Raw genomic sequence first — 72,089 nt, 5'->3', positions numbered from 1 at the left:
AGGGGGAAAAAAACGTCTCAGGTTACGTATGTAACCCTGGTTCCCTGAGAGGGAACGAGACGCTGCGTTGAGACGCGGTGGGAACGCTCTGCGTGATTGCGTCGTGAAGCACGTGTATAATCAGTCCAATGGAAGAGCGAGACGTCATAGGCGGTGACGTCATAGACCAGGAAGCTATAAAGCACACCAGAAAACAGACCGCGACAGCTTCTGAAAAAGCCTGAAGCAAGTCGATCAGGGCATGCAGGAAGTATGGCGGGAGAACGCAGCGTCTCGTTCCCTCTCAGGGAACCAGGGTTACATACGTAACCTGAGACGTTCCCTTTCAAGGGAACTCGAGCTGCGTTGAGACGCGGTGGGAACCCCATACCCACTACGCCATAAGACAAATGCCCGTTCTGTGTGAAGTCCTTGCGCACACTAGAAGCAAGCAACCTAGCCCCGGGAGTGGAGAGGTGTAGGTCATAAAATCTGACAAATGTATGAGGTGAGGACCAGCCTGCCGCATTACAAATATCCTGAAGGGAAACACCCGAAATGAAAGCCTAGAGGCAGCCATACTCCTAGTAGAATGGGCCTGAACAGCCACAGGTGAACGCTGTCTGGCCGCTTCATAAGCAAGTGAGATAGCCTCAACTACCCACTTGCTCATTATCTGTTTAGATGCAGGGCAACCTATCTTAGGTTACCCGAAGCAGACAAATAATTGTTCTGATAAACGCCACTGAGCAGCTCTGTGGACCTAAGCATCCAAAGCCCGGACAGGGCTTAACAGATTTAAGATTTTCCTGATCTGGGGTATTAAAGGTGGAGGACAGAAGGCCTGGAGCACAAATTGACCGCACATTTAGTAGGGACCTAGAAATACAACCCGATCTGGGGTGAAGAAATACTACCACCAACGAGGTGCAAATCCAAGTACGTGCAGGCCTCATCCTCATGTACCACGGAGAAGACGAAATTAGCGATCTCTCCTCAGAGATAGCCCAGCAAAGAAACATTCATTACAGAAATCAAGTACTGTACCAAAAAGGGCAGAAACGAGATTCAGAAGGCGTTCTCTGCACCAGGCAGAGAACAGCATATTAGTCTTCTCGTGGAGGGAGCTCTAGACTGGAGTATGGTCTCCACGACCTCGGTCGAGAAACCTGAATCTATGAGCTGGGCCCCCTCAGAGGCCGAGCCCACAGTATCCACAACTCCAGAGCTCCCAGGAGCAAAGATATCAGGAAAAGCGTATAGGTGTAGTGGCAACCACACCTATTACATTACATCCAGTCCAAGCGGAGCTGGATGCGTGAGGGAGAAACACAAGGGCAATGCATTGTACAAGCGATGCGAAAGGTCGACTTGTAGTTTGACCGAAGTTCTCCCTAAGAAGCTCCACCACCTCGGGGTGAAGTCTCCATTCCCCGGGCCACAGCCCCTGCCTCAACAGGATATCTGCTCTGATATACGAGACCATCAGTGTGTTGTCCGGACCCTTCGCCGACCAACCACTCATGATTGTCCCCGACTTGTGAGGGAAACATCCGTCGATAGCATTATGCGTCGACAAGAAGCCCTCAACACTGGGCCTGGGCGAGGAACCAAGGTTCTTCCACATGACCGAGGCACGAAGGCATAGCCGCGTGACCTTGATCATGCGAAAACGGATTTCCCCTCGGAGAAAACCCCTTGTTCCCGAGCCACCACTGCAGGGGTCTCATGTACAGAAGGCCAAAAGTAACTACGTTGGACGCAACTGCCATGAGCCCCAGCCAAAGACCGTTCACCGAGCGGCCACTCATGACCGCCCCCCATCCTGTGAGGGAAGCATCCGTCGATAGCGTGACGCGTCGACAAGAAGCACCCAGCCCTGGGCCCTGGGCGAGGAACCAAGGTTTCTTCCACATGACCGAGGCACGAAGGCATAGCCGCGTGACCTTGATCATGCGAAAAACGGATTTCCCCTCGGAGAAAACCCCTTGGTCCCGAGCCACCACTACAGGGGTCTCATGTACAGAAGGCCAAAAGTAACTACGTTAGACGCAACTACCATGAGCCCCAACAGTCTCAGAGACTGTTTGCAGTGAGTGACTGACCTAGTTTTACATTCTTTACGGCTGTGAGAATCGCAGAAATACGTGCAGGAGACAGACGTGCTTGCATTGTTGTCGAATCCCATAATACACCTAGAAAGTGTTCCTCAAGCTGGGAGGAGTACACTCTTTTTGGTGTTGAGCCGCAACCCCAACCTCCTTATGTGGGACAGAACGACATCTCGATGTTGAACTGCCAAAAGCTCGGACTGAGCTAAAAATCAACCAATCGTCGATTGAATTTAATACGCGAATGCCCTGGAATCTCAGAGGAGCCAGAGCTGCATCCACGCATATTGTAAAAGGTGTGGGGTGATAACCTAGGCCGAATGGAAGAACCCGATACTGGTATGCTTCGCCCCTGAAAGCAAACCTCAGGAACCTCCTGTGATGAGGATGGATAGATAGGTAAGCGTCCTTTAACTCTATTGTGACAAACCAGTCCTCGGACTGAATCTGTGACACAATCATATTTAGCGTAAGCATAATATGCTGTTTAATTGACGCAGGTCTAGAGTAGGACGCAACCCCTCATCCTCTTTCGGAACAATGAAGTAATGGCAGTAAAACCCTGACTGTCTGCCGGGAGGAGGAACCCCTTCTACAGCTCCTTTTGCAGAAGTGTCAGTACTTCCTGCTCCATAACCAAAGCCTGCTCGGGGTCCACCACAGTGTCGAGGACCCCTAGAAATCTGGGCGGACAAGAACCGAATTCTTAACCCTTTTCTATAGTGTGCAGGACCCACCGAGAAATATGTGGCAGTAGTTTCCACGCTGCCAGAAATTCTACTAGGGGAACCAGTCTCTCAAGACTGGCCTCTGGATTTGGTTGAACAGTCAGTACGGTGCCCTGAAGCGGCGAACCGGCAGGGAACAACCGAACTGACCGTTCTACGACCCTCCTCGGAGGATCGTATGGGGACGCTGACACCTCGGTGCCCTGAACGGCGAACCGGCAGGGAACAACCGAACTGGCAGCGCTGCGACCCTCCTCAGAGAGTCGCACCCCAGAGGGCGCCGAGGAGAAACGATTTCTCAAAAACCATCCCTACCCCGGAGGGGACCACCCTTTAGAAGCCTGATAGCCTCGGCATCAGGGCTTCCTATTGTCCAAGCTTTTTTAGAGATAAAATAGTCCTCAGATCTTGCATATCTCTAACTGGCTAGACTGCTACCGCCACCCAAGTCCCCTTTGATTGTGGAGGAGCCCAAATGGCGATGCTCGCTGTGCTGCGAGGAGCTTAGTAGACTGAGACTGCTCCGCCCAGCAGTCTCAGGAACATAGATTGGTGAGGAAGAAACCTCTGGAACGCCGCTGAACGATTTATTCTTAGTTTCTTGAAAGCGGAGCATCCAGAAGAACAGACATAATTTTATCTTATTTTTCTTTACTTTTAAATCAGAAAAACGTATATATATATATATATATATATATATATATATATATATATATATATATATATATATCAGTCCGTGGCCACCAGCAGGAAAACAACCGAACTGGCCGTGTGCGACCCTCCTCAGAGAGTCGCCACCCAGAGGACGCAGAGGAGAAACGATTTCTCGAAACCGTCCCTCCCCAATATAGTTTATCTGTTTTTGCACGACGCAATTCTCGAATAGCGTCAGTGCTGACAACCTCACATTCATCCATGTCTTTATAATTTACCCACCAGCGTTGCCTAAAAAATTTTTTTTTTTTTTTTAGATGGCTGGTGGGTAACGTCGGGGTTAAAAATTATGACGCCGACTCGGGAGAGAGAAAGCTAGCAAGCGTCTCTTTAACCCGAGGCACTGTCATACCATGATACTTAATACCCATAGCATTACTATAGTTAGACGTAGGGCATTAAACACATAAAATAGAAACCGACTTATTCCACGATCTTGACACCTCAGTGTGGTGTGGAGATAGGGAAAAACGGCAGTCCCCGACGAGGAGGCTGAGATACAGAGTTTTTCTGTTTTTAGATTTATTTCATCTAATAAACTCCTTATTTTCACTCTCATAAAGTTCAGCTGGCCAGAAAATATTTAACTAGCAACAACACTAGATAAACCTCCTTTTAAAGCTCCACTTTATTCAACAGAGTTATGAGCTGACTTATTTATTCATTTATTTAAAACTCAAACATCTGCCTTTTCTTAATATCTTTATTTGTTTTGTTCTCTTTTTCTAAACAAAACACTAACGATACCAATTCCTCGGAACTGGAAATCGCCAGCACTGGATCTGGCAGGTGAAAGCTGAGATAGGGCAGAGCCCGTCCCAACCCCCGCTTTCAGATCCGTTTGCGAACCCCAAAATGCGAGTCGCCGCCGTGCATCGGCAACAGCGGGACCCGCGCGGGGAGCGCGAAACGAACCATCCTCCTCGAAGAACGCCCGGCGGGAGCGGAGCGTCCAAACGGACAGTTTCTCGCAATGCTCACAGTCAGCCCCCTCGAGAACTGACTGTGGCATGCTCCACTCCCAAATAGTAACAAAAAGCTGATGTGTGTGTCCCCACCCGTGATATAACGTGGGCAGGGAACAACACAAAAGCTGCTTGCTCTCTTTTGCCATAATATATATATATTGCAACTTGACAGACAACAATAAATATGACAAGGACAGAATACACAGATCGCTTGCTGAAGGCAACAGAAGCTGTCGCGGTCTGTTTTCTGGTGTGCTTTATAGCTTCCTGGTCTATGACGTCACCGCCTATGACGTCTCGCTCTTCCATTGGACAGATTATACACGTGCTTCACGACGCAATCACGCAGAGCGTTCCCACCGCGTCTCAACGCAGCTCGAGTTCCCTTGAAAGGGAACCCAACCTTGCAAAGACAAAAAGACAATCAAAAAAAGAAAAATAACAATTAATCACAATTAATTCTCTTTACACACATTAACACTTCAAATGATGATTTTTATCACAACAAATCCTTCAAAATGAATATATACACATTTACCAGAGCTTGTTACCCTTGTTAACCCTAATAGAAACAACTATGGGCTAAAAATTTAAGAAAATGACGTGCACTCAATCAGTTTATAGCTCATATCACATGGCTAGCAAAACTCCACGTGAGCTTAAAACGTGCATAAACACTTTTAAGCAGTAAATAAATTCTTAATTTACCACTTCAATCACATTTTCTAAATATATTTCTCAAAAATTATACAGCACAGTATCATTCAAGACCATAGAACACTGAACAATACACAACTATAACTGATTAAGATAGTTTATGAACTCACTCACCAAGAACACAGTGCTACCGATCAGAAATAATCCCAGATGAACCAGGAAAATCTGTTTGAACGTGGTCCTCGTCGGGCGAATCAGCTCGACTTCTCATTTATTCCTTTGTTAGCTTTTTACTGCAATTGACGTGCGTCACTGCTCCAGCGGCCATTTCACTATTTTTTCCGTGACAAGTGACTCTCACTTCAACCCACTAAGGGCGGAGCTAATCCGAATTGTTCAACTTATTTATTTTTTTTAGTTTGTTACATTTACTGTTATTTCTTCAGCAATATTTAATATCTTAAACATTACAATAAAGTAATAAAATATTCATTTGTAAATCTTAATTTTTTTTCTTTTTTTTTTCTTCATAGGTTTAATATGAGCATTTGTAACCTGGCGTTGGTCTGAGAGCTGGTCTGAGGTCCTGAAACACTGCGTTCTGTGGACAAAGCAGTGCCAAGGCTGGGTCTGCCTCCTCAAGGGGCAGCACTTGCAGGTTCACCACCTGATCTCGAAAGGGAGTGGTAGGAACCTTGGGCACATATCCAGGCCGGGGTCTCAGGATCACGTGAGACTAGGCCGGCCCGAATTCCAGGCACGCTTCGTCAATGGAAAATGCTAACAGGTCCCCTACCCTCTTAATGGAGTCCAATGCAACCAGGAGCACTGTCTTAATTGACAGAAACTTAAGCTCCACTGATTGCAGAGGCTCAAAGGGAGCACTCTGCAGGGCAGTTAGAACTACTGAGAGGTCCCAAGAGGGAACAAGAGGAAGGCGAGGAGGATTGAGTCTCCTCGCTCCTCTCAGGAACCCAATGATCAGGTCATGACTTCCCATGGACTTACCTTCGACTGCGTCGTGCTGTGCGGCGATATCGGCAACATACACTTTCAGGGTGGAGGGAGATGGCCTTCACTCCAACCCATCTTGCAGGAAGGAAAGCACAACACTGATCGGGCATTTTCTGGGGTCTTCTCGGTGAGAAGAGCGTCAGTTGATGAAGATGTTGCTCGGGGCTCTGCACGGGGCAAAGTTTCCTCTTCTCACAGTCGGGCTAGGTTCCGGAGCACAAGATCCCTGTGTTCGCAAACCTGGTCTCGAGTAGTGATCGACCGATGTATCGGTTTACCAATATTTTTCCCGATATTTAAGCATTTTCCCATAATCGGGAATCGGTTTTGTAATATCGGATTTTCCGATAAACGGCGCCATCTTGTGGCCGTTTTGAGAATTCCACCATTGCAGCCCGCGTCTGAGGAGATCAGTCAATAACAACTCTGTGCACAGGTAAAGTATATGTTCTACTTGCTTTGCTTTAATTATTCAACTTTATTTAACATAACAGACATGCATGCAGAAATGAGATTTGAGACATAAATGCCTGATATAGTTTATTTATGCAGCTTGGTTCTAAAACATTGAGACGAACTCATTGAGCCACGTAGCGTAATCCGTCATGTCCTTCCCCAATAAAGACGTTACTTTACATGAATTAAATAAAACAGACATGAATGACTGCATGTTGAAAATAAAAGCGCTGAATTTAATTCTCTATCTGTTGTATTTGCTCACCATTAGTTTTGAAAAAAAAGTTCGTTCATATTGCTGAGCACTCACTGGGTTGATGATCAGGAATGCTCAAGCACGGCCACTGAATGAAACTTTTGACAAGATTATCTTGTTTAAACACCCTAGATTATATTATCATTTACTACATAGCAATTATTTCGCTAATACACATCTAAATATACCGCTTTGTGGAAATTAATTATTTATTATCTGCACTCGCGATCGCGGTTGAGTAACGTATAGCCTAATGTTATAGTTATGTGTAAATGCATAGATAAACAGCACTTTGTCATAAAGCATTTCATGATCTAGACCGACAAAAATATTAATAATAATTAATAACATACTAGTTGGAAAATGCAATGATGTATATGCTGTTTTGTTTGTTACTTTCCTGATGTTATAGGCTATTCCAGCTAATATTATGCAGTGAATTAATATTACCCAGTGAATTATTCCTCACTCTTAGTTTAAACCTATTAAACGGCACATAAACCTTCTAAAACGGTTTAAAATGAATTACATTTCTGCAAAGGTGATATGACTCCCCTGTCAATTATTTTTTCCATATGAAAACATTAGACTTTTAACATTTATTTTGCCTATTGTTAACATTGTTGCTGCTGATGCTTATAAATGATATGTATAATTTAGATATAAATTATATAATGTAATAATATAAATGTTTTTATTGTAATTTGATTAGTTTACCATTTATGAAAACAAATAAACATATCCAAATATGTTAGAATAGTTTTTGTGCTTTATTTTTTACCTCATCAAAGCTTTTATTTTTAAACAAAGACACTTAGTAACAGTGCACTTTATTTTTTAGACTCAGACCCCTCTATTTATTTGTCTATAAATATAAAGGTTTTTTTTTTGAATGCAAGGAGGGAGTGATTGTTATAAATAAAATGGTTTGTTCAGTTCATTTGTGTTGTAATAATTGTGCCAAAAACAGAAGTATAACAGTAAATAAATATCGGTTCTGCATATCGGTTATCGGGCACATACACATGCAAATAATCGGTATCGGTTATAAAAAATCAAAATCGGTCGATCACTAGTCTCGAGAGTGAGCTTGGATCAGCCAGTCGTCGAGATAGTTCAGGATGTGAACCCTGTTTTGCCATAACGGAACAAGGGCTGCATCAACGACCTAGCCGGACCTCATTTTGGCTGAAGGGACAATCACGATCGCACCTTTCGCCAGTAAGGTAGCCACCTCCGCATGCATGACAGTGGCATTGCCACCGACCATAGTGTAACGGACTCCACGGAAGTGGGGAGGAGATTGCGCAAACTGAATAGCCTGATGGTTCTCGTGACCCAGTGGGTTAGGTTGGGAAGCTCTTGCCAGGCTCCCAAGGACTGTGCCAGCAGGGTCATGCGAACCACAGATGTACCGCTGGTGAGGCAGCGAGGCAGAATGACCAGCTCGTACAGGGGAGGCGTAGCGTCCCAGAGTGGGGGCACAGTCATTAGCCGCGTCCTGACAGAGGAGGCCAGGGAAGGACCAGCGATCCAAGGGGGCCTGCTCTGCCAGGGGTCTGGTGACAGAGGGGGACGAGAGTGGCGAGGCTCACTGTGCACACTGTCATCCGTGCACACTGTCACACTGTCATCCGAGACATCTGATGGCTCAGAGATGGGTGTGTCAGTTTGCTCAGCGTCAAGTATTTTGGTCAGGTTCAGCCAGAGGTGTCTCTCCTGGACCACATTAGTGGACATCATCTGGCCCAGGGAGCATGCAGTCACTTTCGTCACCCGGAGAGCGAGGCCGGTGGCGGCACGCAGCTCATCAAAGTGCCCTGGATCAGTCCTGCCCTAGTGCATGTCCCTGAGCATCCGTGCCTGATATACTTGCAAGATGGCCATGGCATGGAAAGAGGTGACAGCCTGCCCCGCAGCTCTATAGGACTTTGCGACAAGGGTCGACGAAAACCTACAGGCTTTGGAGGGGTTGCTTTGGGTCACCACGGGAGGAAGCAGTCTGAGGACACAGGTGGATTACAACAGAACGCTCCACCAGGGGAACCCCAGTGTACCCATTGGCTGCGGCCTCATCAAGAGGAGGAAAAGCGGAGAAGGTCGCCGAATGATCACAGGAAGACAATGGTGTCTTCCAGGACCTTGTGACCTCCTCATGCACCTCGGGAAAGAAAGGTATTGGGGGCGGACGATGATGGGAAGCAGCGCCCGCAACGCCCACAGCACCCACAGCACCAAAAACCAATCGTCCAACCGCGAGCGCTCGGGACAGGGCGGAGGGTTCCACTCTATCCCAATGCGCACGGCTGACCGAGAGAGCATGGCTGTCATCTGACTCGGCCAATGCTGGCACGCCCGAAGGCTGCAGCACAGCCGAATCATCATCTCCCGATGACTCGAGCTCGCCTTGTGATGCTGCAACGGACATGGCATCGTCATCTGGAGCGCCGAAATACACACGGAAGTCCATCTTCGGAGGTCCCGCGGGCGTCTTCAGAATGCTCAAGGGTTGCAACACTGGAGAGGGGGGTGTGGGCCGAGGACGAATCGCTTGATTCCACACCGTCACCCTCAGGTCACCCTGGCCACTAGCCGAAGTACCACCTCTTGTGGAAGGGTGTAGATAGGGGTGTGGATGAGGGGACTCTCACTCTAGTGAGTTCATGTGTGTTCCTGTATTGAGAACATGAACCATCCACAAAAGCTGCTTTTTTGTGATCAATGCCCAAACACACAAAGTAGCTATTGTGCCCATCAGATTGGGAAACCATCCGACCGCAACCAGAAGTGCATGGGTGAGACATCTTTCACTGTTGTATAGGAAAGACGTGCTGCGCACGCAAACTATAGTGAGAGGAAAAAAGACTCCGCAGATGCTGAAGCGACCAGGGAGAGACACACGTCTGGCAATAACTGCACAGATTAGCAGGCAATATGAATCTCGCTGAAATTCGCCATCACACCAACACCTGGAGAGTTAACTCGTCTCGAAGAGTGAAGAGAAGATCTCAGAATGGCTTGTGGATTGAAGAATACTCTTGGCTCTGAAGCAAACACATAACTGCATGTTGCCAACGTCCTTCCTTTTATACCCACGAGGTGGGGCGGAGTTACGCTATGCAAATTCTGCAGACCCATGGCATTTTCTTGCCATTGGCTCGTTTTATATTCTCGAAGTTTATAGGCTTTCTAAGCGAAACCCCATTCGTCATCATGACGTAACTCGTAGTGACTACGAAAGGAAACCACAGTTAAAAAAGCAACCGATCATAGCGATATGAGCATCTGATCAGAGCATATGTTTGCACCAGCTCCGCAGTTCAGCACTCCAGTCAAGTAACATCAAGTTTATTTATATATTATTTATAATATATACAGACCCGGACGTGCAACTCCTGAGGAGCTCGACTACAGGTCTGCTGATCGAGGATGTGGTTTTTGGCGATGCCGGCACCACGCTCCTGTGTGACATCTCCACAGGTAGTCCTCGGCAAGTCGTTCCCTCGTGATGGAGACGACAAGTTTTTGACGCAATCTATGGTCTCTCCCACCCAGGTTCGAAAGGGTCACAGAGATTGGTTTGTGAGTTTGTTTGGCACGGCCTCAAGAATGATGTTAGGGATTGGGCTAACATCTGTGTTGAGTGCCAACGGGCCAAAGTCCACCGCCACACTAAAGCGCCGTTAGGTTTGTTCCCGGTTCCGGAGAGACGTTTTGACCATGTAAACGTGGACCTGGTCGGTCCTCTGCCCTCCTCTCACGGTTCCACATATCTGTTCACCATGGTTGACAGGACCATCCGCTGGCCCGAGGTTGTGCCTTTGACGTCAATTGCGTCTGTCGAGATGACACAGGTATTTATTGGCACCTGGGTTGCCCTTTTCGGCACTCCTTCGGACATATCCTCTGACCGAGGCGCGCAGTCCACGTCTGATCTGTGGTACGCTGTCGCACAGAGCCTCGGAGTGAAACTGCAGAGCTTGTTTATGGACAGCCACTGCGGGTACCGGGGGAGTTTGTCTCTAGTGCCACGGTTCCCTGGTCTGCTACTTTCCAGCGGTCTACTCTACTGAACAATGCAAGGCTTTTCGCACCTGTCCCTACTTCACATCATGGCCTCCCTCAGTCACACATCCCCGCTTGACTTCGGACGGCTGACTACGTTTTTATTCGCCACGATGCCCACAGGGGACCGCTACGTCCGCCCTATGAGGGCCCATTCCGGGTTCTGGAGACGGGGGACAAACATTTTGTGGTGGACAGAGGCGGAAAACCGGAGCGACTTTCTATCGACCGCCTCAAACCGGCTCATTTGGATGTGGCCCGGCCCATCGACCCCACGCCGCGGACGGCCTCCTGCTCTGCCTCCACCCCTTACTCCTAAACCTCCTAAACTCCATGCCCCACACCCGGGTCATGACGGGACACCGGCTGCAGTGAGGTCTCCTCAACCTCCAGTACAGCGCAGCCATTGTGGTCGGTTGATATACCCACCTCCCCGTTGACAGTTTGGTTCTTCGGATACGGTGAATTCTGGAGGGACGTGTGTAGTGACTGTGACATACATAATTCACCTTTGTGTTAAATGTAGTTCTATACATTGTTGGTGATAAATGCAGTATTTTGTTCTTAGCGTTTTTCTGCAATTTCCACAATGTTTCCAATACTACCCAGATCAGCCACGATGCTAGCGGCACTTTCACGTGCGTTTCACATGACAAACTAATGTAAATAAAGATCGCGAAACACCCGCGGTTTACAGGCTTAATGTCAGAGATAATCTCAACAGTACACAAACATTCAATATTACAAATATAAATTCAGGAATTGAACTCACTTCATAATGAACTTTCCCTGCACTCATAGATGCTGCACGGGTGGAAAAATGCGTGATACTCTGACCGCTCTGTATGCGCAACTTAAATGCATCACTTTCACTCAAACAGCATCCAACTAAATTGCGTACTATCTACTTCCCACATAATACACCCTTTTAAAATATAACATACAATACTAGATAATACTTACAAAACAAAACATGTAAAGAATTCACAACAAGGCCTGTATCATGCATTTTCCTCACTCTTTCCCTTTCCTGACTATCTCAACAAACTCCTCCTGAATGTGGTCCTGCATAAGAATACAGAGTCAGAAACCACCAAGCTTTCACCGAACATCCTGGGATATTAAAATCAGCAATCCTGCTGTTTTTACCATCTAAACCTGGTATTTAAAGCCTTACAATTATTACATTACTGCTTGTCAGGGATCACAGTTCAGAAGCCACCTCATACAATGCATAATTATTTACAATGTTTACAGAAAAACAAATGCACAAAAATGAGTAAAACCAAGGTCTTGGATGTTGATTGGTTATTGTGTCAGTTGAAATGCATTACTTGAATAAATCACTTCTGATTCCTGACATGCTGGCTGTGCTGAGACAGAGGGTTCAGATAAATGATAATCTCATAAACTCTGTGAGCATTTCTAGCAAATGTCAGTGTGATGGGGTTGGCTGATGTTGATGTAAGAGCACTACAAACAATTCATCAGAAACGTCTCAGGTTACGACTGTAACCATAGTTCCCTGAGAAAGGGAACTCGCGATGCGTCAACGACGCTTTGGGAACGCTCCCAGTGTGAATGCGTCTGAAGCATCTATGTCAACTAGTCCAATGGAAGGAATGAATGTCACGGGCGGGTGACGTCATGACCAGGAAGTGATAAAAGAGCATCCAGTGCAAACCGGCATTAGCTTCAAAAATTGCCGAAGCAAGCCGATCACAGGGATGCAGGAAGTATGGCAGGGTGACGCATCGTCTCGTTCCCTTTCTCAGGGAACTATGGTTACAGTCGTAACCTGAGACGTTCCCTTTCGAGGGAACTCGCGATGCGTCAACGACGCTTTGGGAACGAGAATACCCAAAACGCCAGACTTTCAAATGCCTGAGTGTCAGCCTGTTGTCACACTGCACCAAGCACCTGGGATCCTGGGGCAGCATCCAGGTCCAAGCTGTAAAACCTCATGAATGTGAGCGGTGAGGACCAGCCCGCCGCATCACAAACGTCTTGGAGAGAACTCCAGATAATACGCTTAGAAGCCATACTCCTAGTGGAATGAGCCCTGACCACCAAATGGTTGGCCAGAAGACTCACAAGCAAGAAGAATAGTCTCGACTATCTATATGCTCAATAGGTTGGATTTTCTCGACAGAGAAGTCCGATGAACATAAGTGTCCAGTGCTCGCACTGGCACAAGAGGTTCAGCTTTTCCTGGTCCGAAAAATGGGGGAGGACAGAAACCTGCAGCACAATAGGCCTCGGAATAATGGTAGGCACCTTTGGAACATATCCATGTTTCGGGTAAGATTGCCTTGGCCATCCCGGTGCACTCAAGGCAGGTGGGGACCGAAAGGGCCTGAAGGTCTGACTCTTATAGGGACGAAATAGCTAGCAGAAAATAGTCTTAAAAGAAAGGAACTTCTCTGAGACCAAATCTAAGGGCTCGAAGGGAGCCCCAGATAGGCCTTCTAGAACTATTGCAAGGTCCCAAGCCAGCACCTTAGTGCAAGTTGCATGCCTCAGCCTCAAAGTGCCACGAAGGAAACGAGTGATCAGGGGGTCTCGACCCAAAAATGTACTACCCACCAGGGCGTGGAAAGCCGCAATGGCCGCCACACATATTATACCTTAAGCGTGGAAGGACATAGACCTGATACAAAGCGTTCTTGCAGAAACTCGAATACTGTGTTTACTGAACAGTTAACCGGATCCCACTGACGCTGGTAACACCAAGAAGTGAAAAACTCTCGAAATAGTGAATATAGTTTCCTCGTAGCGGGAGCTCTGGAGCTTAGAATGGTCTAAACAACCTCGGTTGAGAGACCACTCTCTATGAGTTGGGCCCCCTCAGAGGCCAAACCCACAGTTCCCAAATCCCCTGCCGCGGGTGCAATATTGCATCCCCTGCCTGAGACAGAAGGTCTCTCCTGATCGGGACGTCCAAGGGAGGTCCGTCGAGGAGAAAAATTAGGTCCGCAAACCAAATTCAGCTCGGCCAGGGTGGTGCTACTAAATAGGCTTATTCCATCCTGGCGGATTCACTCCAGAACTCCTGGGAGCAGAGCAACGGAGGGAAATGCGTACAGACGTAGCCTCGGCCACGTCTGCACCATAGCATCCAGCCCGAGGGGACTGGTTGAGTGAGGGATAACCAGAGTGGACAGTGCGTCGTATGCTGAGACGAGAACAAATCCACTTCTGCCTGGCCGTAAAACTCCCATATTTGCTCCACCGCCTCGGGGTGGAGTCCCCTGGCCTCAGCCCCTGCCTCGACAGGGTGTCTGCTCCAATATTCTGGCCCCCCCCGGAATATACACTGCCCTCAGACAGCGTAATTTCTTGAGGGACCAAAATAAGAGGCCACCAACGTGTTGTCTGTGGGTCAAGAACCAGAGTTTCCTCCATATAACCAAGGCGCGGGGATACTGCCGCGTGATCTTGATCGTAAGGAGTGGGTTTCCCCTCAGGGAGAACCCTCTGGTCCTGAGCCACCTCTGTAAAGGTCTCACGTACAGCAGGTCAAAGGGTATCACATTGGACGCTGCTGCCCTGAGGCCTAACAGTCACTGTTCCAGAACAACACATGATGGCCCCTCAGGTCTGGGAGGAGATGTCTCAACGCATTGAAGACGACCATCATCTCTAGGCAATTCATGTGCCAAGAGAGATGATGACTCCTCCACAAGTCCTGAGCTGAGCGGCCTTCCAATACCGCTCCCCAGCCGGTGAGGGAAGCATCTGTTGAGATCACAACTCGATGGCAAAGAGCTCCCAACACCGGACCCTGGGTTAAGAACCAGTGTTTCCTCCATTTAACCAAGGTGCGGAGACACCGCCGCGTTATCTTGATCATACGAAGTGGGTTTCCCCTCGGGGAGAACCCTCTGGTCCTGAGCCACCACTGTAAAGGTCTCATGTACAGCAGGCCAAAAGTTATCCCGTTGGACGCTGCTGTCACAAGACCCAACAGTCTCTCTAACTGTTTTACAGTGCGTGACTGGCCTAGCCTCAGCTCTTTTGTGGCTGTTAGGATAGCAGCTACACGAACGGGCGACAGAGTGGCCCGCATCGTCACTGAATCCCATACCACACCAAGGAAAGTGGTTCTCTGTACTGGAGAAAGCACACTCTTCTTGGCATTGAGCCTCAACCCCAACATCTGCATAGGAGCGAGAACGACACCTCGGTGCCGAACCGCTAACTGTTCTGATTCCGCTAGAATCAGCCAGTCATCTATGCAATTCAGAATGCATATGCACTGCAGCCTGGCGGGGCCAGAGCTGCGTCTACACGCTTCGTGAATGTGCGGGGTGATAGAGCTAGACCGAAAGGAAGTGCCTGATACTGGTGTTCTTTGCCCCAAAGAAAACCTCAGGAACCTCCTGTGCTGAGGGAGGATGGAGATATGGAAGTATGCGTCTTTTAGATCTATCGTGACAAACCAGTCCTCGGATCTGATTTGAGTCACGATCTGCTTGAGTGTCAGGTTTTTGGACTTGAGTTCCAGCACCAAACACTCCAACAGACGAAGATCTAGTATGTGACGCAGCTCTCCATCCTTTTTTGGAACAATGAGATAACGACTGTAAAGACCCGACGCAATGTCGGGTGAGTACACCTGCTCTATAGCTTTCTTTGCTAACAGGGCCTTTACCTCTTGCTCCATTACCAGAGCCTGCTCGGAATGCACTAACGTGAGCAACACCCCGTTGTAGCCTGGAGGACGAGAACCAAATCTGCCTCTTACTACTAACTGCAGGACCCATAGAGATATATTTGGCAGTAGCTTCCGCGCTGCCAGAAAATCTACCAAGGGAACCAGCCCCTCGAGGCTGGCCTCTGGTGTAATAAAGACAGCCAGTTCGGGGACCTGAAGCATACTGGCAGGAACCACCCGAACTGACTGTTTTCGAACCCCCCTCAGAGGGCGCATTCCGACGCAATGTCGAGTTGACGCTGCGCCAGAAGCTCGCTGGAGACCGCTGCGCCCCGAAGCACCAAGGGTGGCGGGGTTGGCAGAACGGTCCCCTGAGGGCACCGAGATGGAAAGGGCACCGTATAATGAGGTGTACACCATTCCACCCCGGTTGGGGCTGCCCTCACCGGTCTGACGCCGGTGGCGCCAGACCTTTTCTTTTGAGCCGCAGCCTTCTCAGCGTGAAGAACGGTCCTCGGATCCGGCTTCTGCTTTGAAGGCTTTGGCTGCTGTGTTGTGTATGAGAAACTAGACGGCTGGAGCTGCTCACGCCCAGCAGCCCCAGGGGGTTGGACATAGCGAGGGAGAGATTATCTTGTATCTTTCTCTTTGATTCCCATCAAATTGAGCCAGAGGTGTCTCTCAGTGACCACAAGGGCTGCCATCCCTGAGAGATAAATCTGTGGCCCGACGGAGTTCTCAAACCCCATCGGGCCAAACTCCCTCACTTCTGTCCAAATACCGCAGCAGGTCAGCCTGATATGCTTGTAGCACTGCTATGGTGTGCAAGCAGGCCCATGCTAGACCCACTGCCATATATGCTTTTCCCACTAGATTAAAAAATAGTTTTCTTTAATGGTTTAGTGAGAGAAGCCAACGCCTTCAGGTACGATACTGAACCGGGAGACAGATAGCTCGCAAGCGTCTGTTCTACCCGGGGTATTGCCCCATAGCCATACCCTCTTAACCCCCAAATATCTGAATATACATGAATGTGGGGGCTAAAAGACAAGAGGAGTAAGGCTTTTTCCATGATCTAGACAGCTCGCTGTGCAGATCGGGAAAAATGGAAGGCCCCGTGATGGAGGTGGAAAAATAGAGGGAAGGAAACTCGTTTAATTTATTTTATTTTTAGGACGAGTGCCCCCTTATTTCTGCTGGTCATAAATATTTAATTTATCTACAGCCTTAGTAAACACTTCCACCAGCTTATTATTTTTTATATATATTCACTTTATTTTATATATAATATATAAACTATCATATATATATATATAGGCTATATATATTTCTCATACGCTGGGGAAAGAGATGGCAAATTCACTTCCCCCATGATTGTGTCACTTTCAATGCCCAGCACATCTACCTCCTCGGAGGTAGAGCACTGAAGCATTGATTTCTCTCTCTCCCCGGGCGGAAGAGACCGCAGCGCGGGCTTCCGAGACCGGCGAGAGAGCACTGGATCCCTCGTGGAAAGGGAGGAGATAAGATCCGCGGACCCGTCTCCAACCCCGTAAAGAGATCCTATTCGCGATCCACAGGAATGCATTCTCCGCGCTGCCTCGGCAGACGCGGGACCTGTCACCCTGAGAATTGCGAGCCCGGCCACTTTCCTCGAAAAGTGACAGGCGGGAGCGGAGCATGCGAAGCGAAAGCTTCTCACAATGTTGGCAATCAGCCCCCTCGGAGGCTGATACCGCATGCTCTACTCCCAAACACATCACACAAAGCTCGTGTGTGTCCCTACTCGTTAAATAGCGCGAGCAGGGAGAACACAGAGTTTGTGCAATTGTTTAGTTTCCATAAATATATATATCAGACAGACAACAGTAAATATAACAGACAGTTTGACACAGATCGCTTGCTGAGGCAACAGAAGCTAATGCCGGTTTGCACCGGATGCTCTTTTATCACTTCCTGGTCATGACGTCACCCGCCCTTGACATTCATTCCTTCCATTGGACTAGTTGACATAGATGCTTCAGACGCATTCACGCTGGGAGCGTTCCCAAAGCGTCGTTGACGCATCGCGAGTTCCCTCGAAAGGGAACTCTCATTCTTTTTAACAATTTTACCATTTAGCATAAACTAATTTGTAGTAGACAAATATGAAACATGAAAAGTTTAAAGGTTTTGCAGAACAACGAACAAAAACAAAAACCTCCAGTTTGACAGCATTGTTCTCTGCAATCCCAGACTGGAAGTACGCAAAATATTTATTGAGGAATATGACTACACCACCAGAGATCATAAAATGGTGTTATCAAAAGTAACACATGATTTGATGTCATGCTTAAAGCATTTTAAAATAGAGCTATTAGATGCATGACACGTTTCCATGAATCACATTTTCACACTGCGGTCCTTGTCTAGCCAACATGACCCAGCCTAAGCGGAGCAGACTAGAGGTCTTCACGGGTCCAAAAAATCATGCCCGATCCGGAAGAGACCCGTAATGTGCTACACCGAACCGACCTGGACCCGTCTATTATTTCAAAATTTGGACCCGGACCCGTGCAGATCCGAGAAATGCCATAAATGTACTGCCCGGACCCGACCTGGACCCGTCTATTATTTGAAAACTGGACCCGAACCCGGCGAGAAGACACAAACCCGACTGGACCCGATTGTCACATATTATTTCACACAAGTTGCGAAAAATAAAACTTTTTGTCTTACCTAATTTTATTAGCCGTCGTCTCACTTCCTTAATAGCACAATTCTATTTGATGTGATATTTACATCTGGAAGACGTATTTTTAAGAGTGTTTGCTCATCTGCAATACGTCTATAGGACGTTTCCTGTCAGATGTCAAATAGACGTTTAGAAGATGTCTTTAAGATGTAATGATTTAGAATGCATGTTAAACTGACATCTCCCAAACGTCTATTTGACATCTGACAGGAAACGACTGTGATGCATTACAATCCACCGACAAGAAAGTTCTATCCATGTTATTTCTCTCGTTATTCCAAGCTTAATCCACTCATTATTGCAGCTTTAAAAGTCCGTTTGATGCCACAGTGATGGATGACAAATGCAACTTTGCACATGTACATTTTGACTCGAGTTAACACGTTATTTATTTGCTATCATATCTGTGCTCTGCATTGAGTCTGAATCTGACCACCAAAACTTTAAGATTAAACAAGACGGTTCATTTATATTATTATAAAAATGTGAGAAAATGTAAAGCACGGTTTGGCGGAAGCTCTGGTTGCCATAGAAACATGACACGCGCTTGAGACTGCACATGCGCACTAGCTGGATGGATCAACCTAAAATATGTTTTTTAACGCAATTTGAGCGTCATAGAAAACATTTATGTGACAGTTCACCTCAGATTTTTTTGCTGATTTGAATATTATCAATGTATTACACATGTTAAACAGACCCGGGACCCGAAGTAATAGATTCGGACCCGACCCCGACCCGGCTGATCATTTAAAATATAGACCCGAACCCATACGGGTCCCGGGTCGACGGGTCTTGGGTGCACTGTGAAGACCTCTAGAGCAGACATGTAGCTACTTTGACCTCCTGAGACCCTGCGACCTCATTTGAGGACATCACATTTTTGGTTGTGTGCAGCATAATACTTAATTCTGTGTAACTGAAACAATTTTTTCACAAACGAGGACACTTACACTGCCATCTGGTGGGGTCAGAAGAGAAAAAAAATTAACATAAATAATTTAAAGATGGCGGAGAACACAGGTCACATGTCACGCAGCCACTCCAGACCAAAACGTCCACAAGATAAAAAATCTAAAAACATTTCATTGTTGATTCTTGTTAAGTTATGCCTAGAAGTGTTGTATGATTAAAATGGCATGCACATTTGACAAACTTTTGTAACAATAAAGATTTACTATGCTGCTAAAGTTGATGTCCACATAGGAGGACAATGGGACTTAGCTTTGTTGAAATTGTATAAGAAAAACAATAAAAAAATTGTAGTTGCATTGAGCTTCGTGACGCACACTGGCTCACTCACTCGAGCGCGCGCACACAAACACACACACACTCAACAGGGCTTCAGTTCACTCACGATCGCACACACAGACACACACATACATACACACACACACACACACACACACACACACACACACACACACACACACACTCTGTCTCTCTCTCTCTCTTGCTCGTCGCTCGCTCGCGACACACACACACACACACACACTTTGCTCACTCACTCGCACACACACACACACACACACACTCTCTCTCTCTCTCTCTTGCTCACTCACTCGCGATCGTGCGCGCACACACACTCTCTCTTGCTCGATCGCGATCACACACACACACACACACACACACAGGATATGAATTGTTGATATCAACAATTCAATTGTTGATATCAACAATTACATTTTTGATATCAGCAATTTAATTATTGAAATCAACAATAGAATTCTTGATATCAACAATGAATTATTGATATCAATAATTGAATTGTTGATAACAAGAATTGATTTCTTACTAGTAGAAATATAATTTTTGTTATCAATAATTACATTGTTAGGCTACTAGTAAAAATGCGAATTCCTGATTTCAATAATTCAATTGTCACTAGTTGAAATGTCTATTCTTGATATCAACAATTAAATGCTACTAGTAAAAATGTTCATTTTTGATATCTGAAAATGTATTTCTGATATCAATATTATTTCAGATATGTAAAATGGCTTTCTTACTAGTAACAATTACATTCATGATATCAGAAATGAACATTGTCACTAGTGAAAATGGAATTATTGATATAATAAATGAACATTATTACTAGTAGCAATTCAATTGTTGATATCAAGAATAGACATTTCAACTAGTGACAATTGAATTCTTGATATCAAAAATAAAGGTTTTACTATAAGAATTGTATTTCTGATGTGTGAAATTGGAATTTCAACTAGTAAAAAATCAATTCTTGATATCAACAATTGATTTTGAATGGCAGTCTATGGAGACTTTTCACAAGTGAAAATACAATTACAGATATCAAGAATTATAGTTTTTACTAGTTGAAATTCAGTTGCTGATATCAAGAATTATAATTTTAACTAGTGAAAATTTAATTGTGGATATCAAGAATTAGCATTGTTACTAGTGGAAATGTAATTTCTGATATCAAAAATTGCCATTGTTACTAGTAGAAATCTAATTCCTGATATCAATAACTATTATTTTAACTAGTGAAAATTGAATTGTTGATATCAAGAATTCATAACCTGAAAATGAATAAAAGTTAAAACGGCTTGCCATAAACCACAAAAAGCTAGAATAAATCTAAAATGTATGCCAAACCAAAACTCAGGTCTCAGGAGGATAAAGTTAAGATAGACCCACTGTCCTTGCATGAGGACATCATTTTATGCAAAAACGTCTCAGGTTACGTATGTAACCCTGGTTCCCTGAGAGGGAACGAGACGCTGCGTTGAGATGCGGTGGGAACGCTCTGCGTGATTGCGTCGTGAAGCACGTGTATAATCAGTCCAATGGAAGAGCTAGACGTCATAGGCGGTGACGTCATAGACCAGGAAGCTATAAAGCACACCAGAAAACAGACCGCGACAGCTTCTGAAAAAGCCTGAAGCAAGTCGATCAGGGCATGCAGGAAGTATGGCAGGAGAACGCAGCGTCTCGTTCCCTCTCAGGGAACCATGGTTACATACGTAACCTGAGACGTTCCCTTTCAAGGGAACTCGAGCTGAGTTTAGACGCGGTGGGAACCCCATTCCCACTACGCCATAAGACAAATGCCCGTTCTGTGTGAAGTCCTTGCGCACACTAGAAGCAAGCAACCTAGCCCCGGGAGTGGAGAGGTCTAGGTCATAAAATCTGACAAATGTATGAGGTGAGGACCAGCCTGCCGCATTACAAATATCCTGAAGGGAAACACCCGAAATTAAAGCCTAGAGGCAGCCATACTCCTTGTAGAATGGGCCTGAACAGCCACAGGTGAACGCTGTCCGGCCGCTTCATAAGCAAGTGAGATAGCCTCAACTACCCACTTGCTCATTATCTGTTTAGATGCAGGGCAACCTATCTTAGGTTACCCGAAGCAGACAAATAATTGTTCTGATAAACGCCACTGAGCAGCTCTGTGGACCTAAGCATCCAAAGCCCGGACAGGGCATAACAGATTTAAGATTTTCCTGATCTGGGGTATTAAAAGTGGAGGACAGAAGGCCTGGAGCACAAATGACCCGCACATTTAGTAGGGACCTAGAAATACAACCCGATCTGGGGTGAAGAAATACTACCACCAACCAGGTGCAAATCCAAGTACGTGCAGGCCTCAGCCTCATGTACCACGGAGAAGACGAAATTAAGGATCTCTCCTCAGAGATAGCCCAGCAAAGAAATATTCATTACAGAAATCAAGTACTGTACCAACAGGGCAGAAACGAGATTCAGAAGGTGTTCTCTGCACCAGGCAGAGAACAGCATATTAGTCTTCTCGTGGAGGGAGCTCTAGACTGGAGTATGGTCTCCACGACCTCGGTCGAGAAACCTGAATCTATGAGCTGGGCCCCCTCAGAGGCCGAGCCCACAGTATCCACAACTCCAGAGCTCCCAGGAGCAAAGATATCGGGAAAAGCGTATAGGTGTAGCGGCAACCACACCTATTACATTACATCCAGTCCAAGCGGAGCTGGATGCGTGAGGGAGAACCACAAGGGCAATGCATTGTACAAGCGATGCGAAAGGTCGACTTGTAGTTTGACCGAAGTTCTCCCTAAGAAGCTCCACCACCTCGGGGTGAAGTCTCCATTCCCCGGGCCACAGCCCCTGCCTCAACAGGATATCTGCTCTTATATACGAGACCATCAGTGTGTTGTCCGGACCCTTCGCCAACCAACCACTCATGATTGTCCCCGACTTGTGAGGGAAACATCCGTCGATAGCATTATGCGTCGACAAGAAGCCCCCAACACTGGGCCTGGGCGAGGAACCAAGGTTCTTCCACATGACCGAAGCACGAAGGCATAGCCGCGTGACCTTGATCATGCGAAAACGGATTTCCCCTCGGAGAAAACCCCTTGGTCCCGAGCCACCACTGCAGGGGTCTCATGTACAGAAGGCCAAAAGTAACTACGTTGGACGCAACTGCCATGAGCCCCAGCCAAAGACCTTTCACCGAGCGGCCACTCATGACCGCCCCCCATCCTGTGAGGGAAGCATCCGTCGATAGCGTGACGCGTCGACAAGAAGCACCCAGCACTGGGCACTGGGCGAGGAACCAAGGTTTCTTCCACATGACCGAGGCACGAAGGCATAGCCGCGTGACCTTGATCATGCGAAAACGGATTTCCCCTCGGAGAAAACCCCTTGGTCCCGAGCCACCACTGCAGGGGTCTCATGTACAGAAGGCCAAAAGTAACTACGTTAGACGCAACTACCATGAGCCCCAACAGTCTCAGAGACTGTTTGCAGTGAGTGACTGACCTAGTTTTACATTCTTTACGGCTGTGAGAAATCGCAGAAATACGTGCAGGAGACAGACGTGCTTGCATTGTTGTTGAATCCCATAATACACCTAGAAAGTGGTCCTCTGAGCTGGGAGGAGTACACTCTTTTTGGTGTTGAGCCGCAACCCCAACCTCCTTATGTGGGACAGAACGACATCTCGATGTTGAACTGCCAAAAGCTCGGACTGAGCTAAAATCAACCAATCGTCGATATAATTTAATACGCGAATGCCCTGGAATCTCAGAGGAGCCAGAGCTGCATCCACGCATATTGTAAAAGGTGTGGGGTGATAACCTAGGCCGAATGGAAGAACCCGATACTGGTATGCTTCGCCCCTGAAAGCAAACCTCAGGAACCTCCTGTGATAAGGATGGATAGATAAGTAAGCGTCCTTTAAGTCTATTGTGACAAACCAGTCCTCGGACTGAATCTGTGACACAATCATATTTAGCGTAAGCATACTTTGAACTTAAGATTCTGAAACCTGCTGTTTAATTGAAGCAGGTCTAGAGTAGGACGCAACCCCTCATCCTCTTTCGGAACAATGAAGCAATGGCAGTAAAACCCTGACTGTCTGCCGGGAGGAGGAACCCCTTCTACAGCTCCTTTTGCAGAAGTGTCAGTACTTCCTGCTCCATAACCAAAGCCTGCTCGGGGTCCTCCACAGTGGGGAGGACCCCTAGAAATCTGGGCGGACAAGAACTGAATTCTGAACCCTTTTCTATAGTGTGCAGGACCCACCGAGAAATATGTGGCAGTAGTTTCCACGCTGCCAGAAATTCTACTAGGGGAACCAGTCTCTCAAGACTGGCCTCTGGATTTGGTTGAACAGTCATTACGGTGCCCTGAAGCGGCGAACCGGCAGGGAACAACCGAACTGACCGTTCTACGACCTTCCTCGGAGGATCGTAGGGGGACGCTGACACCTCGGTGCCCTGAACGGCGAACCGGCAGGGAACAACCGAACTGGCAGCGCTGCGACCCTCCTCAGAGAGTCGCACCCCAGAGGGCGCCGAGGAGAAACGATTTCTCAAAACCGTCCCTGCCCCGGAGGAGCCCTTAGAAGCTTTATTAGAGATGACGACAGTCCTCAGATCTTGCCTCCCTTTAAATAACTTAGTTCCAACGACCCTCCTCGGAGGATCATTGGAAAAAGCAGGCACCTCGGCATCCTGAAACGGCGAACCGGCAGGGAAACCAAACTGACTGCTCTACAACCCCCCTTGGAGGATCGTTTGGGGACACTGACACCTTGGTGTCCTGAACGGCAAACCGTCAGGAAAACCGAACTGGCAGCGCTGCGACCCTCCTCAGAGAATTGCACCCCAGAGGGCGCTGAGGAGAAACGATTTTCTCAAAACCATCCCTACCCCGGAGGGGACCATCCTTTAGAAGCCTGATAGCCTTGGCGTCAGGGCTTCCTATTGTCCAAGCTTTTTTAGAGATAAAATAGTCCTCAGATCTTGCATATCTCTAACTGGCTAGACTGCTACCGCCACCCAAGTCCCTTTCGATTGTGGAGGAGCCCAAATGGCGATGCTCGTTCTTGCACTCTGTGCTGCGAGGAGCTTAGTAGACTGAGACTGCTCCGCCCAGCAGTCTCAGGAACATTAGATTGGTGAGGAAGAAACCTCTGGAACGCCGCTGAACGGTTTATTCTTAGTTTTTTTTTTTTTTTGAAAGCGGAGCGTCGAGAAGAACAGACATAATTTTATCTTATTTTTCTTTATTTTTAAATCAGAAAAACGTATATATATATATATATATAAATATATCACTCCGTGGCCACCAGCAGGAAAACAACCGAACTGGCCGTGCTGCGACCCTCCTCAGAGAGTCGCCACCCAGAGGACGCAGAGGAGAAATGATTTCTCGAAACCGTCCCTCCCCAGTATAGTTTATCTGTTTTTGCACGACGCAATTCTCGAATAGCGTCAGTGCTGACAACCTCACATTCATCCATGTCTTTATAATTTACCCACCAGCGTTGCCTAATAATTTTTTTTATTTAGATGGCTGGTGGGTAACGTCGGGGTTAAAAATGATGACGCCGACTCGGGAGAGAGAAAGCTAGCAAGCGTCTCTTTAACCCGAGGCACTGTCATACCATGATACTTAATACCCATAGCATTACTATAGTTAGTCGTTGGGTATTAAACACATAAAATAGAAACCGACTTATTCCATGATCTCGACACCTCAGTGTGGTGTGGAGATAGGGAAAAAACGGCAGTCCCCGACGAGGAGGCTGAGATAAAGAGTTTTTCTGTTTTTTATTTAATCTAATAAACTCTTTTTATTTTCACTCTCATAATGTTCAGCTGGCCAGAAAATATTTAACTAGCAACAGCACTAGATAAACCTCCTTTTAAAGCTCCTCTTTATTCAACAGAGTTATGAGCTGACTTATTTATTCATTTATTGAAAACTCAAACATCTGCCTTTTCTTAATATCTTTATTTGTTTTGTTCTCTTTTTCTAAACAAAACACTAACGATACCAATTCCTCGGAACTGAAAATCGCCAGCACTGGATCTGGCAGGTGAAAGCTGAGATAGGGCGGGGCCCGTCCCAACCCCCGCTGACAGATCCGTTTGCGAACCCCAAAATGCGAGTCGCCGCCGTCGAACCGAACCGTCCTCCTCGAAGAACGCCCGGCGGGAGCGGAGCGTCCTCACGGACAGCTTCTCGCATTGCTCACAGTCAGCCCCCTCGAGAACTGACTGTGGCATGCTCCACTCCCAAATAGTAACAAAAAGCTGATGTGTGTGTCCCCACCCGTGATATAACGTGGGCAGGGAACAACACAAAAGCTGCTTGCTCTCTTTTGCCATAATATATATATATATATATATATATATATATATTGCAACTTGACAGACAACAATAAATATGACAAGGACAGAATACACAGATCGCTTGCTGAAGGCAACAGAAGCTGTCGCGGTCTGTTTTCTGGTGTGCTTTATAGCTTCCTGGTCTATGACGTCACCGCCTATGACGTCTAGCTCTTCCATTGGACTGATTATACACGTGCTTCACGACGCAATCACGCAGAGCGTTCCCACCGCGTCTCAACGCAGCTCGAGTTCCCTTGAAAGGGAACTACTTCCTGTACAAAAACAAATTTTAGTTATTATACTTATTAGGTCCTACTTATACCAAATAGCAAGAAAAATTATAAAATGCACAGCAGGCAAACTCTCGGGTCTCAGGAGGTTAAATGGCAAGAAATTACCTCAGGTGGAAATATTTCCCTCTTCCACTCCATTCATGTTTTAGGTAAAAATCAGAGGAGCTAAAAAAAAACAAGGATGATTAGTGTTCAGGTAATGCCATTAATTCAAGTAACTGAAAGTAGTAATCATATCACCTGAATGGGGTTCAAAAGTTGACATAGAGCATCTGTGATTCAAAATTCAATTTAAACCAGTAAAAAAAAAAATATTTAAAAAAAATATTTAAACAAGTACGAATATTTTATGATATGATGTAAAATAATAAATAATTTAAATACATTGTAATCATAAGAAAATACATATTATTTATTTTAAAATAAATACTACTTTTTTTTTCCACTTAAAAATTACATGCAAGATGTCAAGCGTCAGGGATCTCTGAGACCCTCCCTCCTCTGTTAGACTGTTTAAGTTTTGAATGTCAGGGTTATGTCTTGCTTTATCTGTGTTTGAGTTTTACCATGAGCTGTTTTTTGGTCTTTTCTGTTTCCTTTGTTCATTTATGCTTTAGTTAGTTTCCTAGGTTACTCATTGTTTGATTATCGTTTGCACCTTATGTTCATTTAGTTCATTGGTTTGATCAGTTTATTTAAGCTCTGTTTCATTCTGTTCATTGTCAGTTCTTGTCGTGTTTATGTTGGTTGTTCATTTCATGTTCTTAGTTCTTGAGTTAATTGTGAATAAGCCAGTTAACTGCTTGCGATTAGATCCTGCACTCATCTTTATTTCACCCAACTCTGACAAAAATATAATTCCTAGTAATAAAAATGTGGATCCTAAAGGCCTGTTGGTTAGATATAATCCATCAATTGAGATTATAGAAGGGAGTGTGAAAATGCTCACTGGTATGCAACAAAAATGTATTAAATATGTGGCTTGAGCATGACTTCATTAGATATTTAATTTCTGTGTCTCAGCCTTGAAAGTGAATGGCACAATTCACTATTCATAAAATATTCCAATTGTGAGTGTTTAACATGTTTTGAATACCAAAGGCTGGTTTGCCATCAAATGTCACATCACTGCAAGCTCATTTGGATCGTTTGTTCATCAAGCCATAGGGAGCCATATTTACTGTTTATCACTGTTAAATATGGATTTTTTTGATGACTGAAGTGAAGAGTTATCAGTGTTATTTCATAAATTACTGAACCATGCATTTCACACGGTTTGATAAAAAACAGTAAAATAATTGTATATAATCTCCTTGTGAAAATAAAGTAAATTTAAAATATTTTTTTTAGATGCACATAATATTAATCAATATTAAATATATGATGTTAATGAAATAAAAGGCGACTTAAGTGGACTTGAAGACAGTACACTTTCATGACTATGTTAAAAGTGCACTTTGTAATGTCAAATTAAAAGTTTTAATTATAAAAGTACATTTTAAAAGAAAAATTCCATTTTTTTCTTTGTTTTGTTTTTTAGTTAAAAAAGTATATTTTAGTTGAGCATATATTTAGTTTATGCTTGTCAGTGTATTCGGCTGTACATTTTAATGTTTAAAAAAACAATAGAAGTAATTATGAAATTACATATAAAAAATACACAAGTCCTACTGTGATATTGTTATGATATTGGTCCACAAAGAATGACCAAGAGGAAGGTTTAGAGTAAATAGTAGCAATAGCTTTTAATTCAACACTACAATGGAAATAAAGTAGCAGTGTGTACTCAAACACATTTAACACAAGATAAAGAACAGAATGAAGTACAGAAAATACATAGAACATATTATAAAACAAAAGAAAAACATTCTAAATGTTGAAAACAAAACGAAAATGTGACATAACTGACATAAGAGAAACCCAGAGCACACTCAGGACGATGGCCCACGGCAAAGTTGAGGGAGGTACGAGCCATGGTGGACTCTTGGTCGATGAAACCAGGATGAAGATAGACGGAGACCTCGGCAATGAAGGTTGATACCCAGGCAGGGACGGAGAGTCGATGAGACCCCACGACACTGATGGTTCAGGTGACTAAGGCGGAGCTGCAGCGATGAGCATCCGAGGTGGAGCCAGGGTAGCCTGGCTCCGCCCTCCTACGTACTTCCGCTCAATTTTCATTTTCCTTCAGTACTAGGTCTGGGATTGTGCTGTAGTCTTTGGTTTTCTCTGACCAATTTTTTACCGGGCCAGTCAGCGAACAGAGGGAGTGACTGAGAATGATGACGTTGATGTTGTGTGTTATTTTGAGTTGTAATTCAGTAATGGCAGCGGAGAAAGATGCGAGCGAAGCCATTCAGTCCGTTGTGACAACGCTGCGAAATACCAAGAAGTTAAACCCGGAGCAAGAACAATCTTTGCTTAGTTTTGTTGATGACAATGATGTTGTATGCGCATCGTATGCGCATGACATACGTCACGACCAAATGTTAGCGATTGGTTAAGGCAGATCCAGAGTGACTCTGGGCAGGATCCAATAGTTTTAGACTTCAATAGAGTACCCGCCTACAAGGAAGTTCAATTCAATTCAATTCAAATTTATTTGTATAGCGCTTTTCACAATACACATTGTCTCAAAGCAGCTTTACAGAAATTGCATTTCGGAAATGTACATAGAAAAATACAGTTAGTTAATCAAGTATTAATTTATGGCATAACATATCGCCGGCTTTGAGTCGTCTCTTCACAGGCGTCGAGTCGTCTCTTCACAGGCGTTGGGGCATCTGAAGTCTCCGTGAGAGGCTGGATACAAACTGGAGCTGACGAACGCTATTTACCTCGGGACTAGCGTCCCGAGATAACAGCAGAAAGGCAGATGGGAAATAATTAGCATAGCTGATGTTCATAATGTTAATGCATTCGAACCGATTCAGCAGTATCAAAGGTTAAGCATTAAGTGAATGCTTGGTTAAAGAGATGCGTCTTTAATCTAGTTTTAAACTGGGACAGCGAGTCTGAGGCTCGTACAATATCAGGAAGGCTATTCCAGAGTTTAGGAGCTAAATGCGAGAACGCCCTCCCTCCTTTAGTGGACTTAGATATCCTAGGAATGACCAGAAGCCTCGAATTTAGTGATCTTAAAGAGCGCGATGGATTGTATGGCGATAGAAGGTCTGTTAAATACACAGGAGCTAAACCATTTAGGGCTTTATAGGTCAGTAGGAATACTTTGTAATTGATACGTAACTTAATAGGTAACCAGTGTAGAGATGATAAAATAGGTGTTATATGATCATATTTTCTTGATCTAGTAAGAACTCTAGCAGCTGCATTTTGCACTAACTGTAGCTTGTTAATTGAGGATGTAGGACAGCCAGCTAATAAAGCATTACAGTAATCTAGTCTCGAGGTCATGAAAGTATGAACTAACTTTTCTGCATCAGAAACAGATAGCATGTTGCGTAGCTTAGCAATGTTTCTAAGGTGGAAAAAGGCTGTTCTTGTAATATATGAAATATGATTTTCGAAAGTCAAGTTGCGGTCTAGTATAACACCCAGGTCTTTTACTGTAGTGGACAAAGTAACAGGACATCCTTCTAAATTAAAGTTGTATTGTAAGGGATTTTGTGGGTAGTTTTTTGGACCAATAAGTAGTACCTCCGTTTTATCTGAATTTAATAGCAGGAAATTACACGTCATCCAGCATTTTATATCATTTAGACACTCTGTCAATTTAGATAAGTTAGTGTTTTCATCTGGTCGTGATGAGATATATAATTGAGTGTCATCAGCATAACAGTGGAAATTAATTCCATGTTTTCTTATAATATTACCAAGTGGCAGCATATATATTGAGAATAGCAGAGGGCCTAACACCGATCCTTGCGGCACTCCATAGTCTACTGACGTTATCTTTGATTTTTCCCCATTTAGACAGACAAAATGGTAACGGTCTGATAAGTAAGATCTAAACCAGCTTAATGCCTGTCCCTGAACACCAGTGTAGTTTTGTAGTCGATCCAGGAGTATTTTATGATCGATAGTGTCGAACGCAGCGCTTAGATCGAGTAGAACTAGTATTGAGATACAGCCTTGGTCAGAAGCTAAAAGTAAATCATTTGTAATTTTAACTAGCGCAGTTTCTGTGCTATGATGCGGTCTGAATCCCGACTGGAATTTTTCATAGATATCATTTTCTTGTAAGAAAGAGCACAATTGAGCGGACACAATTTTTTCTAGTATTTTAGACATAAATGGAAGATTTGAGATGGGTCTGTAATTTGCTAAGTTATTTGGATCTAATTGCGGTTTCTTAATGAGAGGTTTTATTACTGCCAGCTTGAATATTTTTGGAACATGACCTAAAAATAAAGACGAGTTAATAATATTAAGAAGAGGCTCTTCGACTACAGGTAACACTTCTTTCAGTAGTTTAGTGGGTATTGGATCTAATAAACATGTTGTTGGTTTCGATGCAATGATAAGTTTATTTAGCTCTTCCTGTCCTATAGTTGTAAAGCGGTGTAGTTGTTCTAGAGGGGCCATAATTGAGGCTGAATCATAAGACATCATAGAGGATTGTATATTTACAATTGTGTTTCGGATGCTTTCTATTTTCTCATTGAAGTAATTCATAAAATCATTACTACTATATTGTAATGGAATATTTTGCTCTGGTGATGTTTGTTTATTTGTTAGTCTAGCCACGGTGTTGAATAAAAACCTTGGATTATTTTGGTTATTTTCTATTAGTTTGCGGAGATGCTCAGCCCTTGCTGCTTTTAGAGCCTTTTTATAACGTGACATACTGTCTTTCCACGCGATTCTAAAGACCTCTAAATTAGTTTGTTTCCATTTACGCTCTAAGTTACGAGTTTCTCTCTTGATTGCATGCGTAGCACTGTTGTACCATGGTGCTTTAGTTTTCTCTCTTACCTTTTTTAATCTAATTGGTGCAACAATATCTAGTGTACTAGAGAACATGGTGCTCAAACTGCTAGTCATTTCCTCTAGTTCATCTGTTTGTTTGGGTGCACTGCGCAGCTGAGATAGATCAGGTAAGCTATTTGAGAATCTATCTATAGTGGTTGGAAGGATTGTTCTGCCTGGTCGATAACGTTGCGCAACGTGACAAATTTCAGCAGTACGTATTATACAAGTTACCATGTAATGATCAGTGAGATCATCACTTTGCGGTATAATATTTATATCAGTTGGATTGGTTCCATATGATATAATTAAATCTAGTGTATGATTTAGACGATGAGTGGGACCGCTGACGTTTTGCGTGACCCCAAAGGAGTTTAATAAATCTGTAAACGCAGTCCCTAACGCATCATTTGTATTATCTACGTGTATGTTAAAGTCTCCAACAATTATTGCTTTATCGACATTGACCAATAGATCTGAGAGAAAGTATGCAAACTCTTTTAGGAAATCAGCATAGGGCCCTGGAGGTCTATATAGGGTAGCCAAGGCTAGAGATAATATGGATTTGTTTCTTGCATCTAAGAGCGTAACATTTAGCACAAGTACTTCAAACGAATTAAACCTGTGACCTGTTTTCTGAGTAACATTAAGAATATCTCTATAGATTGTTGCAACCCCGCCGCCACGACCGATCAGACGGGGCTCATGCTTATAACAGTATCCTGGTGGAGTGGACTCATTTAGACCGAAATAATCATTTGGTTTAAGCCAGGTTTCAGTAAGGCAAAGTACATCGAAACTATTATCTGTGACCATTTCATTTACAATAACCGCCTTAGGTGTGAGCGATCTAATGTTTAGAAGACCTAGCTTTAGAAATTGTTTTTGTTCACTGATATTTAGATTTTCTGGTTTAATTACAATAAGATTTTTGCTAGATCCTACACTAGATTTATTGTTTGGCCTCACTAAGCGAGGAATAGACACAGTTTCTATATAATGTTCTACACTACTTATATCAATTAAGTTGGGACAGCAAAGACTGTGATTTGGACTTTGACTTACTAGTCATATGGTGTGTAACGTCTTGGAGATGTTGTCGGACAGAACAGCCGCTCCGATTCTGCTGGGGTGCAGGCCATCAGCACGGTAGAGCCTAGGTCGCTCCCAGAACAGATTCCAATTATTTACAAAGAGCAGTTTCTGTTCATTACACCATGACATTAACCATTCATTTAGAGCAAATAATCTACTGAACCTTTCTTGTCCTAGTCGGTACGTGGGAAGCGGTCCAGACACGATGATAGTTGCTTCAGGCGATGTGCTGCGAACCGTCTCGATCAGGCTTCTGTAGTCCTTCTTCAGAACCTCCGTCTGCCGCAGCCTGATGTCGTTCGTCCCGGCGTGTAGGACCACAGCTCCGACGCGCTCGTCACCGTTCAGGATCTCGGGAATCTGTGCGGCGACATCAAGAACACGAGCACCAGGAAAACAGTGAGTGCGCACCTTACGCTTACCTGAGGTAGCACGGACATGACGGACCATGGAAGTGCCGATGATCACGGCGGCGTCACGTTCCGGCTCGCGAAGAGGGGAGAAGCGGTTCCGGGTGGAGATCTCGAAGACCGGGAGGGGGGGGGAAGTCCTTGGTCTGGTCCTGGCTCGTGTCTTCCGCTGTGGGATCACCCAGGGTCCGTGGTGTTGCCTCGGTGCCGGAGTGAATGAAGGCAGAGATGATCGCGTCCTCCTGGGCAGAGAAACGCACGGAGTAGACGAAGTCGGAGTCAAAAAGTTACTAACCACTGACTTGTGAGCATCGGCGCGTGATGTTTCGAGCGTTGATCGCCGATCTCGCAGCTCGGCTTGCTTCACCAGCAGAACGCGGATCTGTTTCTCCACCGACTCCAGCTCCAATCGTACCGAAACCAGCTCGAATGTGTCCTCACCTGCACTCAGAGGTAACGTTAGACACACATCCGATATGTTCGCCATTATAACAGATGAACAGTAAATTAGTAGTGATACTACCAATATCACTACTAATTTAGGACTGAAATGATGGATATAACACGTATCCTTTCAGTCAAACGGGTGTAAAATGAGAGGGTCGATAGGCGCGAGGCCACGCGTGAAATGCTAGCGGGCTAAAGGCTAGTAGCCGAGATTCGGAAAGTTGGATCTAAGTAGCGATATCAAAGCAATCCGATTGTTTTTTATAAGGAATAGTGTCGAGGATAAGTTCACATGATATAAAAATAGAAAGTGCTTGTTTATAAATGAGTGGTAAAGAAGAAAATCAGCGATTAATGAATCAATTCGACGGAGCTCCAAACACAAACACAGATCGCACGCGCATGCGCATATAATGATAGACAAGGTTGTGGGTGATTCTAACAAGTTAACACTTGTTAATGGAGCGGTGCCAGACTCTATGTTCGAATGAAATGTACGAGAGTCTGGTGGGACCAGGCTAGAGCCAGGGTGCCAGAGGTGGAGACTGTGGGACTGACGACCAAGGCGGATCCAGAGGGAACAGCGGAGCCAGATGGAGGGACGAAGTGCAGCTGATGGCCCAGAAGTCTGTGGCACAGGCAGGGTGACGATTGACCAAGGTGCAGCCGGAGGGACGAGGGAGCCCCGTGGAGACGTAAGGACGATGGTGGAGCTGGAATGGTGAGGGAGGAAAAAAGTGGAGCTGAGGGAGGGAGGAGCCAAGGTGGAACCGACTGGTTGTCAAGCCCAGGTGGAGTGATGGGCTCTGTGGCTGGAGGCAGATATAGGTAATCCTCTAGCCAAGGCCAAGGCGGAGCTTGTTAGTGAAAGATCTGAGGCGGATCCATGCAGCATAGTGGAGTAGCTAAATAAAGGAGGAGCTGAAGGGAACCAGCAGAGGTGGAGCTGAAGGGCTGGCTAGCTTGGGCAGAAGAGGTGAGAGAGGGTGGCTGGGCGGGAGTTTCATCAATGACATAGACTTTGTGCATAGCGATGAAACAGACTTGATGCTGGGCAAAACCAGTGGCGATAAGGAAGACATTTGAGCAGGACCAACAGAGACAGGAGATTCAGGGAAATGTCTATTTCCAAATCATCATACATATTAGTAGAGGCAAGCTGCAGCTCACCCTCAGCGGTGGGAGTGTGGGCAGGGTTTTCCGCCATACTCACGTACTCCACTAGCAATCCCACTGTTATCCACAAATTTGGCAGCTAACATACCTGGTCAAATAATTGTGGGATTCGAGCTCCGGGGCAGGGGTGGGCTCAGTCCTTTGCTCTGGCTACTGTCAATGTGGATCCATCCACCCACAAAGCAAAGTTCATTTACTGTTCTAATGTCAAGCAGGTATCCCCCCTTGGCATCAGGAAATGCAAAACAGAACAGAAAGGAAGACCTCCAGTGATTCAGCTGTAATTATGAATAAAGAGCTGAAAATAAGGCTCTTATTTTGCAGAGTGTAGAGTGTTCTGCATTTCGACAAGAAAGTCAAAGTCCTTATAAATCACTACTTTTGTTCTCCTTTTAGTGTATTTCTAAAAGGGGGTTAGCATGCCTTTTTTTCTTTCTATAAGCGCTAACGTGCTTACATGACAAAAACAGAATTGGGGGACTTAGAGAATACACATATGACCCAGAGGGATGCATATGGAGAACACTGGGGTGTCCAGCTGCAGGTGGAATATTTCAACCCCAGGGGTGGCTTGCCAAGGGAAAGACACATGCTCAGAGAGGCTTACAGTGGAAATACACATGTGGGGGTCGCTCAGAGGAGGGACCATGCACACAGGAGGCACCTAGCCGACGCGCAGGCACTAGACACTGGCGCCGACGTCAGGAGTCCTGGAGAAACTCAGGGCTTTCGGAGAAGCTCACCTGAGGAGATATCGCACGTATCCAGTCCGTGGAGTGGAATGGCGAGCAAGCGAAGACACCTGAGCGGGTCCAGTACTAGCTGGTTGAAGCGAGTACGTGAGAGGACACTGGCTCCACTCGGAGATTGTAGAATCTGGCGAATGTGTTCGGTGTCGCCCAGCCTGCAGCTCTGCAGATGTCTGTTAGCGAGGCGCCATGCGCTAGAGCCCAAGAGGACGCCACACTCCGGGTGGATTGGGCAGTCACACCAAGGGGGCACGGTCGACCTTGCTGCTGGTATGCCAAAGCAATGGCGTCCACTATCCAGTGAGACAACCTTTGCTTGGAGAGAGCCGTTCCCTTCAGCTTCCCACCACAACAGACAAAGAGCTGGTCAGAGGTCCTGAAACACTGCGTCCTGTCTACATAGGCGCGGAGAGCGCGTACTGGACAGAGCAGTGCCAAGGCTGGGTCTGCCTCCTCCAAGGGCAGCGCTTGCAGGTACACCACCTGGTCCCGGAAGGGAGTGGTAGGTACCTTGGACCCATATCCGAGCCGGGGTCTCAGGATCACGTGAGAGTAGGCCGGCCCGAATTCCAGGCATGCTTCGTCAATGGAGAATGTGTGCAGGTCCCCTACCCTCTTGATGGAGGCCAATGCAACCAGGAACGCTGTCTTCATTGACAGGAGCTTAAGCTCCACTGATTGCAAAGGTTCAAAGGGAGCACTCTGCAGGGCAGTTAAAACCACTGAGAGGTCCCAAGAGGTAACGAGAGGAGGGCGAGGAGGATTCAGTCTCCTCGCTCCTCTCAGGAACCTGACGATCAGGTCGTGCCTTCCAACAGACTTACCTTCGACCGGGTCATGGTGTGTGGCAACTGCGGCAACATAGACTTTCAGGGTGGAGGGAGACAGAGGTGCTGTCGCGAGGAGTACGATATAGGAGAACCAGGTCCGGGCTGCCAGTACGGCGCGACCAGAATGACCTGCTCCTCGTCCTCCCTGACCTTCACTGGGGGAAACGCATATTTGCGGCCCCGCTGCCAGCTGTGCGCCAGTGCATCCGTGCCGAGCGTGCCCTCGGTCAGGGAATAAAACAGGGCACAATGGGTCGAGTCGTGAGAGGCAAACAGATCTATCCGTGCGTCCCCGAACTGGTCCCAAATCAGCTGAACCGACTGGGGATGGAGACGCCAATCTCCCGGGAGGGGTTGAGGCAATGTGAGCTCGTCGGCTGCACAGTTCAGGGCTCCGGGGATATAAATGACCTCCGAGCCGGAGGTGGCGCACCGTGTCGTCCGAGAACCTTGTGTGCTCAGGGATGAACATGTCACTTATAGCTTTAACTAAATTAGGGTGCTGCCCACGCGGGGGTGAGCAGCGGGGAGTGGAAACCAAAGGATTCTCCCCCGGCCCTCCACTGGGGAAAGGAGTGGTCCTGCTACCATCTCCTGAGAAGTGACCATCATCCCTGAGCAGCCCGTCTCAGAAGCGCCGCTTGGCCCGGCGTTTAGAGGGGGGCAGGGCAGGAGAGGGCTGTGGTGTCCCCCTGCGGCCTCCAGAGCCAGCCCGGGTGAAGTGGGCAGACTGAGGGATCTGAGCGGACGGCGGGGCCGTCGGGGCCGTCGGGGCAGAAAATGCCTCAGTCTGTTCATGGGCAGTTGAGAACTGTTGTACAGCCCTGAACCGCACCGCCGAAGGGCTGACCGGGGATATGAGGGTGTCAGGCAGACGGGACCGCCGGACATCCTGCACATCGGACAGGTTAAGCCACAGGCTTGATTGGTGTACATCACCTGACCCAGGGAGCGTGCGTCCACTTTCGTCGCTCAGGGAGCAAGGTCAGTGGTGGCGCGCAGCTCAATGAAAAGCCCTGGGTCAGTCCTGCCCTCCTGCATGACCATGAACACCTGGGCCAGGAAGACCAGCAGAATGGCCATGGCATGCAGTGAGGCAGCTGCCGGTCCTGGGCGCTATAGGATTTCGCCACAAGTGTAGACGAAAAACTACAGGATTCGGACGGGTGCTTAGGATCGCGCCGAGAAGAAGCACTCTGAGGACACAGTTATTTTAGTATCACAACAGAGCGTTCAACCGGGGGACCCCAGTGTACACATGGGCAGCGGCCATGGGAAGGAAGGGCGGAGGAGATCAACGAGGGATCGCTGGAAGACATGGGGGTCTTCGAGGATTTCATGATCTCCTGATGCACATCCGGGAAGAAAGGTATTGGGGTTAGACGGCGACGATAGTCAGCAGCCACGCCAAAACCAAACGTACAGCAGCGAGCGCTCAGGACAGGATGGAGGGTTCCACCCTAGTCCGATGCTCGCATCGGCCCGGGAAAGCATGGCCGTCAACTCAGGATCTGAGTCGACAAATGCCATATGCACACCCGAAAGTGGCAGCACTGTCAAATCTTCACTTCCTGAAGATTCTTGCCCGCCCTGTGATGCTGCAATGGACAACAGAATCCGATTCTGGAACGTCAAAGGAAACTCGTGGGGGGTCCGAAGACGGGCCCGCGGGCGACACGTGATCGTTCACGGGTTGCGTCAATAAAGAGGGGGGCGTGGGGCACGGACGGATAGTCGGTGCCTTGTTCCACACCAACACCCTCAGGTCAACCTGGCCACCAGCCGAAGTAGCACCTCACGCGGAGAGTGTTAGATCGGGGTGTGGATGAGGGGACTCTCTCTCAAACGAGATCATTGAGTCTCGACCGTAATGACGTGATGGTCACGTACCCACTGGGAGAACGTGAGTCATCCACAAACGCTGCTCTAGCATGATCAAGCCCAAGCACGCAGAGCAGAGAATGTGCCCATCAACATCGGAAATGAGTCAACCGCCACCAGAAATGCACGGGCGAGCCGTCTTTAAAAAGACGTGCCGCGTGCGAGCTCTTTTTTTTGAGAGAAAAGAAACTCTGAAAGTGTTGAAGCGCCCGGGGAGAAACACACTCACTGGCAAACCACTGCACAGATAAGCAAGAATCGCGCACTCGCCGGGAGATCGCCGTCACACCAACACCAGAGAATCCTTTTATCCAGCGTCTTCCTTTTATACCCACGAGGTAGGGCGGAGATATGCTATGCAAATTCCGCAGACCCATGGCATTTCTTTGCCATTGGCTCGTTTTGTATTACTCGAAGTTGATAGGTTTTCTACGTGAAACCCCCATTCGTCGTCATCCGATGTAACTCGGAGTGACAACGAAAGGGAACTGCAGTTTTCAGACACATTTAATGTCTTGATTGATGTCTTGACTTCACAGAGTGACTATTGATTGCTAACAGTTTCATACACTGCCATATCTCCTGAGGTAAATATTGTTCTTTTTGACAACTAATCAAATCGTTCTTGGCATTTAAACATTCATCAAGTCTTGACTTCCACTTCCACAAATACTTTTAGGTTTAAATGTCCTTGAAATGTGGGAAGAGAAAAACATGTTGTTTTTCTGACAGGCTGATAGAGAGGGTGCCCCAGCATCACCTACATTTTAAGACATATTCTGTTGACATCTTGACAGGACACGGTGGCATTTTCACGCGTGTGTTCCCGTTGCATGATGTAGCTCTTAATAAGAGTATCCCAGGCTACTCACCTCAAAGAGTGCACTTGTCACAGCCCTCGGACTCTTTAAAGTAGCAGTGGGAAAATGAGGAGCAATTTAAACCACTGGGGTTGTTTTTGCAGCGCTAATTTAGTCTCTCTCTCTCTCGTTCTACCTTTCAGTAACATTTTACACATATGCTGGGTGGTTTAAGTTTTTATAAGTTAATCTACTTTGTAAAGTGTAACCATAACCACATTGTCATTAAACCCTTTCAATTACAAATGATGTGCTAACTAGTTTTGATCTGGTATCGACTTTGAAGTGCTAGCTACTGCAATACAATACCATCACACTATAGCAATCCTCTCCTACATATTTAGCTATTGTTACTGCGCTTATTTCTGTCATTGGTATAAGTAACAGTGGGTGGTATTAGATACAAAATGTACAGTTTTCTACCATCTTGCTGATAACGTTTCTTTAGTAATTCAGCAGTCCTGCAGCCTAAACCCCTAGGAGATCCACCCTTACAAAATTAAAAATAAAATTTTTAATAAATAAACCAGTGAGTAAACAAATAAATATTGGAAAGAGAGAGAGAGAGAGAGAGAGAGAGAGAGAGAGAGAGAGAGAGAGAGAGAGAGGGAGAGAGAGAGAGAGAGAGAGAGAGAGAGATTTGATTTTTCAACTTACTTTTATTACAATAAAAAATATTAACCATTAAAACATTTTTTCACAGTTAAATAATTTTTACAAACTTAAAACTAAACACAAATCTCCATTTACAACTGAACATAAGGCTTCTCTGTAACACCATATAGATTCAAACTTCAATAAGTTATTCATTAATTTATAAAATCGAAAAACAACAATTCCAGACTTCACCATTACTTTAAACACCCGTACCAGATCACTATCATTCCTTTGTTCTATATGATTTCTCCTACTAATGTATATGGCCATTTTTGCTTTTCCAAGTACAAAGTTCAACAGCTGACATTCACCACTTCTACTTCTCACATATTTGAAACCACATATTAAAGTCTGCACAGAAAGCACTTAATTAAAACAATTAAAATTTGTTTTTAACATGTCAAACAACGGCTTTAGCCTATAAACAATAAGCAAAACAGTGGAAAACAGTCTCTCTTTTTTAAAAAAAAGGGCAATCATGACTTGATTCAGAATTTAAAATAGAGACGAAAGTATTTAGTGGAATTGTTCCATGTAAAACCCTCCAATGAATGTCAGCTGTTTTTTTTGTTAATAGTGAGTTATATAATGCTCTCCACTCTGGTCTAACACTTTCATCCAAACTCAAAACATCACGCCAAGGTGTGTCGATTTTTTGATGTAAACCTTTTTTTTTTGTTAAAAAACATATATAGCTCATATAGCTGTTTTCCATTAACATCATTAAAAACTAAACACATACTCTTCAGTTGTAGGAAGATTCCAACATGATCATTTAAACTGGGGGATATAACAATTTTAGGAAAGGGATCCAACTCATTATTACATAAGTCCTTCATAATAGTCTTTGAGTGTATTTGATTCCTTTGATTTAAGAACAGATCGCAACCTCTGTAATATTTGAATCATTGTTTGAACAGATTTCATTTTCAAACAAGCAGTCACTTCCTCAGCATTTGCAAATTCAGCCCCCACCAAAGTTACAAGTTTTTTTAAAGTTGTAATTTCAGCCTGAATAAGAAGTTCAATAAAATGTGCTGCTTGTGCTCATTACTATGGAAGCTTATGTGTAGCAATATTCAATTTGAAATGTAATATGCAAAATGATAATGCAATATGTAAAATGACAATGCAATATGTAAAATGGCAATGCATTTCTGTATTTAAATTTACATTTTCCATTACATCTGTGCAACGTTTGGTGCAAAATGAAAATGATAATTCAATTATATAATTTACATTTGCCATTTCATACATATGTTTTAATATGTAAATTGAATACATATTTTAACGCTTTATAAGTTGCAAAATTAAAATGAAAATGTATTCAAGAAATTATTAGATCTGTTTAAAATGTTCAAGCAAAAACTGTAGCAAAATGATATTTTAAATGTTATTTTTCTTAATTGCATTTACACTCACAGTTCAGACACTTGCGATTGCATTTTCATTAAATGTCCTTCAATGAATGTAGCAAAATTCAATGTGCAATTTGAAAATGCATTCCGAGCCGATCACGCCCCTGCCCCGCCCCCTCCCTCCCGCTCTTGTCAATCACTGCGTGAAGTTGGCCCCGCCCCCACCCAATGCAAAACGTCGGCAAAATAGGCTCAATCGTTTTTACTTCATTTGTGCTGTTACTTTGCTTTATTGTTTGTGCTGCTTCAATTTTTTAGATATTTAAAGAATATTTACAGGTCATTCTGAGGTCACCCAGCCCCCCACATCCTCCAAATAAAATAGTCTCGTTCGTTTGTGCCTGTTAAAGTTTTGTTTGTGCAGCTTCGGTCTTTTAAAATATTTAGACCAATTATAGAGGATGGCATCGAAACCCATCTGATTCCGTGATGGCCCTATATATTTATAAATATCTGATCAATATGCTTTATAAAATTGAAAAGGGAGATGGTTAAACATCAAATGAGTCACTTTATTGAAGATTACATTCAGATATGGTGAAATAAAGAGCGGCCACATTTTCCGGTATGAATATGACCCGTCAGATTCCGCGACACATCTAGTATATTTATCAATATATCTAATCAATATGCTTAATAAAATATAAATGGGAGATGGTCGTACATCACATGAGTCACTTTATTGAACATTACAGTCAGTTATGAAGAAATAAAGAGTGGTCAAATTTTTTGGTAACGGTAGCTATGAATTTGACCCATCATATTCTGTGATCTCAGAGTATTAGGCCAATGCATGTGTAAAGAAAACCTGTAGGATCTCCAACATTATTTGGTAATTATAGTTAATAGTAATAAGAATAAAGTTAAGCATATGTATCAGACAATGAGGATATTTAATTCAAAACGAAACAATCATTAACAGAGTCCTGCATCACACAACAACAGCGCAGCATAATGTTGACATCAAACGGGTGATGAGGCAGAACATTCTCCCAGACGGTCCAACAACGCACTGGTTCTATCACCTGCAGACGCGGCGTAATAATCTTCGGAAACACTACAATTTCTCTGTTCACGATCCCCTTCATCTGCCAGTAAATGTACGCTCGTATCAGCTCTGCCGCCGCCATGTTTCCTTCCAACACCTCAAAATGTTGCCGAGCCCCGCCCTGATGCAGTGATTGACAAGAGCGGGAGGGAGGGGGCGGGGCAGGGGCGTGATCGGCTCGGAATGCATTTTCAAATTGCACATTGAATTTTGCTACATTCATTGCGGGACATTTAATGAAAATGCAATCGCAAGTGTCTTAACTGTGAGTGTAAATGCAATTAAGAAAAATAACATTTAAATTATCATTTTGCTACAGTTTTTGCTTGAACATTTTAAACAGATCTAATAATTTCTTGAATACATTTTCATTTTAATTTTGCAACTTATAAAGCGTTAAAATATGTATTCAATTTACATATTTTAAACATATGTATGAAATGGCAAATGTAAATTATATAATTGAATTATCATTTTCATTTTGCACCAAACATTGCACAAATGTAATGGAAAATGTATATTTAAATAGAGAAATGCATTGCCATTTTACATATTGCATTGTCATTTTACATATTGCATCATCATTTTGCATATTACATTTCAAATTGAATATTGCTACACATAAGCTTCCATACATTACATCCAGTCTCGCACCATTTAGCAGGGGTTCTTCCAACAACCAAAATAAGGAGTTTGTTTTTTCAGATTTCTTTACATTAAAACAACTCCAAACTTTAAAAAGATCTTTATAGAAAACGTCTCGGGTTACGACTGTAACCCTCGTTCCCTGAGAAGGGAACGAGACGCTGCGTCGAGAATCGACACATTGGGGAACGCCTTCAGAGTGACGCGTCTGAAGCCTGTATGGAACTAGTCCAATCTTGATTGGTGTTGCGTCATGACGTCAGCCGTGACGTCGCATGTGACGGTGAGCGGAAGCTATAAAAGGGAACCGGATCATAACAATGACAGCTTTTGATTGGTCGAAGCAAGCCTTACTCAGGAGCGCTAGAAGTGTGGCCGAGGGACGCAGCGTCTCGTTCCCTTCTCAGGGAACGAGGGTTACAGTCGTAACCCGAGATGTTCCCTTTCGAGGGAACTCACGCTGCGTCGAGAATCGACACATTGGGGAACGAAATGCCCACTGCGCCACACTGAGAGAATACGCCCTGGTGTGAAGCAAACTGGCACACTCAAGACGAGAGAACCCGTGAGCCCGGTGTAGAGGGCAGATCCAAACTGTAGTGTTTTATAAAAGTGTGAGGGGAAGCCCAGCCTGCAGCATCGCAGACCTCTTGGAGGGAAACTCCTGCTAGCAGAGCCTTAGAGGAAGCCACTCCCCTAGTGGAGTGGGCTTTAAGCACCAGAGGTGAAGGCAAATTACGCACCTCGTAAGCTAAAGAGATTGTTTCCACTATCCATCTGCTAATAGTTTGTCTTGAAGCAGGTGACCCCTTCCTAGGGGACCCAAAGCACACAAGTAGCTGGTCTGATTTCCTCCATCCCAAGGTTTGCATATAGATCTCTAGGGCTCGGATCGGGCACAGTAGATGTAACTTCGCTTGCTCATCCGACACATGCGGTGGAGGATGGAAGGCCTGGAGAATTAAAGACCGTGCCACATTTGACGGCACCTTAGGCACATAGCCAGGTCCGGGGTGGAGAATAGCCTTTACCTTGCCGGGGGCAAACTCGAGGCAAGAAGGAGCGACAGATAGAGCCTGAAGGTCCCCGACTCTCTTTAGGGATGTGATGGCGAGCAGGAACGCTACCTTGAAAGACATACATTTCTCAGTCACCTCATCCAAAGGTTCGAAGGGTGCCAGGGATAACCCCTCAAGAACCACTGCCAGGTCCCACGTGGGGACCCTGGACTGGATGACAGGCCTCATCCTCTTAACTCCACGAAGGAAACGAACTATAAGTGGGTGTCTCCCCAAGGTGCCCACCCCTAAAGGCGTGTGGAAGGCAGCTAAGGCCGCCACATAGACCTTGAGCGTGGACGGGGAGAGCCCGTCAGAGAAACGACTCTGGAGGAACTCCAGCACTGAAGCCACAGGGCAGTGAACTGGGTCCACCTGATGTTCTCTGCACCATAAAGTGAATACATTCCATTTTAATGCATAAAGTTTCCTCGTGGAGGGGGCTCTAGAGTTTAGAATGGTCTCGACAACCTCAGTTGAGAGACCGGCATTCAAGAATTGGTCCCCCTCAGGGGCCAAACCCACAGTTTCCACAGCTCTGGTCGAGGGTGAAATATTGTGCCCTCGGCCTGAGACAGAAGATCCCTCCTGATTGGAATTTGCCACGGAGGGCCTGCTAGAAGAACCATAATGTCCAAAAACCACACTTGGGCCGGCCAGTACGGGGCAACCAGGAGTAATCTGATCCCGTACCACCGAACTCTCTCTAGAACCCCTGGGAGCAGAGCGATCGGGGGAAATGCGTACAGACGTTGCCTCGGCCACGTCTGTACCATAGCATCCAGTCCGAGAGGAGCTGGATGCGTAAGGGAGTACCAGAGAGGACAATGGGTGTTCTCTTGAGAGGCAAACAGGTCCACTTCCGCCAGACTGAACTCCCTCCAAATCGACTCCATCACCTCGGGGTGGAGTCTCCATTCCCCGGGCCTCAGCCCCTGCCTCGACAGGATGTCTGCTCCCACATTGCGGTGCCCAGGGATATACATAGCTCTGAGTGAAAGAAGTTTTCCCTGGGACCACAGGAGAACCTGATGCGCCAGTCTGCACAGAGGGCGCGATCTCAGGCCCCCCTGTCGATTTATATATGAAACCACCGACGTATTGTCTGTTCGCACTAGAACATGATGGCCTCTGAGGCCCGGAAGGAAATGTCTGAGGGCCAGAAATACTGCCATCATCTCCAGGCAATTGATGTGCCATGAGAGGTGATGGTCCCTCCAAGTACCCCTGGTGTAACGGCCTTCCATAACCGCACCCCAGCCCGTGAGGGATGCATCCGTGGTCAGAATTCTTCTCTGACACCGTGCTCCCAACACAGGGTCTAGGGACAGGAACTCTGGTTTCTTCCACATGACCAAGGAACGAAGGCATCTGCGCGTTACCTTGATCGTGCGAAAATGGTTGCCCCTCGGGGAAAACCCTCTGGTCCTGAGCCACCACTGCAGGGCCCTCATGTACAGCAGACCAAAAGGAATTACGTTGGATGCCGCTGCGATAAGGCCCAGCACCCTCTGGAAGTGTTTCACAGTGATGGTGTGGCCTAATTTGAGACTCGTGACTGTGTTCAAGATGGTGTCTACACGAGCAGGAGACATCCGTGCCCGCATCGTGACAGAATCCCACACTACCCCCAGGAAAGTGGTTCTCTGTAGAGGAATTAAAGAACTTTTCTTGACATTGAGTCTTAACCCTAAGCACCTTAGATGGCTTAGAACAACATCTCGATGTTGAACCGCCGTCTCCCTTGACTGTGCCAGAATGAGCCAGTCGTCGATATAATTGAGGATGCGAATGCCTTGAAGCCTCAGAGGGGCAAGGGCAGCATCCATGCATTTTGTGAAGGTGCGAGGTGACAGTGCTAGGCCAAATGGAAGAACTCTGTATTGATACGCTTTTCCCCCGAAAGCGAATCTTTGGAACTTCCTGTGTTGGGGAAGGATGGAAACGTGGAAGTAAGCATCTTTCAGATCTATTGTGACAAACCAGTCCTCCGACCTGATCTGACTCACGATAAGAGGTATTGTCAGCATTTTGAACCTGTATCTCCTCAGAGACCGGTTCAATACCCTAAGATCCATTATAGGTCGTAACCCTCCATCCTTTTTGGGAACTATGAAGTACCGACTGTAGAACCCGGCTTCCCTTTCTTGGGGAGGCACCTGTTCTATGGCCTCCTTTGCCAAGAGGGACTGAACTTCTTGCTCCATAACCTGACCCTGCTGTGGACTGACCTCGGGTGTTGTGTTTGAGATATCGGTAACCTGAAGCACTTGATTGGCAGGAACTAACCGACATAATACTTTTTCTGCAGGCCTCGTGAGAGGGAACGCAGTTGACAGGGCCGCAAAGTCTTCGGGCGGACACTGCGATTTGCGTTCGTTGAAAACCGATGCGTCCCGAAGCGCACGTAGCGGCGGGAAGCACACATCGATTTCCTGAGGGCTCCGCGAAGGAGCGAGATGTTGTTGCTCGATCACGGGGGGGACCGCCCTCAGAGGCCTGCGCAGCACGTCAGGGCCTCTTCGTTGAAGCCTTCCTAGCCTGGATGACAGTCCTCAGATCTGCCCTAGGTCTGGAAGGCTTGGATTGAGAGTGTTGCCCCTGGCTCCAGGCTTTGTTCGGGGGAGCACGAGAAGCAACACTCTCTTTCTGCTGCTGCTGGTGTGAGGAGCTGGCGGAGGCCTTATGGGACTGCCCCCTGGCAGCAGACCCATGAGACTTGGAACGACGGCGGGGGATGAAATGCCTGAGTGCGTCTGACTGTCGTTTCGTCTCCTGAAACCTCTCGACGACAGTATCGACTGCGTCGCCGAAGAGGCCAGAAGACGAAATCGGGGCATCGAGGAGGAAAGCCCTGTCCTTCTCCCCGATGCCCAACAGATTCAGCCACAGGTGTTTCTCCGTGGCTACCAGTGCTGCCATAGAGCGGCCAATGGCGCGGGCCGTCTCTTTGGTAGCACGGAGAGACAGGTCGACCGAACGACGCATCTCCCTAATGTCGTCGAACGAGACCTCCCCGCTGTCGTCCACCTCCTTAAGGAGGTCGGCCCGGTACGCCTGCAGAAGCCCCATAGTGTGCAGGCACGCACCAGCCCGACCTGCCGCCATATATGCCTTCCCTACAAGCGCCGAGGTGGTACGGCAGGGCTTGGAGGGAAGCGTCGGAGCCCTCAGGGACGATGCAGCATCGGGCGAGAGATGGGTTGCAAAATTCTCTTCAACCCGAGGCATCATCCCATAGCCCTTCTCCCTCGACCCCATTACGTTGGAATATATATGCACATTGGGGCTAGAGAGACGAGAAGAGAAGGGCTTGTCCCACGATCTCGACACCTCGGTGTGGAGATCGGGAAAAAATGGGAGACTCCGACGTGAAGGTTGTGGCCGGGCTTGCAGGAAGCGCTCATCAAGCTTGCTTTTATTCGTCGCTTCCTGCTTATCTGGGGGCCATTCGATATTTAATTTACCCACAGCCCGGGTCACAACCTCCAGCAACTCCTCAAAGGCAGGTGAATGTGATGATGGAGTTTCACATCCACCTGCCTCGATGTTCAAACTATCTGATCCCTCAGAACCAGATAGCTCGAAAATCGGGTCCCTCTCGCGGGCGGAAGAAGCCGCTGGGCGGGCTTCCACCTCGCGAGCGAGACCGTGGGAACTGGCCGATGAATGTTGAGACAGGGCCGAAGCGGTCTCAACATCCTCGGCCAGATCCCTTTGCGATCCCCATGAATGCAAGCGCCGCGCCGCCTCGACAGACGCGGGACCTGATCCATGGGGAGTGCGTGCCTGGCCTGATTCATCGAACAGACCGAGGCGGGAGCGGAGCGTTCTCAGGGGCAATTGATCACAGTTTGCACAGACAGCACTCTCGAGCGCTGCCCGTGCATGCTACGCTCCCAGACAAACAACACAAAGCACGTGAGTGTCACCCTCGCTTAAATAGCGTGGACAAGGGGACACACACTGTCTGAATTGTTTAGCCTTCTCCATCACAAAATACCTTTTACCGAACAAACAACACCAAATAAGACACACAGTTTGACATAGACCGCTTGCTGAAGAACAGAAAGCTGTCATTGTTATGATCCGGTTCCCTTTTATAGCTTCCGCTCACCGTCACATGCGACGTCACGGCTGACGTCATGACGCAACATCAATCAAGATTGGACTAGTTCCATACAGGCTTCAGACGCGTCACGCTGAAGGCGTTCCCCAATGTGTCGATTCTCGACGCAGCGCGAGTTCCCTCGAAAGGGAACAGGTAAACATGAAGTGTCAATCTTTTTAGGATCCATTAAAAACTAGGATTTGTCGAGGTTCATCTCTTTAACAGATTTCAAAATAAGACAGGTTACTGTTCTCCAACTTGAATTTTCTGAGCTTATTAAAAAACTCTGCAAAAAACGTCATTCGAAATGCAGCAATTCTGCTTTGCAGATGGACCAGTCCTTGTCCACCTTCCTCTTTTGGTAAATACAACATATTTTGTATTACCCAATGTAGTTTGTCCCAAAAGAAATCGATCAAAATTGATTGTATCGACACAAGCCAACCGATGCCACAAAAAGGACGCAACCAAGTTATTTATTATAATCACCCTTTCTCTATAAGACATAGTTGATTTCAGCCACTTCCACTTATCCAACCGTCCTTTTATCTTCTCAATTACTCCTTCCCAGTTCTTCCGCACAGTAACTTCATCACCCAGATGCAACCCCCAGATATTTAAAACCAGTTTTATTCCATATTAAATCACCTGGTAGATCTGCCGTTTATTTCTTTCCACTTTCCCAGCAACACCGCATCACTTTTTTTTCAATTGAATTTTGCAGAAGAAATAGATTCAAAATCATTGGCTACTCTTAATAAACTTTGTAAGTCTTTATTGCCTTCAATCATTACAACAATGTTATCAGCATATGCTGATAATTTAATTGCATTATTACATTTTGGAATTTCTAAACCAATCAACTCTTTTCTTAATTTATGTAAAAAAGGTTCTATTGCCAGTGCACACAGCATTCCGGACAAATAACAACCTTGTCTGATCCCACGATTAACCCTAAAAGGAGCGCATAAGCCACCATTAAACTTCAACACACCCTCAATGTCATTATACTAAGTTTTGTTCCCTTTCAAGGGAACTCGAGCTGCGTTGAGACGCAGTGGGAACGCTATGCGTGATGGCATTGTGAAGCACGTGTATAATCAGTCCAATGGAAGAGCGAGACGTCATAGGCGGGTGACGTCATAGACCAGGAAGCTATAAAGCACACCAGAAAACAGACCGCTACAGCTTCTGTGCCTTCAGCAAGCGATCTGTGTATTCTGTCCTTGTCATATTTATTGTTGTCTGTCAATTTGCAATATATTTATATATTATGGCAAAAGAGAGCAAGCAGCTTTGTGTTGTTCCCTGCCCAAGTTATATCACGGGTGGGGACACACACATCAGCTTTTTGTTACTATTTGGGAGTGGAGCATGCCACAGTCAGTTCTCGAGTGGGCTGACTGTGAGCATTGCGAGAAGCTGTCCGTGAGGACGCTCCGCTCCCACCGGGCGTTCTTCGAGGAGGACGGTTCGGTGCGCGGGTCCAGCGGTTGCAGAGGTACGGTGGCGGCTCGCATTTTGAGACGGATCTGACAGCGGGGGTTGGGACGGGCTCCGCTCTATCTCAGCATTCACCTGTCAGATCCAGTGCTGGCGATTTCCAGTTCCGAGGAATTGGTATCGTTAGTGTTTTGTTTATAAAAAAGAGAACAAAACAAATAAAGATATTAAGAAAAAGGCAGATGTTTGAGTTTTCAATAAATAAATACATAAATAAGTCAGCTCATAACTCTGTTGAATAAAGAGGAGCTTTACAAGGAGGTTTATCTAGCGCTGTTGCTAGTTAAATATTTACTGGCCAGCTGAACATTATGAGAGTGAAAATAAAAAGAGTTTATTAGATGAAATATATCTAAAAACAGAAAAACTCTGTATCTCAGCCTCCTCGTCGGGGACTGCTGTTTTTCCCTATCTTCACACTGAGGTGTCGAGGTCGTGGAATAAGCCGGTTTCTATGTTATGTGTTTAATGCCCAAACGTCTAACTATAGTAATGCTTTGGGTATTAAGAATCATGGTATGACAATGCCTTGGGTTAAAGAGACACTTGCGAGCTTTCTCTCTCCCGAGTCGGCGTCATCGTTTTTAACCCCGACGTTACCCACCAGCCATCTCAAATAAATAAATTTTATTAGGCAGCGCTAGTGGGTAAAGTATTAGGACATGGATAAATGTGTGGATGTCAGCACTGACGCTATTCGAAAATTGCGTCGTGCAAAAACAGATAAACTATACTGGGGAGGGACGGTTTCGAGAAATCGTTTCTCCTCTGTGTCCTCTGGGGGGGGCGACTCTCTGAGGAGGGTCGCAGCATGGCCAGTTCGGTTGTTTTTCTGCTGGTGGCCACGGAGTGATATATTTATATATATACACGTTTTTCTGATTTAAAAATAAAGAAAAATAAGTTAAATTATGTCTGGACGCTCCGCTTTCAAAAAAACTAAGAAATAAACCATCCAGCGGCGTTCCAGAGGTTTCTTCCTCACCAAACTAATGTTCCCGAGACAGCTGGGCGGGAGCAGTCTCGGTCTACTAGGCTCCTCGCAGCAAAGAGTGCAAAACGAGCATCACCATTTGGGCTCCACCACAATCGAGGGGGACCTAGGTGGCGGTAGCAGTCTAGCTAGTTCGAGATATGCAAGATCTGGGGACTGTTTTATCTCTAAAATAGCGTGGACAAAGAGGAAGCCCTGACGCCGAGGCTATCAGGCGTCTAAGGGTGGTCCCCTCCGGAGTAGGGATGGTTTTGAGAAATCGTTTCTCCTCGGCGCCCTCTGGGGTGCGACTCTCTGAGGAGGGTCGCAGCGCTGCCAGTTTGGTTTTCCTGCCGGTTCGCCGTTTCAGGGTGCCGAGGTGCCTGCTTTTTGCCAATGATCCTCCGAGGAGGGTCGTAGGAACTAAGCTATCTAGAGCTAGGCAAGATCTGAGGATAATCGTCATCTCTAATAAAGCTTAGACAGGAAGTCCTGTCGCAAAAAAACGAGGCTATCAGGCTTCTGAGGGCTCCTCCCGGGGAGGGACGGTTTTGAGAAATCGTTTCTCCTCGGCGTCCTCTGGGGTGCGACTCTCTGAGGAGGGTCACAGCGCTGCCAGTACGGTTGTTCCCTGCCGGTTCGCCGTTCAGGGCACCGAGGTGTCAGCGTCCCCATACGATCCTCAGAGGTGGGTCGTAGAACGGTCAGTTCGGTTATTCCCTGCCGGTTCGCCGCTTCAGGGCACCGTAGTGACTGTTCAACCAAATCCAGAGGCCAGTCTTGAGAGACTGGTTCCCCCTAGTAGAATTTCTGGCAGCGTGGAAACTACTGCCACATATTTCTCAGTGGGTCCTGCACACTATAGGAAAGGGTTCAGAATTCGGTTCTTGTCCACCCAGATATCTAGGGGTCCTCCCCACTGTGGTGGACCCCGAGCAGGCTTTGGTTATGGAGCAGGAATTACTGACACTTCTGCAGAAGGAGCTGTAGAAGGGGTTCCTCCTCCCGGCAGACAGTCAGGGTTTTACAGCCATTACTTCAATGTTCCGAAAGAGGATGAGGGGTTGCGTCCTACTCTAGACCTGCGTCATTTAAACAGCAGGTTTCAGAATCTTAGGTTCAAAGTATGCTTATTAGATTACTAATAAGATAGATTACTTATCTATCCATCCTCATCACAGGAGGTTCTTGAGGTTTGCTTTCAGGGGCGAAGCATACCAGTATCGGGTTCTTCCATTCGGCCTAGGTTATCACCCCGCTCCTTTACAATATGCGTGGATGCAGCTCTGGCTCCTCTGAGATTCCAGGGCATTCGCATATTAAATTATATCGGAGATTGATTGATTTTAGCTCAGTCCGAGCTTTTGGCAGTTCAACATCGAGATGATGTTCTGTCCCACATAAGGAGGTTGGGGTTGCGGCTCAACACCAAAAGCTCAGAGGACCACTTTTCTAGGTGTAATATGGGATTCGACAACATGCAAGCACGTCTGTCTCCTGCACGTATTTCTGCGTTTCTCAGCCATAAAGAATGTAAACTAGGTCAGTCATTCACTGCAAAACAGTCTCTGAGACTGTTGGGGCTCATGGTAGTTGCGTCCAACGTAGTTACCTTTGGCCTTCTGTACATTAGCCCCCTGCAGTGGTGGCTCGGGACCAAGGGGTTTTCTCCAAGGGGAAATCTGTTTTCGCAGGATCAAGGTCACGCGGCTGTCTTCGTGCCTCGGTCATGTGGAAGAAACCTTGGTTCGTCGCCCAGGGCCCAGTGCTGGGGGCTTCTTGTCGACGCGTCACGCTATCGACGGATGCTTCACTCACAGGATGGGGGGCGGTCATGAGTGGCCGCTAGGTGAAAGGTCTTTGGTTGGGGCTCATGGCAGTTGCGTCCAACGTAGTTACTTTTGGCCTTCTGTACATGAGACCCCTGCAGTAGTGGCTCAGGACCAAGGGGTTTTCTCCGAGGGGAAATCCGTTTCGCATGATCAAGGTATCGCGGTTATGCCTTCGTGCCTCGGTCATGTAGAAGTACCTTGGTTCCTCGCCCAGGCCCAGTGTTGGGGGCTTCTTGTCGACGCATAATGCTTTCGACGGATGCTTCCCTCACAAGTCGGGGGCAATCATGAGTGGTCGCTCGGCGAAGGGTCTGGACACACTGATGGTCTCGTATATCAGACCAGATATCCTGTTGAGGCAGGGGCTGTGGCCCGGGGAATTGAGACTTCACCCCGAGGTGGTGGAGCTTCTTAGGGAGAATTTCGGTCAACTCAAGTTGACCTTTCGCATCGTTTGTACAATGCATTGCCCTTTGTGGTTCTCCCTCACGCATCCAGCTCCGCTTGGACTGGACGTGATGTATTAGGTGTGGTTGATGCTACACCTGTACGCATTCCCGATATCTTTGCTCCTGGGAGCTCTGGAGTTATGGATACTGTGGGCTCGGCCTCTGAGGGGGCCCAGCTCATAGATTCAGGTCGTGGAGACCATACTCCAGTCCAGAGCTCCCTCCACGAGAAGACTAAATATGCATTGACATGGAAACTGTTCTCAGTTTGGTGCAGAGAATGCCTTCTGAATCTTGTTTCTGCCCTGTTGGTACAGTACTTGATTTCTGTAATGAATGTTTCTTTGCTGGGTTATCTCTGAGGAGAGATCCTTAATTTCGTCTCCTCCGTGGTACATGAGGCTGAGGCCTGCACGTACTTGGATTTGCACCTGGTTTGGTGGTAGTATTTCTTCACCCCAGGTCGGGTTGTATTTCTTAGTTCCCTACTAAATGTGCGGGTCATTTGTGCTCCAGGCCTTCTGTCCTCCACCTTTAATACCCCAGATCAGGAAAAACTTAATCTGTTATGCCCTTTCCGGGCTTTGGATGCGTATGTCCACAGAGCTGCTCAGTGGCGTATATCAGAACAATTATTTTTCTGCTTCGGGTAACTTAAGATAGGTTGCCCTGCATCTAAACAGATAATGAGCAAGTGGTTAGTTGAGGCTATGTCACTTGCTTATGCTGCGTTCTCCTGCCATACTTCCTGCATGCCCTGATCGACTTGCTTCAGGGTTTTTCAGAAGCTGTCGTGGTCTGTTTTCTGGTGTGCTTTATAGCTTCCTGGTCTATGACGTCACCCGCTTATGATGTCTCGCTCTTCCATTGGACTGATTATACACATGCTTCACGACGCAATCACGCAGAGCGTTCCCATCGCGTCTCAACACAGCGTCTCGTTCCCTCTCAGGGAACCAGGGTTACATACGTAACCTGAGACGATTTTATCACTAAAAATACATATTACTGACAATTTGATAATTTAATCAATAGTCTATATTTTACTGATGACTTAAACTATGTTAAAATATATATGTTACTGGAATAATTTGAGGAATGCTTCATTTGCATAGAGCGTGCTGTCTTTCTTAACGCTGTAATGCACCTTCGTGTGAAGTGGAAAATCGATTCCTGAGCAATCGATGCCAACTAATTCAGCACCTTCACTTGGGACAGCGCCTTTGTAACGTCGGACGTAAGAGGCAGCGTGCTAAGAAGCTTTCCTAAGGGACACTTCGGGGAACACACTTAGGAACCTAAACAATTTTGGTAAGATATATCTTTCGAGTCTTCTTAGCGTGTTAAGAGTGAGCGTTATCGGGGAACCGGGCCCAGGTCTCCAACTTGTTATATGAGTTTAATCACCTTTTTTTGGTAAAAGAGTGAGAACTGCTCTTCGACAGCTTAAAGGTAGACATCCTTCAGTTAAACTATTATTCAAAACTTCCAATAAATCCTCTCCTATTATATTCCAATAAGACTTATAAAACTCAATTGGAAGTTCATCTATTCGACCACATTCCATGTTTTGAAGATTCTTATACAACTCTTCCAATGTTATGGGTTTATTAAGATCCTCATTAGATTTTCCAGTAATCTGAGGTAAATCTCTAAAAATAACATTGTTCTATTCACTGATCTTCTTTGGACTCGTTTTTATACAACTTTTCATAAAAACTAACTGCTCTCTTACACATTTCAATTGGATCTGAAAGTAAAACCCCACTTTGAGATTGTAAAACGTTAATAAAATGTCGTTGCCCATTTTTCTTTTCTAACCCAAAGGGTTAACCCATCTTGTTTGAGTTTTGAAACCGTGATCTTATTCATGCTCCTTGTGCTTTTAACCCAAACAGATCAGACAAAGCAGATTTGTATGTTTAAAATCATCAATAAGGTATTGATATCCAGTTTGTGTTGAACTTTCAATTCTTAAAACATCAGCTACTAAAATCTGAACAGATCTAATCAATTCTTTAGTGACATTCAGGGTGTATTGTTGACATAATTGTTTTATTCAAATTTTTCCAAACTCCCACCAGTTCTTTAAAGATTTAAAATTATTCTTCTCCCTTCTAAAATTAATCCAAAAACAGTCTAAAATTTCTTTGAATTTGTATACTCTGTTGTATTAAGATGCCGATATGCACTATTTGGTTTAACAGAATTCATGGAGATTTCGTGAAATACCAAAAGGAGAAATAAAACATCTTTTAAAAATATTAAGGTGGTGTTTAAAGGCATATAACTTGTCTAACCTTTCTAATGATAACAAGTTATCACGAGCATGCACCCAAGTATATTGTCTAACATCTTTGTTAAAATTTCGCCATGCATCACTTAAATCATGCGTTTCAATAATTTGAATGAGTCTCCTGCGTGATGGCATATGTGGCTCAATATGATTTTTCTAAATTGCTTACTGCATAATTAAAATCACCCCCCAAAAACAACTATTCTTCCCCTTTACAGTCTTCCAAAGTTTTACAAAGAGTATCTAAAAAAACACATTCTTTGTATTGATTGACTTGGGGCATAAATACATATAAAAATAATTACATATTTTACAAAATTCGCAATCACTTTTAAAATTCCTCCTTTAATAATCTCCTCCATTTTCACTGAACTGGGAACAAAATTCGTATCAAATAGAATACCAACTCCACCACTAAGGGAAGTATTATGGCTTCAAAAAAGATAACCCATTCCATTCTTTGAGCCATACAACAGCATTTTTATCATCACAATGGGTCTCTTGCATAAAAAAAAAACATCAATTTTTTTCTGTCTCACTGCCTCTTATATTTCCAATCTTTTCCTTACATCTCTGGCTCCATTCACATTACTAAAGATGATACACTTCTTTATCTAAGAAACATCCTTCATTCATTGAACTCTTAGTCACTTCAACAAATCTTTTAAGTTTTGGAAAATAATCAACGACTTGTACACCTCTTAAAATTTTTGTCACTTTTAAAAATATCTTGATTTTTTTCAGTGCTACAGTCATGACATGGCTCTGAGAACAAATTGAAGCAGTAGAATCAGAAGAATCTTTCAGCACCCTTGTCAGTTTCATTGGGCTGTGTTTTTGTTTTTCTTACTTTTTTATTTACAATGCATTCACTTCTCATCTTCCTTTTCAGGGGTGTTTTAAACAAGTTTTGATCTACTTCCATCAATAAAACACTATCCTCCTTATTTGGACTTTCAGTGACAAAATCAGCATCATTCATCTGACTCACTGAAACTGACTTCAATTTTTCAGTATCCTCATTAGACTAATTTTCCGCCGAATATAACTGCTCAATGCCTTGTACATCAACGACATTTTTTTCAATTCTCATTTCGACTGCAGACTCCTGATTTACCCCAACATCAGTTGAACGTCTCGGTTACGTATGTAACCCTCGTTCCCTGAGTAGGGAACGGAGACGTTACGTCAGATGACGACGAATGGGGTCTCGCTTAGAACGCCTATCGACTTCGAGTATTACAAAACGAGCCAATGGCAAAGAAATGCCATTGGTCTGCGGAATTTGCATAGCGTATCTCCGCCTTACCTCGTGGGTATAAAAGGAGGACGCCGGCAACATGCAGATATGTTTCTTCGCTGAGGAGCCAAGACTGAGCTCAGGCGATCCCCGCGGTACAGCGGAAAGTGGCAGGAAGACGTAACGTCTCCGTTCCCTACTCAGGGAACGAGGGTTACATACGTAACCGAGACGTTCCCTTTCGTTGTCACTCCGAGTTACGTCGGATGACGACGAATGGGGTTACCAGTCTAATCACGCCACCTTCTCAGCTGTCTTCCAGTGCCCTGCGGAAATCTGAGATCCCTGTCGTGAGACTGGCACGGACGAAGGACTCCTATTTAGCACAGGAATACCAAGGTACACTGGGGAGCATATCCCAAAGTTTAGGGGAAATATGCAATTACTGCCAACCCAGAGGGGGGGACTTAGAGAATACACATATGACCCGAAGGAGACATATGGAGAACACTGGGGTGTCCAGCCGCAGGTGGAATATTACAACCCCAGGGGTGGCAAGGTGGCTTGCCAAGGGAAAGACACATGCTCAAAGAGGCTTACAGTGGAAATACACATGTGGGGGTCGCTCAGAGGAGGGACCATGCACACGGGAGGCACCTAGCCGACGCGCAGGCAATAGACACTGTCGCCGACGTCAGGAGTGCTGGAGGAGCTCAGGGCTTTCGGGGAAGCTCACCTGAGGAGAATATCGCACGTATCCAGTCCGTGGAGTGGAATGGCGAGCAAGCGAAGACACCTGAGCGGGTCCGGTACTAGCTGGTTGAAGCGAGTACACGAGAGGACACTGGCTCCACTCGGAGATTATAGAATCTGGCGAATGTGTTAGGTGTCGCCCAGCCTGCAACTCTGCAGATGTCTGTTAGCGAGGCACCATGCGCTAGAGCCCAAGAGGATGCCACACTCCGGGTGGAGTGGGCAGTCACACCAAGGGGGCACGGTCGACCTTGCTGCTGGTATGCCAAAGCAATGGCGTCCACTATCCAGTGAGACAACCTTTGCTTTGAGAGAGCCTTTCCCTTCAGCTTCCCACCATAACAGACAAAGGGCTGGTCTGAGGTCCTGAAACACTGATTCCTGGAGTACAATTGCACTGATCCCTGAAGTACAATTGCACTGGACAGAGCAGTGCAAGGCTGGGTCTGCCTCCTCCAGGGGCAGCGCTTGCAGGTTCACCACCTGGTCCCGGAAGGGAGTGGTAGGAACCTTGGGCACGTATCCAGGCCGGGGTCTCAGGATCACGTGAGAGTAAGCCGGCCCGAACTCCAGGCACGCTTCGTTAACGGAGAATGCGTGCAGGTCCCCTATCCTCTTGATGGAGGCCAGTGCAACCAGGAGCGCTGTCTTCATAGACAGGAATTTAAGCTCGACTGATTGCAGGGGCTCAAATGGAGCACTCTTCAGGGCAGTTAGAACAACTGAGAGGTCCGAAGAGGGAACGAGAGGAGGGCGAGGCGGATTTAGTCTCCTCGCTCCTCTCAGGAACCTGATAACCAGGTCGTGCTTCCCCACCGACTTACCCTCGATGAGGTCATGGTGTGCGGCAATAGCGGCAACGTAGACCTTCAGGGTGGAGGGAGACAGCCTTCGCTCCAGCCCCTGTTGAAGGAAGGAAAGCACAACGCTGATCGAGCATCTCCGGGGGTCTTCTCGGTGAGAAGAGCACCAGCTGACGAAGAGGTTCCACTTCAACGCATAGATGGAAGTGTATGGTAGCGGAAGTGATGGTAGCCACCACCGGTGGTGGTAGGGTACTCAAACCTGCCTCGTCCCATCGAGGAGCCACACGTGGAGGTTCCAGAGATCAGGACGAGGGTACCATAGGTGGCCCCGTCCCTGAGGAAGAAGGTTCTTCCTCAGAGGGATCGGCCAGGGAGGTGCTATCGCGAGGAGTACTAGTTCGGAAAACCATGTCTGGGCGGGCCAGTACGGCGCGACCAGAATGACCTGCTCCTCGTCCTCCCTGACCTTGCGCAAGGTCTGCGCAAGAAGGCTCACTGGGGGAAACGCATACTTGCGGCCCTGCGGCCAGCTGCGCGCCAGAGCATCCGTGCCGAGCGTCCCCTCGGTCAGGGAATAAAACTGGGCACAATGGGTCGAGTCGTGGGAGGCAAACAGATCTATCTGTGCGTCCCCGAACTGGTCCCAAATCAGCTGGACCGACTGGGGATGGAGTCGCCATTCTCCAGGGAGTGGCTGAAGCCGTGAGAGCTCGTAGACTGCACAGTTCAGGGCTCCGGGGATATAAATGGCATGAAGCGACCTCAGATGCTTCTGACTCCATATGGGGAGGTGGCGAGCGAGTTGCGACATACGGCGGGAGCGTAGACCACCTTGATGGTTGATGTACGCTACAGTGGCGGTATTGTCTGAGCGGACTAGTACGTGTTGGTTCTTGAGCACGGCCCGGAAGCGGCGCAAAGCAAGACGTACGGCCAGCAACTCGAGGCAACTGACATGCCAGAGGCGACGGGGTCCTGCCCAGGAGCCTGCAGCAGCACGTCCATTGCACATGGCACCCCAGCCCGTGGAGGAGGCATCTGTCGTTACAACAACATGCCGCAAAGCTCGTTCCAGGGGCACTCTGGCCCGTAGAAAACTGAGGTTCGACCACGGGGTGAAGGTCTGACGGCAGGTCGGAGTACTGTTACTCGGAGGGTGCCGTGTTGCCATGCCCACCTCGGGACTCGGTCGCGAAGCCAAAGCTGAAGCGGTCTCATATGAAGCAATCCGAGCGGCGTTGCCGCGGCTGCAGAAGCCATATGCCCCAGGAGCCTCTGAAAAAGTTTCAGTGGAACCGCACTCTTGCCCTCGAACTGTCTCAGGCAAGTCAGCAGTGACTGCACGCGCGCTAGCTCGTAAGCTGCGCGGACATGGCGACCGAGTCGATATCCATACCGAGAAAAGAGATCCTCTGCACAGGGCAAAGTTTGCTCTTCTCCCAGTTGACCCGAAGGCCCAGACGAGCTAGGTGCCGAAGCACTAGGTCCCTGTGCTCGCAACCTGAACTCGAGAGTGAGCTATGATCAGCCAGTCGTCGATATAACTCAGGATGCGAACCCCGTGTTCCCGAAGGGGAACAAGGGCAGCCTCGACGATCTTCGTGAAGATGCGAGGAGACAGGGCTAGCCCGAAAGGGAAAACCGCATACTGGATGCCTGCCCCTTGAAAGAAAACCGAAGGAACGGTCTGTGTCAAGGAGAATAGAGACATGAAGTAGGCGTCCTTCAGGTCGATCGCTGCAAACCAATCCTGGGCCATATGCATTCGAAAGTGCGTTTGAGCATCTTGAACGGCATCCTGTGAAGGGAGCGGTTCAGCACGCGCAAGTCCAGGATTGGCCGTAGCCCACCGGTTTTCTTGGGGACAATGAAGTAGGGGCTGTAGCAGCCGGACCTCATCTCGGCTGGAGGGACAGTCTCGATTGCATCCTTCGCCAGCAGGGTGGCAATCTCTGCTCTCCTGATGGGGGCATAGCCACCTACAAAAGTGGAGCGGACTCCCCAAGCGGGGAGGAGACCGTGCGAACTGAATCGCATAGCCGAGCCTGATGGTCCGCGCGACCCAGCGGGACAGACGGGGAAGCTCTAAACAGGCTCCCAGGAACTGAACCAGCGGGATCATGCGAACCACAGGCGTCCCCCCGGAGGGGCAGCGACGCGGAGTAACTGGCCCGAACGTGGACGGCATAGCGGCCCGATGTGGGGGCACAGTTAGCAACCGCGCCCTGGCAGAGGGGGCCAGGGGAGGACCAGGCTGGTCGTCCCGCGGGGGCCTGCTCTGCCAGGGGTCTGGCGACAGAGGGGAACAGGGGCGAAGCGGTCCGTGGACGGCACGCCGTGTCAACCACCTCTGGGACAGAGGGGGACGAGGAGAGCACGGCCTGTGGGCGGCGCTCTGTGACGTCCGAGAACTCTGTGCTCAGAGACGGGAGAGTCAGCTCTTTGGAGAATAAGGATTCTTCCCCGGCCCTCCCCCAGGGAAAGGAGTGGTCCTGCTACCAACTCCTGGAAAGAACTGAGTCCCATCTCTGAGGAGCCCATCTCAAGAGCGCCGCTTAACCCGGCGTGTAGCGGGGTGCGGGGCTGGAGAGGACTGTGGCGTCCGACCGCGGCCTCCAGAGCCGCCCCGTGAATGGGCGGGGTGGGAGCCGCGGGGGGGCGCCCTCGGCGATGGGCAAACCGAGGGATCTGAGCGGACGGCGGGCCGTCGGGACAGAATCAATCTCAGTCTGCTCCATCGCCGAGGAGCCCGTCTCACGAGCGCCGCTTAACCCGGCGTCTAGCTGGGGGCGGGACTGGAGAGGGCTGTGGCGTCCGCCCGCGGCCCCCAGAGCCGCCCCGTGAACGGGCGGGGTGGGAGCCGCGGAAGGGCGCCTTCGGCGGTGGGCAGACCGAGGGATCTGAGCGGACGGCGGAGCCGTCGGGACAGAATCAACCTCAGTCTGCTCATGGGCGGCTGAGAGCTGTTGGGCAAGCCCTCAACCGCACCGCCGAAGAGGCCGACCTGGGATATGGGAATGTCGGACAGACGGGTCCGCGCGACATCCAGCACATCAGACAGGTTCAGCCACAGAATGGTGAGCATCACCTGACCCAGGGAGCGTACGGCCACTTTCGTCGCTCAGAGAGCAAGGTCAGTGGCGGCGCGCAGCTCAGTGAAGAGCCCTGGGTCAGTCCCGCCCTCGTGCAGGTCCATGAGCATCTGGGTCAGGTGGACCAGCAGAATGACCATGGCATGCAGTGAGGCGGCTGCCAGTCCCGTGGCGCTATAGGATCTCGCCACAAGCGTAGACGAAAAACTACAGGCCACAGGCGGGTGCTTAGGATCGCGCCGTTCAGCCAGGGGGACCCCAGTGTACCCGTGGGCAGCGGCCCCATCGAGGGGAGGAAAGGCGGATGAGATCAGCGAGCGGTCCCGAGAAGACAAGGGGGTCTTCTTGGACTTCGAGATCTCATCATGCACGTCCGGGAAGAGAGGTATTGGGGTTTGCCGTGGACGAGGTTCGGCGGCCTTACCCAAAACCCATCATCACAGGAAAGCATGGTCGTCATCTCCGGATCAGACTCAGGCACAGCTGCATGCACACCGGAAGGTGGTAGCTGTGACGAGCCCTCACTTCCAGAAGACTCAAACCCACCTAGTGATGCTGCAACAGACATGGCATCTTCCTCTGTAGCTTCAACTGAAACACGCGGGCCACCAGAGGGTAGACTCGCGGGAATCAGCAGTTCACTAGCGGGCACCGTCATTGAAGAGGGGGGCTGGGGTCGCGGACACATAGTCGGCGCCTTGATCCAGACCGTAACCCTCAGGTCACCCTGGCCACCAGCCGAAGATCGGGGGGTGGATGAGGGGACTCTCACTCTTGCGAGTTCACCGAGTCTCGACCTATATATGACGCGATGATCACGTTCCCAGCGAAAACATGAGTCACCCACGAGCGCTGTTCAAGCATGATCAAAGCCAAAACACACTAGACAGCGCTCGTGCCCATCAGAGTCCGATACCAGTCCGCTGCAACCAGAAATGCACGGGCGAGCCGTCTTTAAAAAGACGTGCCGCGTGCAAGCTCTTTTATGAGAGGAGAAAAAAACTCACAAGTTGACTCAAAAAGTCACAACTCAAAAAGACACACACACACACCGGCAGATCACTGCACAGATCAGCAGGCACTGTGAGCTCGCTGCAGATCGCCGTCACACCAACACCGGAGAGAGAAGCTCGTCTCGTAGAGCGAAGTCAGAGATGACTGTGGAGTGAAGAAATACTCTTGGCTCCGAAGCGAAAACATATCTGTCTGTTGCCGGCGTCCTCCTTTTATACCCACGAGGTAAGGCGGAGATACGCTATGCAAATTCCGCAGACCCATGGCATTTCTTTGCCATTGGCTCGTTTTGTAATACTCGAAGTCGATAGGCGTTCTAAGCGAAACCCCATTCGTCGTCATCCGACGTAACTCGGAGTGACAACGAAAGGGAACTTAATTTATCAGCCTCTTTAGAATGAACCACTTCACGCTGTATACCCGAAGGCCCCGGTTTATTGACATTCGCATTCACTTTTCCGGTCGGACAAGCACGAATCTGATGACCCGTCTGTCCACATCCAAAACACCTCATAGAGTCAGTTGACACAAACACTGTATAATCAAATTCATCTATTCTGAATTTTAAATGCAGATCAATTTCGTTCCCATTGTTTAAAACCATATAAGTAAACCTTCTAAAGGAAACGACATGTTTCAACAGTTCAGACTTACTACCAATTGCGATCTTCTTAACAGGTGAAAAAAGTTTACCAAAACGTGAAAGCTCTCTTGCTACATTTGACAAGGTCACCTTTTTAGGTCAACTTTTTAGATGGTGTGGACAGGGGGAGTACAGATACAAATAAACCCAGCAATACAATGCCCTTTTCTACTATCTCATTTGCCTTTTCTACTGTGCTCAAAAAAAGTACAATTGCATTGTTCATCTTTGAAGCAGCCAAAACGAACGCATGCCCAATCACATTTCCAACAGCTAAACTACATTGCTCTACCCGCTGCCACAATTTTAACTCCATGCCGACACGTGAGTGAATCTAAAACTCCACCTGTATGAGCCGCCGTCATGGTGTACGAAGACATCAGCGTATAACGCCCTCAGGCTCAAACCAAATTTATCACCCAGTCACAACACATACAATTTTAACAAAAAACACATACATACAAAACACAACATAAAAAAAAATAATGGAAGTTTTAAAAAGAAGCCATAGCGGGCACAAACACCTCGTACTCACCACGCACTCCACACTCTCACCAATCGCTTTGCACATGCACACAAAGAGAGAGAGAGAGACTTTGACTTTTAACATCTCTTTAATTACACTCTATACCAACAAATACATATACCTTTAACACATTACCTCATAAATACATACTCCTATTAAAATATCTTAAAAAATAAATAAAAATCAGCTTTTACAACAATACATTATATCCTCCATTTTCATTGGGTTGACACAACATATTTCCAACACCCCATAAATAGAAAAAAGATTCAGTATCATCCACCAATTCATAGTACTTATACTCCATAACCAGCCTACTTTTTACCAGAGCTCTGAACATATTCAAAGAATCAGTATCACTATTAAACTGCATTTTTTCTTTCTTGTCAGCCACATTGCCATTTTTGCCTTACCAAATAATACATTCATTAAAACAATTTTGTTTTTATTTGAGGCGCTACATTTTGGTCAAAAAAAAAAAAAACTATTTGTAAAAATAAAACCAAAATTATGGCTCAAATCTTTTAACACCCAAGAATTCCTAATAACCTTGAACATCCAATAAATAAGGTCCTTCTCAAAACATTTGCATATTATGATAAAGTTAATTATTTTCCATAATGTAATGATACAAATTAAACTTTCATATATTTTAGATTCATTGCACACCAACTGAAATATTTCAGGTCTTTTATTGTTTTAATACTGATGATTTTGGCATACAGCTCATGAAAACCCAAAATTCCTATCTCAAAAAATTACCATATCATGAAAAGGGTCTCTAAACGAGCTATTAACCTAATCATCTGAATCAACTAATTAACTCTAAATACCTGCAAAAGATTCCTGAGGCTTTTAAAAACTCCCAGCCTGTTTCATTACTCAAAACCGCAATCATGGGTAAGACTGCCGACCTGACTGGTGTCCAGAAGGCCATCATTGACACCCTCAAGCAAGAGGGTAAGACACAGAAAGACATTTCTGAACAAATAGGCTGTACCCAGAGCGCTGTATCAAGGCACCTCAGTGGGAAGTCTGTGGGAAGGAAAAAGTGTGGCAAAAATCGCTGCACAACGAAAAGAGGTGACCGGACCCTGAGGAAGATTGTGGAGAAGGACCGATTCCAGACCTTGGGGGGCCTGCGGAAGCAGTGGACTGAGTCTGGAGTAGAAACATCCAGAGCCACCGTGCACAGGCGTGTGCAGGAAATGGGCTACAGGTGCCACATTCCCCAGGTCAAGCCACTTTTGAACCAGAAACAGCGGCAGAAGTGCCTGACCTGGGCTACAGAGAAGCAGCACTGGACTGTTGCTCAGTGGTCCAAAGTACTTTTTTAGGATGAAAGCAAATTTTACATGTCATTCGGAAATCAAGGTACCAGAGTCTGGAGGAAGACTGGGGAGAAGGAAATGCCAAAATGCCTGAAGTCCAGTGTCAAGTACCCACAGTCAGTGATGGTCTGGGGTGCCATGTCAGCTGCTGGTGTTGGTCCACTGTGTTTTCTCAAGGGCAGGGTCAATGCAGCTAGCTATCAGGAGATTTTGTGGCACTTCATGCTTCCATCTGATTTCATTTTTCAGCATGACCTGGCACCTGCTCACAGTGCCAAAACCACTGGTAAATGGTTTACTGACCATGGTATTACTGGCCTGCCAACTCTCCTGACCTGAACCCCATAGAGAATCTGTGGGATAATTTGAAGAGAAAGTTGAGAGACGCAAGACCCAACACTCTGGATGTGCTTAAGGCAGCTATCGAAGCATCCTGGGCCTCCATAACACCTCAGCAGTGCCACAGGCTGATTGCCTCCATGCCACGCCGCATTGAAGCAGTCATTTCTGCAAAAGGATTCCCGACCATGTTTTGAGTGCATAACTGAACATAATTATTTGAAGGTTGACTTTTTTTGTATTAAAAACACGTCTTTTATTGGTCGGATGAAATATGCTAATTTTTTGAGATAGGAATTTTGGGTTTTCATGAGCTGTATGCCAAAATCATCAGTATTAAAACAACAAAAGACCTGAAATATTTCAGTTGGTGTGCAATGAATCTAAAATATATGAAAGTTTAATTTTTATCATTACATTATGGAAAATAATGAACTTTATCACAATATGCTATTTTTTTTAGAAGGACCTGTATATGAGAAACTCTTTCTGGTAGACCACAAAACATACACTCTTCTCCTTGCAAAGAATTTAGATGAACTTTATAACGGTTTGTTGCCAAAATCCAATGAGAAATCCTCCATTGCAAATCTCCACTTCTTTTCTCAATTGGTTTATGTCCTCCAACATCCTTTTGGAGAGACCCCTGATTCAACAAAATTAGTCTATTTGGTCTCTGGAAGATCTTTCAATGCTCTTTAAAATTTAAAAATTTTACACAAACAAGAAAAAAATTACTTCTTAGATATAGTGTCAAAGAGATCAATTTCAGGTGTTGAAAAAGAAAGTAATCTTCCATCAACCTCCTGCCAATCTCCTACATTGACACCCACCCTGATGCTGGGGAATACAGTCTCAACCATTTCTGCTTGTAAAGGTATTACAGTAAAAGATTCCTTCATCTCAGAGAATAATTTTTCAACCGTCTGAACAGAATGAATACCAATCTGCATGGCCAGTTTTTCTGCAGAAATCCATTTGTCCCTTGACCGAAGATGACAAACTTTACATATTCCTGCTTTAACCAAGCTTGCGCAGACACCTTTCGATTTTAACATCTCACTAGATAAAAGTGGATTAAAAATCAAAGGTTCTTCAAGAACCCACTCATGGGTTACCGCAGACAGCTCTCTTTTAACAGTAAATATTTGCCACACATTTAAGACTGATGCATAAAAAGAAGAGAGTCCATTAAAATACACTTCCTTCAAATTCATTAAAAATAGGTGTCTATCCAAGTTCATCCATCCCACTCTTTTTAATAAAGCACAAACTATTTTTGTCCAGTTCTGAGACTGATTATATAGGATTCTTTGTACAATCTGCAGTCAAAACGCAGCTACCTTGGACTTAATGTCCATAAGGCCTTGTCCTCCTTCACTTAACTGCAGATACAGTACCGATTCTCTTAACCAGTGTTGTCCATTCCAGAAACGAATTGACCAACACTCTTTGAATTTCCTTTATGAGTTCATCTGGTGTTTAACAAAATTAATTTATGCCATGAAATAGAGGCAGCAAGATTATTTATGACCAGCACTTTACATTTTGACAATCTATTACAAATTGTATCTTTAACGCCTTCCCAGTTTCTCCTTTGATGCCCTTCTGAACCTAAAAAGATGCATAAAAACTTAAAACCATCTTTTTCCCACTTTACATATCCAGGGATAACAGGTTTTGCGTTGACATGACCGCATTTCTCTTTATCATTGCACCAAAATGCTTATGTTTTTCTCCAGTTCAGTCTTGCAGATGACGCTCTCTCATATAAAGAGATACTGTAAATAACAACATCAATATCTCTTTGATCTTTCACAATTACAGTAATATCGTCTGCATATGCTGTTAACTTAAACCGGTAACATTGCAGTTACATCAACATTCAGCCCAGACAATTCTTTTCTTAAAATACATAGGAGTGGTTCCACTGCTAAAGCGTATAACTGACCAGACAGTGGGCATCCTTGTCTTATTCCTTTAAGCAACCTTATTGGTTTACTTAACCCACCACCTATTTTTAGAATACAAGAGGCATTCATATATAAGAGTTTGATCCAAGAAATAAAACCATCTCCAAACCCAAAGGCACTCGTTGTTTCATACAGAAAACCATGGTCCACTCTATCGAATGCTTTTTCCTGATCCAGGAACAGAAAGCCAACATTCACTTCATATATTTTAGAGTAATTTAAATGTCTCTGATCATAAAAATGTTATCATATATAGTTCTTTCTGGAATGCAGTAGGATTGATCTTGATGTATTACATCTCCTAATACACTTTTCAGCCTATTTGCCAACACTTTAGCTATTAGCTTATAATCAGTTGTTAGTATTGACACAGGCCTCCAGGTTTTAAAATCACTCAAGTCACCCTTTTTTTGGTAATAATGTTAATACTGCCCGTTGGCAACTTGTAGGAAGGCGTTTTTCTTTAAAACACTCTTGGATCAACTCATAAAAGTCTTATCCAATGTAGTTCCACACAGCTTAAAAAAAGACCACTGATAGTCCATCAATTCCAGGTGCTCTGCCAGGCTTCATCTGTTTAAGATTATCAGTTAACTCCTCAAATGATAAAGATCTGTCCAGATTCTCACTCTGCGTATCAGTGAGAGGAGGCAATCGCTGCAGTATCTGTGACACACATCCAGTGTCCGTTTCTTCGTTTCTATACAAATTTGAATAAAAGTCCACCGCAATCTTTCTCATTTCTCTTGCATCAAAAGTCTTTCGTCCATCAGTTTTTGTCAAACAATACATTTCATTTTGTTGTTTTCTTTGATACCATTGTATCAAATTGTCAAAATCATTCTCAAATTTCTCAAAGAACTCTTTTTCTTTCAACAATGCAACATTAAATTTTGCCACGGCTGGGTAGTGGAAAGGATTGAGGACTCAAGTGCAGGAAGAGGATTTAATAAAGAAAATAAAAATACAAAAACTAACAAACAAAAATAGACAAAGAATAAATCAGGTCCAGCAGGAAACACGAGGAACATGATAACAACGAACCAGCACAGGACTACAAACACAGGGAGACTAAATAGGGGAGTAAACAAGGAAGGTAACGAGGAAAAACAGGTGAGACAAATTAACCAATAATCAGATAACAAGGAAGGAGTCGTCAAGACAGAGACAGGAACACATAACACCACATGTGCTACATATGACAGGACAGACTTGTGACAAATTTCCAATATGGACTTTTACATTTAGCTTGTGTCAAAAAAACATTAACTGTAATAAAAATTGTGATCTGATAGACAACATGGAAAAATATTACACCCCATTATTCTATTATTTTCATCACACTTGACATAAAACCTGTCCAGTCTCGCTAGTCTTATCATTCCCTGCAAAACTTTTGTCCATGTAAATTGCTTCATCTCTTTATTTCTGTTTTCTTCCTCATCCTTAACAGCAACAACCTCATCCTCCAAAACAATCGGGCCTACATCATTTTCACCAGCTCGCATAGATAAAATAAACTCAGTCACCTCAGACTTTGAACTTGGATCTAAAGCACTCTTTTTGGGTGGAGAACCGGTCTGAGGAATAACCCTGGGTTCACCTGCCGAAACCGTAGCATCCGAATCCTTATCATTTACCACGGTTTTCTTTAGTTTTTTTCTGGAATTATTACCTCCTTTACAACCATGGGCCGTTTTTCTTTGTCTTGACTTTCGTTTTTTTGCTTTGAACTGTTTGCTCATCATTATTTCCTTCATTGTTTTCATTTTCTGATTGTTTCTTGTGCGGGCACTTGCATTTCTTATGTCCTAAATCACAGCATTCAAAACATCGCAAACTATCTGTCATTGCAAAAACGGTAAATGCTTGATCCGAGAACACTTTACACCCATTCTTGATAGATAACCCGGCGTTCCCTTTCGAAAGGTCACTCCGTATTGCGTAGCTATACGCAGTGGGGAAACTCCTTTTCCTCGATTTACTGAAGCCTTTATGTAAAGCGCATTTGCAGCTGCACAGCTAGAACATGAGCGTCTTGCTGCGGCAACTGCACATCCAATGGCGCGGGCCAAGGGGGCGTGACCTCAGTCTATAATAGTCCCTGAATTCGCCATTATAGCAGATTTTACTCCTTCAGCGACAAACTTCAAGTCTCTGACCATTTATTGAGCCTTTGCCATCGAACAAGCCTTCAGCCTGAGCGAGCTACAGTTCAGCAGATGACACATTTCAACCGTGTTTCTCCTGACGCCGTCTCTCCTGTGGCTATCCGGTGATATCCTTTTCATTATTCATTGTATTTCTGTGTATTAAATCTGTACGAGCATTGTTTCAAATGCCTCGTGTCAAGACCTGCGCCACGTGCGGATGCAAGCTGCACTAGGTGGACGAACACACTATCTGCATTCCATGTCTGGTACTTCACCACGCAGAGAATGCACTGTCTGCCGGCAGATGTGCGGCCTGCGAGAGGATGCCTATCTCCGTACTGCGAACTCGGCTAGCCCTCTCCCGCGCTTCCCTCTCCGGCCCTACTTCAACCGAGGAAGACAGGAGAGCATGGATGTTAGTGAACGCACGCCGGCCACATCCCCGCGTGCCTGACTCTCTCCAGCTCATTCATCTCCGGTCCTGTTCGAGGGAGATCAGATGCCGTAGCACTTCAGCCCTCGCTAGACGCGCGTATTCCGCCTCAAGTCAGGCTGCATCGGCCATGCACGATGGCCGTGCTGCAGGTTTACCAGGCCAAACTCCTCCGGTCTATGGACGAGGCTGGCCCGGACCCTGAGGCCTTTCGGGACCTTTGAAGCGCCAATGACCTGGCCTTGAGAGCTACCAAGGCCACAGCGCAGGCTATCGGGAGGAATATTTGCGAGTTTGGTCGTGCTCGAGCGCCACCTCTGGTTTACCCTCACTGACATTAAGGACGCGGAGAGAACGAGGTTCCTCGACGCCCCAGTATCCAGCTCCGGTCTCTTCGGCCACACGCAAATGCTTGTACAGTCAGTCCAATACTCAATGTGTGCACAAATCACAATATAAGGGTATCAGGTCCCCCTACTTTAGGCGACAAGCCCCAATCTGTGTGTCAAGGCCTAGCCACACGGGTTCTAGCCTGGCAAGCTATCCCCGATGTGTCGAGTTCGGTCATAAACACAATAAAGCGAGGTTACTCACTCCAATTCGCTCGCAGACCCCCGAAAATTCAGGCAGTTCTCGAGACTTCGGTGAGAAGCAACGTGTGTCACGTGCTTCGCACTGAAGTACAGAATCTATTAGCAAAAGGGGGGATAGAATTAGTCCCCCCCGCGCTAAAACATATGGGTTTTTACAGCCGCTATTTTCTGATTCCGAAAAAAGACGGCGGTCTCAGACCCATTCTAGATTTGAGACATTTGAACAAAGCTCTCATGAGACGGCCGTTCAAAATGTTAACTATCAAACAAATCCTCGCGCAAGTGCGCCCGGGGATTGGTTTGTCACAATGGATCAGAAAGATGCTTACTTTCACATTCAAACAAAATCCTCGTCACAGACCATTCTTGAGATTCGCCTTCGAGGGCCAGGCTTATCAATACACCGTTCTGCCGTTCAGTCTATCGTTGACACCCCATACATTCACGAAGTGTGTGGATGCAGCACTTTCTCCTCTGAGACATCAGGGAGTGCGCGTGTTAAATTATCTCGACGACTGGCTGGTGCTGGCACGGTCGAGAATTGAGCTATTAGCTCACAGGGCTGTTCTCAATTGATTCTCGGCCATCTAAAATACCTGGGTTTTACAATCAATGTTTCAAAAAGCAAACTAACCCCCAGCCAGAGCGTGATCTTTCTGGGCACAGTTTTAGACTCGAGAGCTATGACAGCGCGACTCACACCAGAGCGCGCACTCTCAGTGCGAGCGCTTGCAGGCACTTTCAGACCGCGCGAGCGCGCGCCACTGAAGAAATTTCAGAAACTGCTTGGTCTCATGGCAGCAGCATCACCAGTACTCACATGGGATTACTGCGCATGCGCCCGCTGCAGCATTGGCTGAAACGCCGTGTGCCAACTCACACATGGCAGTGAGGCAGCTTGCGTGTTATGGTAAATCACGGTTGTTTAAGAACCCTGATTCCCTGGCGGGCTCAGAACTGGTACCACGAGGGGGTGACAATGGGAACAATTTCCAGGAGGAAAGTGGTTCTTACAGATGCGTCCAACCTGGGTTGGGGAGCGCTGCACAAGGGCATGCCTGCATCCGGCCTCTGGTCGAGCACGGAGCAGAGCTTACATATCAACTGTCTGGAGATGAAAGCAGTTGGGTTGGCCCTGAAGGCATTTCTGTCGAACCTCAGAGGTCACCACGTCTTAGTCCGCACAGACAATACGTCAGTGGTGGCCTACATAAATCGCCAGGGGGGCTTCAGGTCAGGAAACCTGCATGCGATGGCGAGAGACCTCCTCTTATGGGCACAAACCAACATGAGCTCTCTGAGAGCAGCGCATATTCCGGCCGTCCAGAATGTGGGCGTGGATATGCTTTCACGGGGCAACACTTCCCTCGGCGAGTGGTCCCTGAACCCACAGACGGTCAGTCTGATATGGAAGGTGTTTGGCGAGGCCGAAATCGACCTTTTCGCCTCGAGAATCAACACCCACTGCAAATTGTTATTCTCGAAGAACAGGGACGCGCAGGCCCATGTCTGGCCCAACCGTCCCCTTTATGCCTTTCCCCCCGTCTCGATTATTCCACAAGTCATCAAGCGGGTCAGAGAGAGTCCTTTTGGTGGCCCCTCTCTGGAAAACCAGACCGTGGTTTCCCGGAACTGGTTGTTATCGGACACAATCCCATGGCCTGTCCCACTGAGGAAAGACCTCCTCACACAGGCGAACGGGACATTGTGGCATCCGAGACCCGATTTATGGGCCCTCCATGTTTGGCCCCTCAATGGGTACCCAAGGACCTTCATGAGAAGGTTTTAAGCACTATATCTGATGCCAGGGCCCCGTCAACTCGGCGCCTGTATGCTTCAAAATGGTCAGGTTTTTCCAGCTGGTGCTCGAAAAATCAGGCTGACCCAGAGTCATGTGAGATATCTGTGGTTCTCTCATTCTTACAGGAGCTGCTGGACGCGGGTCACTCCCCGTCCACGCTCAAAGTGTATGCGGCAGCCATAGCAGCACATCATGTTCTGACGGCCGGCCATTAACTGGGAAGAAACGATCTGGTCGTAAGATTCCTAAAAGGTGCTAGGAGAATGAACCCCTCCAGACCTCCGTCTGTGCCGCCTTGGGACCTCTCCACGGTCCTGGGGGCTCTGAAAGGTCCGCCTTTCGAACAGCTCCAATCGGTTGATTTAAAACCCCTCTCGCTGAAGACCGCTCTCCTTATGGCGTTGGCATCTATCAAGCGAGTGGGAGATCTGAAGGTGCTCTCTGTGAGCTCTCTTTGGATTTGGATCCAGATGACTCCAGAGTCATCCTCAAGCCCAGACATGGTTACTTCCTAAAGTGCTCTCAACACCGCTCAGAGCACAGGTGGTGACATTATCAGCCCTCCCTCCTTCTGCAAAGGATGGAGAGGTTAATCTTCTCTGCTCTGTCAGAGCGCTGAGAATCTAACTGGAGTGTTCTGCGTCTTTTAGACAATCAGAACAGCTTTTTGTCTGCTTTGGTGGTAGATCCAAGGGGGATCCAGTCACTAAGCAAAGACTGTCTAGATGGATAGTGGATGCTATTTCTATGGCTTATACCGCAGCGGGT

General features: G+C 46.5%; 1 protein-coding gene across 1 annotated transcript; it reads right to left on the bottom strand.

Moving 5' to 3' along the window:
• Positions 1-28,837: 28,837 nt before the first annotated feature.
• Positions 28,838-33,538, bottom strand: LOC143722570 (uncharacterized). The gene is made up of 2 exons (XM_077213951.1): positions 32,252-33,538; positions 28,838-29,101 (listed from the first exon to the last, which is right to left on the bottom strand). The coding sequence occupies exon 1, from the start codon at positions 33,176-33,178 to the stop codon at positions 32,255-32,257; it is 924 nt and encodes a 307-aa protein (XP_077070066.1). The 5' UTR covers positions 33,179-33,538; the 3' UTR covers positions 28,838-29,101; positions 32,252-32,254.
• Between the last annotated feature and the right edge of the window lie 38,551 nt (positions 33,539-72,089).

Source organism: Siphateles boraxobius, unplaced genomic scaffold (genome assembly GCF_051911475.1).
Source record: "Siphateles boraxobius isolate OS27281-9 unplaced genomic scaffold, OSU_SipBor_1 68, whole genome shotgun sequence".
NCBI lineage: Eukaryota > Metazoa > Chordata > Actinopteri > Cypriniformes > Leuciscidae > Siphateles > Siphateles boraxobius.
This window is presented reverse-complemented; position numbering and strand designations above follow the sequence as displayed.

What these genes read in the sequence shown, in the direction of transcription:
- LOC143722570 (XM_077213951.1), bottom strand. Translation starts at nt 33,178, where the DNA reads ATGGCGAACATATCGGATGTGTGTCTAACGTTACCTCTGAGTGCAGGT.